We start from the raw sequence: 72089 nt of genomic DNA, 5'->3' as shown, positions 1-72089 counted from the left end.
GACTAAGGAGACCATGGATACTGAATCCCTTCTTAGACAAGTTAAAAGAAGATTATTCTTTTCTATCAGGTTTACTTAGCACTGCCGGCTACTTTGGGCAAACCCAGTGAACCAGTTTTTTGATCTCCAGGACTGATCTTCAAGCCTAGAATGCATGTGTCAGAGCCTCAGTAGGCATAAAGTGGGAGTAGCTTCACTGAAGTCAATAGAACTATGTGGACGTATACCAGCTTAGGATCTGGCCTCATTTTTATCAGAGCCCAGTTTGATCCAGAGGATGTGGCAACATGCTGTCATAGGGTGGCTGGCCCCTGTAAATAAAGTAGGTCCAGCGCCCCTGTGCCAGAGCAGGTGCTCCCATTTGGCCAATTAAGAGGGTGGGGCAGCACCTGAGGCTATAAGGGATCAGGAAGCCCTGGTGAAAGTTAATCAGAAAAAGTCAGGAAACCGAAGGAAGTCTCTGGGGAAAGCTGCAGAGAGCAGAAAGCTTGCTGTAGGTCCTCCTGGGAAATGGGGAGGAAATAGTGGAGAGACTAGCCTGATGTCCTGTAAAATCCAGAGCTAGTGCTAGGGGGCTGAACAGGACAGAGGGCTAGTAAGCCAGTGGATGGGGCTAGCTGGGGCCTACTGAGGAATGTTGAGGCTATGCTGGAGAACCAGGGTGTGGTGAGAGTTGTCGGAGCTGCATTGCCTGGGATTTGTTAGGTGCACAGGATTTTCTTCTATAATAAATTAACTCCACATGGGCTATTTGCACTAAGATAGACGGTCGGGACTGTTTCGGGGAACTTTGAAAGGAGAAACTGAGGCAAATGTGACTGTCATTCGGCAGCTTGCCTTAAGAGTGTGCTCCAGGCAGGGGCCACCCTATGAGAGTGCCATTCCTGGCTGTTAAGTGCACTGATTGGCACTCAGCTTGCTGAGGGAAAGTCTGATTGGCTCTCCGCTTGCTGATCTGAAGGCAACGTCAGAGGTCTGATTTTAAAAGCAGTTTGGAAACCGCCCTGCCTCAGGATACAAGCCAATCTCTAACTGGGGTTAGGGAGAAATGTTCTAGGGGGGAGGTCCTCCCTTAATTGCCCACTTCAGGGTTTCTTGCACCTTCCTCTGATGCAGCTTGTACTGGTCATCACTGGTGTGATCCAGTATGGCAGTGCCTAGGCTCCTTATGCCACAACCTGTCTTACCAATAGCCAAGAGGAGAGAGAAGTGAAGTAACCTCCTTCACCCAGCCGTCAAGGGGGGAAGAATTAAGTAGCCGAGTTCTGGGATTCGGAAAGAGGCTATGCCGTAACAAAAGGAATGTGGCTTTGTGGGAAGAGCCAGCAGCAGTGTTTAGTTTCCTTTTCGGCCTGCCTGAAGTTGGCAACCCTAGGAACCAATCTAAAAATGTTGCCTTCATTCATTGGGAGTTTGCCAGAATAAGGACTTCAGAATAAGGGCACTAAAGGTTCTACAGGCAGAGGGTCACCTCCAGAACACACCATGGCGTAGTGAAGTCAAAAGGTTTCCTCGGCACTTGTTTGGAACGGTCTAGTTCAGTAGTGTCTCGTGACTAGTCCCAAACTCATGGTGATAGAGGCTGGGATTTCCAAAGGAAACCTAAGGGACTTAGGCACTGGATTCCCATGAACTTTCAATGAGAATGGGATATCTAGTTCCTTTTAAAGTCTCATCCAAAACGGCTATGCCACACCACGATGTCAGGCACTGTACAGTGGGACAGGTGGTTTAAGCAGCTACACAGTATAGCCTGACCCCACTAGATTTCCACAAACCTGATTCCCTATATCTCCATCACATTCAGCAGGGAGTTGAGATGTAGCCAGAAGCCTTTCACATCGCAGTGTTTCATGTCATCTGCATCACGCTACTGACCCATTCCCAGCTGGCCAAACCGCCTGAGGCGAGGGGAGAAGAGAGAGAAAAGGAAATTGTTTCGCTGCCTGAGTGAAAAACCAACATGAGCTTTTCTTACACAAGGTATTTAAAGGCTGTAAAACAGGGCAGCATGTGTGGGGACCAAATGGACTCTGATGCGCTCCTATCAGGAAGGCATGGAGCATAGCCCATGGAAAGATTTTGCTGTTGCTTACCACAGTTGAAGATGGAGATGGTGAAGTCATGGATGATAGAACTCACCACACCGCTGGATTGTGGATGAGTGAGCCAGACCTGAGAGGGAGGTGCGTGTGAATTAGAGCCCCTGTAAGAGCCATTTATTCTTCACTCGGCTCTCTGCTCACCCACTCAAAAAAAAAAAAAAAAAAAAAAAGGAAAATACATGTCTATGTAAGATCTCTTTAAACAGCCTTGGTAATTACCTGAGTGCATGCATTACATACAGAGCTGCTCTGCCCATAGCTAAACATAATCATTGAAATATAATTAACTTTAAAAAAATGTTTAACTAATTTTAATGCAGAGACACACACCAGAAATCTCCACCGGCAATCTTTTTATTTAAATTGCGAGGTCAGAGACCAGAGGCAGAGCTTCGTCCTGAGCTTTTGAATTTCCTGGCTTTCCAGCCACCTGTGTCAAAATTTCTTGCCATTGTATTAAACTAGTCTGTTAGGGAGAACTACTAATCGTATAACAGTGCACTACCAGGAGAGTGCAGCCATCAACTAAATGGACTGAATGAGATGGTGTGAGCAGTGGGATTTTAACTGAATTGTAGTGCTCGGAAAAAGAGTCATATTAACGGCCCCAAAGACTCAAGGCCCCCGTGGATTCACCAAAGAAGGAGCTGTGCTGTGCAAGCTAGGTTGCTCTAAGCACTGGGACCAGTTTAGCACCAGGGTTGCAGGGGCTAAAATCCCCCCTTTCCTTCCTCCCACCCAAGTCTTCCTCTGAGTCCACCTGAAGTAAACCTGTGGATTTGATCCTGAACATCTCCATACCCTTTGTATGGGGTAGTGGACAGATGAAGTGGCACCAGCACATCCCCTCATTCTCCCAGAGTAAGGAACCAAAATCCTACACCATACACAAAATGAAAATACCAACAACTGGGTTAGCAGACTGCACATAACTGCCTACCCCTTTCTTCTGCCCCGGTCAGTAGGAGAGCATCAATAATGCATCCACTTCTCCTTTTATTTAATGGGGTTCCAGCCTGGCCAGGCGACAAGCATCACTACCAGGTTAGGTCCAGTGCTTCCTTTGCATATGGCCACTTCAGGATCCCAGGTTGCTACTGTGGTGGTGAGGTGGGCATGGAGCATTGGCACGCTACCTCCACTTCTTCCCAGTTATCTCATGCCCCAAATGCAGTTGCCAGCCAGGGCCAACATAGCTTTCAAGAATGCAGCTAAGTCCCAGTGGTACACATGGTATTCTTATTTGTGTTAAAGGGGTGGCCCGTCAATTTTCCCCCTTTGAAGTCTCTGCTGGGTTTGCTCTTTAACTGCTTCAGGAGGACAAACTCACATGCTTAGAGAAGGGAGCCTCATTCTGCTTCATAGTGTGGACCATATCCTGATAGGTCGATTGGCCCAAGGACCCCATCCCCTTCTTGATCACATAGATCAGCTCCCCTCCCATTTGCTACTGCTTCACGGCCTCACAGCAACAGCAGCAATTGTTTACATGGAACTGTTGTAACAGGAAAGTGTTTCAGGTATATGCTGCCAATGCCAGCATCCTGGCACCTGCCATCTCTCCACAGATCACCAGCATGTGTGGCATGGCCCACCATTTAAGAACCACAGACCTATAGAGGAAATACAGCCAGACAGAGAGAAAAGGTGTTACAGGAGTGCTGTGCAAAAAGAGATGTATGAGTTTTTATGTGTGTATGCAGATGGTTAATAGGGTACATCTACTGGTGCATAAGAACATGTAGCATTGTTCTGAAGTTAATAGGCTCTTTGCAGTTGTTGCTGTTTATGTGAATGGCTTCCTGAGTCTAGCTCTTAGAAAGGGAACAGATTCTTACAGACATCGTTCATTTGATCGGGGTCATATCCATGCGTTCACAGAGGGATGGCTGCCCTGGATTGCTCACTGATCAAAGGTGTTGGCACCATTTATACCTATTTAAAAATACACCTATATATGAAACATGTGCTCCCTATCAGGAATAGATGCTGCTAGATGGCAATCCACTTGGTGACCATTGCAGCGCTGGCTCTCCCAGTAGACAACCAAACAATAGCAGCAAAGCTAAGTGACCTAGATGTTCCTTGTTCCATAGTCCACCCCAAAAAGTTAGCTGCTCATCAGAGCCTCTGAAGACGAAATCTCACTGCTCCGGTAGGCCCAGAAACTTGAATAATTATTAGTCCTGCCAGTGTCAGGAACATTTCACAAAACTAAAGAAGACAGAAAATAAAGCATCGGTAGATCGGGGTTTGATTCTCATTGACACCAGTGTGAACCTGATGCAACCCTACTGAGTTCAGCAGGGTTACTCCTGACGTTCTCCTCTCCCACACAGACGGAGAAGTCGCATGTATATCTATTATAATCTCACAAAAGGGAATAAACGAGGCAGACAATAAAGCAGCACTTTTTTTTTCCCCAGCCAAAAAGTATTGGTGACATACATCTATAGAAGCCTCCAAGGGCCCAAATTACCTTCATGCCTTCTGTAGCTGACTTCCCCCATTGATCAAGCTTGTCTGGTTCCATTTATACTAGCTGGCCTACTTTTCAGTTCCCTTCCTAAAAGGGATACAAAATCCTTTGGAAAACCCAACCCAACCAAAGCCTAACTACACTCAGGAATGCTTTATACAGAATAAATCATTTCTGAACTCTCCGTAAATCCATTAAGGGGAAGCCCCAAGGACAGAACTGTCTCTGTTTCCCCATTGTAAAATGAGGGAATATAATACTTACCTACCTCTCAGGATGTGGGGGGAAGGAAGGGGTTCTTAGGCAAGATCAGTGATGTTTGTTGGTAAAGCCCTTTGAAATCCTTGACTGAAAGGCACTGTCAAGAGTTTTGGGAGGGATTTTCAGTGATGCTGACTTTGGTGGGAGCAGAGTTAGGCCAAGACTTGGTGCTTCTGGAAATCTCACCCTATAATGTGTATTGGAACATTTGTTCTGTGTGCACACCCAAACCCCCACGGCATGCGTGAGCATGATGGGTTAACATTTAGAGGAGGGTTGGAGGGACTACATAGAAGGGGCCTGCGATGCAGAGAGCAACATGTCCACTACCTCGTGCAAACCTCTCCTATCTAAACCCAAACTAAATTCATTCAGATCCAGATTATGCTACCCTTACTCACGTTTAGTAGTACTGTGCTCCATGAATAGACCTACTGAATTTCCTTTGTCCAAAAAATCAGCTATCTTCTCAAGGAAGGAGATCAGGTTGGACTGGCATGATTTATCTTTTGTAAAACCATATTGTATTTTATCCCAACTACCGTTTACTTCTATCTCCTTAAATACTTTCTCTTCTCTTTCAAAATGTTTACTCTTTTTTTCCTTTGAAACGTGGAGGATGTCACATACTGCATCTTAACAAAACACATCTTGATGTCCTATTTTTCTTTTTCTTTTTTAAGTAGAGCTTTAGAGTACTTTAATGTCCCCATTTACTGCACTCTTTATTGAATGCAGAAATCTATAGTATACCACTGATCAATAAAGAGTTGTTTATGGAAAGCAAAAGCTTCTCACAGGTGCTACAAAGAAAAAAATGGAAATAATTAATACATGGTGAACAATAGCCACTGGGTTGTAACTAATAAGGAGAATGTATCAGCTGCTAGAAGAAAGGTTTCATTTCACACCTGCCTTGAGGGCCTGGTGATATTTTTTCTGCCGTCGGCAAATAGTGGGCATATTTATACATTATGAAATGGCTGTTTTATCAAAGCGTGGAAACCTCCTTTGGCCTCTTTTGAAAGTGAGTTATTGCTTGCATAGTGCATCTGTGCCAGTATCACTTGAGCAACAGCATGATCTTCTTTCTGCTGCCCATAGGTTCCATGGGGTTCGGTTTTCTCACTTAAATTACCCTCCTCCCCCTATGTCTCAAATTTATTTGCATATTTTGTAACAGCTTTATGGCCACTTAGGACTCCACGGTCACCTTCTGGCCAGTCAAGACTTAGATCTTTCTGCTTTATAAAACACAGGCCTTCTCCTACTTAACTTAAAGGACAATCTTCCCAGCAGCTTCTGGCACACAGCTGAGCAGTCCTGGTTCCATCCAGTAGAGGGCAGTGGTGTACATCAGCACGGGCTGATATGTTACGGGTGGCATTTTCAAACGCTCTCAGCACTGTTCTAACTCTGCTTCCATTGGAATCAGTGGTAAAATCCCATCCTCTAATGTCCAGTTCCACTGCCATTACAGAAGTGGATGCTAAAACTGTGGAAATAAAGGGAAAGGATTTTACGCTCCGGCTCCTGCTCTCTCCTTATCTCGGCCCCACTCTCACTGACCCAGGCAATTCCAGATCACATGGAGGACGGGACCCCCCTGGCCTCCTGACTCCCTCATTAGCCTGCCTGCCCTGCCAGTCAGGCTGGCTGGAGCACTGGCCTCTCCCCGTTGTTCCTGGGACAGTCAGTCTTAGGGTCCTGATTTCCCATCGACCCTTCCCCTTTCTTTTGGTACTGGGAGCTAGCCAACCAAAAAATCCCCACCGAGTTTTAGTAAGGACCCAATAGTCTCCTTAGATAAAAGCAAAGTTCTAGATAACCCAGTGTTGGTACAAACTTGCCACGTCTCGGCATGGCTGACCAGGGCCACCCGGGGGGGGGGGCAAGTGGGGCAATTTGCCCCGGGCCCCGCAGGGGCCCCATGAGCCCTGGCCGAGAATCCCTTCCCTGGCTAGCAGCGGTCCAGGTCTTCAGTGGCACTTCGGCAGCCGGCCCTTCAGTTGCTCCAGGTCTTTGGCGGCATTTCGGTGGCAGGTCCTTCTGTGCTGCCGAAGACATGGAGCAAGTGAAGGATCCGCCGCAGACTCGGAGCAAGCGAGTGGCGCCTTTTTTTATGTCCGCTCCCCCGCTTTGCCTCAGGCCCCCTGAATCCTCTGGGTGGCCCTTTGGCTGACAAGACTGTGTGCCATGCCCGTGTTTTCCCAGCAGCGAGGCTGCAAATGAGAGTCAACGGCAAAGACAGAAGCTGCATTTTCTCTGTTGTTCTTGTCTCTCCCTTCGTGTGTGTGTGTCTCTCTCTCTTGTTTTGATCAAGGGATGTTATTAAAATAAAACCCTTATTTAATGCTTTACATTTCAAATGCTTTAATTGGTTTTCCTTCTTTTCTGTATCTTTAATAAAAGGTTAAAAGGATTTTTAATGGTGTGTTTGCAAAGGTATTAAGCAGGTTGTCTCATATACCAAACCAAACCGTGTTTAAAACGGTTTAATGGCGGATAGTGACGGGGCATGGTAACACCTTGGACTCTTTGGGTCAGTGACAGCTCACTATCTCTACCACCTTTGTCACTGAGGTTGTTGCAGCACTGGGAAGACCTCAGGCTTTATTGAAGTTAATTAAATAGCTTCTGTGGGGGATTCTGACACTGGGGTGGTAATTGCAGGGCTAATTAGACAATTGGCTCAGTAATTGGGAGGATATATTTGGCAGAAACTGAGAAGTAAGGGAGTCAAGGAGAGGAAAGAAAGCTGTGTGGAAGGTTTCACCTGTTATGCTTTGAAACTGAAGATTAAATGCACACATGGTGAAAAGGAAAGGGCCTGCGTGTGTTTGTGGCTAGGGGACCACAAGAACAGATTAGGCAGTGGTGCCCACAGGGTAGGTGAAGGACCCCTTTATTCCATCAAAATTAACACAATAAGCCCCAATCAGAGTGGGAGCTCCATTGTGCTAGGAACTGGAGAAACACGAAGTAGAAAGTTAGCATCTACCCCAAAGAGTTTACAAACTGATTTTTTAAAAATCAGATGGAGGAAAAACAAGCAAACACACAGGGACTGGAGCCCAAGACTCTGAGTTTAGAAGGCTGGCTTCAAATTCTTTGCCTTGATGATCATATTCTAAGGCTAAAGTATGAATGTGAGACTTCACTTGCTGGGAAATGTGAACCCTATGAAATTACCCCCAAAGTAACTATAATAGGCTAGTGATCATTTCAAGATTAATTATGATAGCTCCTTGGGGGAATGGTATTCAAAATGTACGCTGAACAAAATTTCAAAAGAGTAAAGGAGAAAACAAGCAACGAACAAAGCATTTTGACATAGACGGGGGTGTGGGTGTGTGCGCACACGGGTGTGATAACACCCCTCTAAAAAGGATGATCTCATCCCAGCAAAGAGAGGTGGTTGTGTTTCTAAAGCTGAGTGTGATCAGAGACGTGAGATGTCAAACTCAGCTCAATAATTAAATCTGTGGTCAGTGACATCTCTTTGGAAGGACTATGGCTCATTAGACTTTTTCAGATCACGTGTATTAAAATGACAGCATTTTAACATCAAAGTCCGAATGATTCACACACATCCTTTACTTCCCTTTGCCTTGTTAGTTTTTATTTTAACCCCAGTATTGTAGCAAGTTAGCTAGTAGCAGACAAAGGGATGTTCAATCCTCGAACCCACTCCTTAAAATTGAAGTGACATGAAGAAAGACATCAGTATGTAAACGAACTGACACTTCATCTGTGTGTGGTTTAATCTATACGTACGCTTCACTGACAGGCTTAATGAAAAATAATTCACGGCAATTTACATTTACAACTTTTTCTGAGATTTCTTTGTTTTGTAACTAATGCTCTTGGACAGCAGCATTGTTGAATTTCATAAAGCAGTGCTGGTAGATTGTCTGAGCAACTAAAGAACTGAGGGCTGCCTGCTGTGCGAAATGAGACCTGGGAGATTTTGTTAGGTGAGCAATAGACTGTGGGAATGCTGATAGCAACACTAACAACTCTAAGGGTATGTCTACACTACGGGATTAATCCGAATTTAGATAATTCGGATTTGAGAAACAGGTTGTATAAAGTCGAAATGAGTGCGGCCACACTAGCACAGTAATTCGGTGGTGTGCGTCCAAGTACCGGGGCTAGCGTCGATTTCTGCACCGTTGCACTGTGGGTAGCAATTCCATAGCTATCCCATAGTTCCCGCAGTCTCCCGCGCCCATTGGGATTGTGGGTTAAGATCCCAGTGCCTGATGGGACAAAAAACATCGTTGCAGGTGGTTCTGGGTACAGCCTCACTTCCTCCCTCCCTCCCTCCCTGCATGAAAGCAACGGACGGCAGACAACCATTTTCGCGCCTTTTTTCCTGGGTGGGTGAACACTGCAGACTCCATACCACGGCAAGCATGGAGCCCGCTGAGGTCAAGACAGCACTCATGAATATTGCAAACACCTCGCGCGTTCTCGTGGAGTTTATGCTCAGCCAGGACCAGAAAAATGAGGAGAGGAGGCAGCGGCGGCGGCAGCGCAGCGACAAGCATGATGAGGACATGGACACGGACACGGACACAGAATTCAGTGAAACCACAGGCCCCGGTGCTTTGGAGATCATGTTGTTAATGGGGCAGATTCTATCCATGGAACGCCGATTCTGGGCAAGGGAAACAAGCACAGACTGGTGGGACCGCATAGTGTTGCAGGTCTGGGACGATTCCCAGTGGCTGCGGAACTTTCGCATGCGTAAGGGCACTTTCATGGAACTTTGTGACTTGCTGTCCCCTGCCCTGAAACGCCAGAATACCAAGATGAGAGCAGCCCTCACAGTTGAGAAGCGCGTGGCGATAGCCCTGTGGAAGCTTGCAACGCCAGACAGCTACCGGTCAGTCGGGAATCAATTTGGAGTGGGCAAATCTACTGTGGGGGCTGCTGTGATGCAAGTAGCCAAAGCAATCACTCAGGTGCTGCTACGAAAGTTAGTGACTCTGGGAAATGTGCAGGCGATAGTGGATGGTTTTGCTGCAATGGGATTCCCTAACTGTGGTGGGGCAATAGACGGAACCCATATCCCTATCTTGGCACCGGAGCACCAAGCCACCGAGTACATAAACCGCAAGGGGTACTTTTCAATGGTGCTGCAAGCACTTGTGGATCACAAGGGACGTTTCACCAACATCAACGCGGGCTGGGCGGGAAGGGTTCATGACGCTCGCGTCTTCAGGAACACTACTCTGTTTAAAGGGCTGCAGCAAGGGACTTACTTTCCGGACCAGAAAATAACCGTTGGGGATGTTGAAATGCCCATAGTTATTCTTGGGGACCCAGCCTACCCCTTAATGCCATGGCTTATGAAGCCATACACAGGCAGCCTGGACAGGAGTCAGGAGCTGTTTAACTACAGGCTAAGCAAGTGCAGAATGGTGGTAGAATGTGCATTTGGCCGTTTAAAAGGTCGCTGGCGTTCATTATTGACTCGCTCTGACCTCAGCCAAAGAAATCTCCCCATTGTTATTTCTGCTTGCTGTGTGCTCCACAATCTCTGTGAAAGTAAGGGGGAGACCTTTATGGCGGGGTGGGAGGCTGAGGCAAATCGCCTGGCTGCTGATTACGCGCAGCCAGACACCAGGGCGATTAGAAGATCACACCATGAAGCGCTGTGCATCAGAGAAGCTTTGAAAACCAGTTTCATGGCTGGCCAGGCTACCGTGTGAAATATCTGTTTGTTTCTCCTTCATGAAAACCCTCCCCCTTTACTGACTGATTTTCTGTAAGGAACCCACCCTGCCCCTTCCCCCAGCTTTCTTTCAAACCAAATAAAGTCACTATCATTTAAAAATCATTTATTCTTTATTAATAGATTAGAAAAAGAGGGAGGGAACCCGGGTGGTATTTGGGAGGAGGATTGCTGGGAAGGAAAAAGCCACAAAGAAAAGGTTAAAAAAATGACAGCCTTTTGCTTGGGCTGTCTACTGGGGTGGAATGGGAAGGTGTACGGAGCCTCCCCCCCCGCGTTCTTACACGTCTGGGTGAGGAGGATACGGAACATGGGGAGGGGGGAGGGTGGAACAGGGGCTGAAGCGGCAGTCTGTTTTCCAGCAGCCGTTCCTGAACCTCCACCAGACGCCGGAGCAGCCCCAGCGTTGCATCCTTCATCCTCTGGTCTTCCTGCCGCCATCTCTCATCTCGATCGTCTCTCCTCTCCTCACGTTGGTCCCTCCTCTCCTCACGTTGGTCCCTCCTGTCCTCACGATCACTGACTTCTTTCCTATACTTTGAAACTGTTTCCTTCCACTCATTCAGATGAGCTCTGTCACTCCTGCTGGATTGCATAATTTCAGAAAACATGTCCTCCCGCGTCTTCTTCTTACGACGCCTTATCTGTGATAACCTTCGGGATGGAGGAGGGAGGCTTGAGGAATTTGCAGCTGCTGTAGGGAGGGGAAAAAAGAGAGAATTGTTTTAAAAGCTACATTTTGCAGAACAATGCTTATACTCTTTCACGGTGACCAACACTGTTCACATTACATAGCACATGTGATTTCTGTGCAAGGTCGCATTTTGCCTCTTAATGCTGAGTGCCTGTGGCTTTGCTGCTAGAGATCACAGGTCTGGGCAACAGAATTCGGCTTGCATGCGGCCATGGTAAGCCATTGTTTTACAGCTTCTGCACCCTCCTTTCCCACATACCAAGCATAGCTTGTAGAGTGCTGCAGAAGCCTGGCCAATCTCAGCCAGTTGGGGGGGGGGGCAGTGTGGTGGGGCTTGTCTGGGCCCCTTCAGGCAAGTAGAGTGCTGCGGTTTTTCTGTTAACATTCAGCAGCACCAGAAAACAAACTAACCCCCCCCCCCCTCGCCATGAATTCTCTGGGATGATCACGGTACCCCTCCCCCCACCGCGTGGCTGGTATCAGGGAAGATCCCTGCAGGCACCAAACTACCCCCCCTCCCCGCCGCCGACCCCCCCCCCCCTCGCCATGAATTCTCTGGGATGATCACGGTACCCTCCCCCCACCGCGTGGCTGGTAACAGGGAAGATCCCTGCTAGCCAAACGCGAAAAACTCAGGGCCAATTTCCCATCTGCGCTTGGCTAACTGCAGGGAAGGATTTATTTTCTGCCACAGGCAAACAGCCCAGTAGGAATGGCCACCTCTGTCCCCTTAATTAAGTTCCCGTATTTCAACCAGGTTACCAGGAGTGATATCACTCTCCTGAGGATTACACAACAAGATAAAGAACGGATGTTGCTTGAATGCCAGCAAACACCGGGACCATACGCTGCCAGGCTTTGTCAGGCAATGATACCAGATTACTTGCTGCAAGCATGGCGTGGTCAAGTGTCCTACCATGGAGGAGGGAATAAGGATGCACTGCCCAGAAACCTTCTGGCAAGGCTTTCGGAGTACCTCCAGGAGAGCTTCATGGAGATGTCCCTGGAGGATTTCCGCTCCATCCCCATACACGTTAACAGACTTTTCCAGTAGCTACAGACTTTTCCAGTAGCTGAACTGACCGCGAATGCAAAGTCAGACAAAGTAATCATTAAAAACCATTTGCTTTTAAAACAAGTTTTATATTTTAAAAGGTAAACTCACCTGAGGTCCCTTCCATGGGGTCAGAGTCTTGGGTACTGGCTTGGGAGGCTTGGGAGGGTACTTCAGTCAGGGTGATAAAAAGATCCTGGCTGTTGGGGAGAATGGAGTGCTGTGTGCTCTCTGCAAGCTCATCCTCCTCCTCCTCCTCCTCTACCCCATCGGCAGAATCCTCAGGCGTCGAGACTATCCCCGACCCAGAATCCACGAACAAAGGTGGGGTAGTGGTGGCAGCCCCCCCTAGAATTGCATGCAGCTCGGCGTAGTAGCGGCATGTCCGCGGCTCTGACCTGGAGCGACCGTTTGCCTCCTTTGTTTTTTGATAGGCTTGTCTGAGCTCCTTGACCTTCACGCGGCACTGCTCAGAGTCCCTATTGTGGCCTCTCTCCATCATGCCCTTGGAAATTTTTTCAAAAGTTTTTGCATTTCGTCTTTTAGAACGAAGTTCTGCAAGCACTGAATCCTCTCCCCATACAGCGATCAGATCCAGTACCTCCCTCACGGTCCATGCTGGTGCTCTTTTTCGATTATCAGCCTGCATGGTTACCTGTGCTGATGAGGTATCTGTGGTCACCTGTGCTCTCCACGCTGGGCAAACAGGAAATGAAGTTCAAATGTTCGCGGGGCTTTTCCTGTCTACCTGGCCAGTGCATCCGAGTTCGGATTGCTGTCCAGAGCGGTCACAATGATGCACTGTGGGATAGCTCCTGGAGGCCAATACCATCGAATTGCGGCCACACTAACCCTAATTCGAATTGCTAAAATCGATTTTGGCGCTACTCCGCTCGTTGGGGTGGAGTACAGAAATCGATTTAAAGGGCCCTTTACATCGAATTAAATGGCGTCGTTGTGTGGACGGTTACAGGGTTAATTCGAATTAAAGCTGATAAATCCGAATTAAAGTCGTAGTGTAGACCAGGCCTAAGGCTTAGTCTACACTTAAAATTTAGATAAACGTCGCTACATTGCTGAGGGGTGCGAAATAGTCACACCCCGAGCACCGAAGCTAATCTGACCTAAGGTCTGGCGTAGATGCAGATAGGTCAACAGAAGAATGCTCAAAAATAATTCCTGATGCTTCCTTTTCGGTTTGTGCATAGTTGCTTTCTGCTTCATTTGAAGCAAAGTCAATTGGCTTCTCTTCTGGACATACTGTGAGAGATAACTCATCCTACCCCAAACAGCGAGGCATCATGAAGGCAAATCAAGATCAAAATGGGTTAATGCCTCCCAGGCTACATTAACAAGTCCGTACCCTTTTGAAAAGCTTTGTCATATTGATCTGTCTAAATCCAGGTTTTTCCTTGTCCTACGTTATGAAGTAGATTCAGTCCTGTAGCCAGATGAGGAACAAAGGATTCGGAGTGGTTCTGTAATCCCAGGAAAGCATGGAACTGACTTAGGCTGGGTCTACACTAACCGCCTGAATCAGTGGGTAGAAATCAACCTCTCGGGGATTGATTTATCGCGTCCCATCGGGACGCGACAATCGATCCCCGAATCGACGCTCTTACTCCACCAGCGGAGGTGGGAGTAAGCGCCGTCGACGGGAAGCCGCAGAGGTCGATTTTGCCGCCGTCCCTACAACGGGGTAAGTCGGCTGCGATACGTCGAATTCAGCTACGCTATTCGCGTAGCTGAATTTGCGTATCTTAAATCGACCCCCCCCCCCTGTAGTGTAGATGTAGCCTTAGTTTTTCTGGGAGGCACTGGAATGTCCATTGGGCCTTGACCAGTACTGGTGTCTTGTGAAGAACTTTGGTGTTAATTACATGGTCCAGGACCCATAAGGACTACTGGGAGAGTGTGGGGAAAAGCACATCACAACAAGAAATATAGGACAGAGTGAAAGAGCATGATCCACAGAAAAGACGTGAATAAGGGACAAAAGGTGTTTTTAAGTGTCTAAAAGTGCTAGAGAGTTTGCAGCAAGAAGGACAGCAATGCATCTGAAAGTTGGGAGTGGAAATCTGTCCCAGTTCTGTGAGCCATCAAGAGCCAGGGCTGACCTTACCATGAGGCAAACTGAGGCGGCCACCTCAGGTGCCAGACTGTGGGGGTGGGTGGGTGCCACGAGGACCCAGAGTGTAGAAAATTGTGTCTGCTGCTGGTGGATATGTATTCTCTCTGCTCTAGATGCACAGAGATGTGGAGTGTTGTGCTGGAGGAAGGAGGGCACAAGAGACATAACAGGGAGGCAGGAGAAAAGGGGAGAGGGAATAACAGAAAGCAGCAGGAGCTGCAGGGAGAGAGAGGAGGAGGAGCCTCTTATGTACCTCTCTAGCACCCCCAGGAGCCTGGACTGATTCACACCAGCTTCTCAGGGAGCTTCCTGTTTCCTGCTGCTTCCCTGAACCCACTTGAGGAGAACAGGCAGTCAACTGAAATAGTAGGAGCCAGTTAGGCCCTTAAGACGCGGATATTTTCCCTTACTCAGGCCCTGCTACCAGCCTGCTTATTTGTCCCCTTCAACTGAGTGTTGAGAGCCACTATAGCTGGCACAGAACAGCAGTCATGAGCGAAAGAAGAAAACGCCGCTCTGGGGCAGCATTCAGAAAAAGAAAGAAAGCAAAGGAAGCTTTTCTATCTAAGCAGGAAGAAGCTCTGCTGAGATACATAGACACAAATGTTCACGGTGAGCCTTCCAGCCCCAGTGAGGAGATGCCTGATCTTCCAGTTAGTCAGAGTGCAGGTGACCTGGCAGCTACCACAGCATCCATATCTCCTTCTCCAATGGATGTAACCATGCACATTCCTGAAGAAAAGTGTAGATCAGAGAAGAGTTGGGTGGAGGCACAAGAAACAGCTGCTGCTGAGTTTAATTCCTTAAGTCTAGATGATCCAGGACTGTGGACCCACTTGAGCAGTAGCCTGAGGGACTTCCTTGTACTGCATGGGCCACAGTAAGTGAAGAACTTCATGTTCCCCAAAGACAATGAAAATAGAAGTTTCCATCCAACACATTACCGGTGTGAAATCCCCAATGGTGACAAAGTGGAGAGGCCGTGGCTTATGTACTCAAAAACCCAGAATGCTGCATACTTTTTTTGTTGCAAACTCTTCCAGTCTAATGTTCCAGCCACATTGGGTTCTACAGGAACAAAGGACTGAAAAAATCTGGCTAGAAATCTGGCATGAGAAGGCAACAAATCATCAGAGAGCATTCCATAGGTGGAAAGAGCTTGAGATGAGACTAAGGTTAAAGGCCACCATAGATGATCAGCATCAAGAGAAGATTGCATCAGAGTCTCTTTACTGGCAAAATGTTCTGAAAAGGCTCATTGCCATTGTGAGAATGCTTGCTACCCAAAACCTAGGACTGCGTGGCACTTCAGATCAGATGTATGTGCCAAACAATGGAAACTTCCTTAAATCTGTGGAGCTGATGGCTGAGTTTGATGCTGTACTCCAGGAGCATCTAAGAAGAGTCACCACCCAAGAAACATACACACACCAGTACCTTAGAAAAACAATTCAAAATGAGATCATACAGTTACTGGCAACAAAAGTCAAACAGAAGATTGCGGCAGATCTGAAGTCAGCAAGATATTACTCTGTTATTCTGGACTGCACACCTGACATCAGCCATACGGAACAAATTACTTTAATGGTGCGTTTTGTAACAACAACAGAACCTAGTGAAAATGTCCCTGCAATGGTGACTGTCAGAGAGCATTTTTTTAGAATTTATTGACATTGATGATACTACAGGAGCTGGTATGACAAAAGTGCTTCTTAAAAAGCTGGAAGATACGGGAATTGCGATAGCTGACATGAGAGGTCAGGGCTACGATAATAGTGCCAACATGAGAGGAAAGAACAGAGGAGTGCAGACATGGATCCGAGAGTTAAACCCTCGAGCTTTTTTTGTCCCATGTAGTTCTCATTCATTGAACTTGGTGGTCAGTAATGCAGCATCAGCTTCTAGTGAGGCTGCTGAATTTTTTAATGTCATTCAAAGCATCTATGTATTTTTCTCTGCATCAACTCATCGATGGCAAATTTTGAAGCAACATCTGGGAACATCTTCTCTGACACTGAAACCACTGAGAGCCACCAGATTGGGAAGATAGATGATGCCATAGTTGCCATTGTGGAGGATAATGCTATGACAGGAACTGTTCGTGGGAGAACAGTGGCAGAGGGAAATGGAATCACCAGAAACATACATAACTTCAAATTTCTGTGTGGCTTAGTGTTGTGGCATGACATACTGTTTGAAATAAATGTTGTAAGCAAGAGACTCCACGGTGTTGACCTTGATATATCTGGAGCAATGGAACAACTGGACAAAGCAAAGTCATACCTACAGTCTTACCGGTCAAATGAGGGGTTTCAAAACGTTCTGAAGAGTGCACAGAAGTTGGCAGAGGAACTTCACACTGAAGCTATTTTCCGACCCATTCAAGAATACAAGAGTCACCGAAGAAGAAGACATTTTGATTACGAGGCATGGGATAATCCCATAAGAGACCCCAAACAACAATTCAAAGTTGAATTCTTTAACCAGGTGCTAGATTGTGCAATACAGTCAATTGAAGAACGTTTCATGCAGCTCAAGGAACACAGCAGTATATTCGGGATGTTGTATGATATTCCAAAACTCCTCATGATACCTGAAGAAGACCTACATCAGCAATGCAGGGCACAAGAGACAGTGTTGGCACATGATGACATGCGCGATGTTGATGCGAGTGATTTAGGTGATGAACTGAAAGCCCTTCCAAGATAAATTTCAGCAGGATCAACTCCAAAGGCTGTTCTGGAATATATGTGCACAAATAAAATGACCACCCTCTTTCCAAATGCTTTTGTTGCTCTGCGCATACTTCTAACACTTCCTGTAACAATTGCCAGTGGAGAACACAGCTTCTCCAAGCTGAAGTTAATAAAAACACATCTACGCTCCACAAAGACACAACTCAATAGAGCATGAGCTGACCCAGACTGTGGTCCTTCAGGAAGCAGTTTAAATCTTTGCAACCAAGGAGGCACGGAAAGCACCACTTTGATTATTCAAACAGATAAAAATGCCAGTGTTTACTATGCAGATAAGAAAAGTTCCATTTGCTGTTCAGGCATTTGAAAGTTAAGTGTTACTTAAAATTTTTGAACAAGGCATTTTAAGTTGTTAGTTCTCCTTTATTGGGGTAGGTAGCAGAGCAGTATCATGAGAGGAGTAAAACAGGAAGAAGGCAGAACTGAGACTTTTCAACGTTTTGGCGCAAGCGAGGGGACATGGGGGCGTCATTTAAGCTCCCCGCCTCAGGTGCCAAAATGTTGTGGGCCGGCCCTGTCAAGAGCCCAGCTTACACTGGGCCCAATCCTCCAAGATGCAGAGCGTTCCTAGGGAGATGGTTAGCACCCTCAGTGGGAAGTGAGAGCTCTGAGGATCAGGCAAGACTGAGCCCACACCACAGCAATTTTCTATCACATATTCATAAAACTTTAAGGCCAGAAGGGACCATTATGATCATCTAGTCTGACCCCCTGCATAGCACAGGCCAGAGAACTTAACTTAGTGATTCCTGCCTGGGTAAACTGGGGCATACCTTTAAGAAAGGCACCCGGTCTGGATTTAAAAACTCAGCGTGATGGAGATTTATCTTGCTATTAACTTTCACAATTTCTCATTTCCATGGCAGCTAAATGTTTGTTTCTATGCAAACTGAGAAGCCAGCCTCTTGAAATGGAAAGATGCACATATATAAAAAGCATAAATCATGACAACTCATATTTAATATCCTTTTGAATCTCTTACACTAATCTAGATGGGGGTGTAACCATTTTAGATCATTATCTAGCTGTGAGATGTTCTTTTTAATCTTAACAATCATATATATGAAACTCATGAACATATAGTTGTGCATATATCTGAACCAGTCATGCTAGGTGGTCTAATGGCCATGTTTAGTATGAGACATAGTTGTCTGCTGTATCTAGGCTATAATTTCCAAACTACTATTTTATTCTGACTCTGTTTATAGGAAGGCTAAAAACAATGAACTCTAGCCCCTTTTTGATGAGCTTATCTTTAAAAAAGTAGGAATGCTTTAAATGTGCTTTTGATTCAAAAATCACTAGGAACACCTGATTGGTAATAGTCTAAATATAATTCCTAGACCAAAAATATTAAGATAAAGAGTACATATAAATAACTTCAGAGTAACGCCATTAGAAAAACAAACAATATAAATACCCATTAAAATGCAGGAAATTCAGAGTGAAAGTTAAACTTAAAAAAATCTCAAACACATGAAGGGATGACAATGTACAGTGAAGGCTTCTAAACAACCTTAATTCTGATGCCATGGCAATACTAGCTACCGATCTTTCCTTCTTTGTTCCTTTCAGCCCCACCTTGCAGATACGAGAGTACATTATTATACATAGGTTGCAGTGTTGTTCTAAATTACTGCAAGAGAAGCATTGGGGAGCCTTAATGGAAATGTATCAGGGCCTGTGTGGTAAGAGAAGATGCATCTTCCAGCCAAGAGGAATGGAAAAACATGATGGGTATGAAATGATGAGCTAGATGCATGCAGGTCAAAGTGGTGGTCTCCCACTGCTCTGCCATGGTGACAGAATAATCCATGGAAAGATGAATGCATAGCGCTGGGATTCAGGAACTCCTGAGTCCTAACCACAGCTGTGCCCTGAGTAGCTGTCTGTTAATTTTCTGCCTCAGTTTCCACATCTGTAAAATAACGATAATAATACTTCGAAGAGTTGTGGTGAGCATTATGAGTCTCCTACTCATGTCATGGAGACTTCTCCTAAAGCTCAGATGTGTTGAGCTCTGGGGGGCATCTTTTAGCAACCTTTAGCATATTACCTGGGCTTTTGCTGGCTGCCACCCACATAGAATTACTGCAAAGGGATCTCAGATTTGTTTTGTTTGAGATGAATTTGCTAAACATTTTTCTGCGCCCCTTCAAAATACATGATGAATTTGCACAGTGTGTCAAGCTGTCATGAAATGACCATTTGGAAGAAGCTGCAAATTTAAGCGGCAAATTAAAAGTTGTTGATTTCCACTGATCATTTGAGCAGGTTTGTGGAGGTTTAAAGACACATGGGGGGCTCACTGGGGGAACTCAGCACTGAGACTGAATCCCCGTCAAAGGAACAGAGTTGTTAAAAAAGTGCATTCTCCTTGCACCACACCATAAAACCCGCTAAAGGGATAGGGGAGAAGGTGTTAAGACTTCTAATGCACCAAGATAAAGTGTAAAATGCAATTGAGAATCCCATTTGGAAAAGAATAGATCTATTCAATGAAGACATTTTGTCGGCACTCTATCAAAATGCCTTTCATGAGACAGCAGGGCCCTGGGAAATGGAGACCCTTAAAAGGGATATAGACCATTTAGCAGAGTAAAATGCTGGTGTAATAGGATTATGCATTTAACAGGATTTCACTACACAGAGAAAGCAATATGCATTTACAAAACTAGAGGGTGACTAAGCAACTGATGCAAAGCCCATTGAAGTCAATGGAAAGACTCCTACTTATTTTACTGGGTTTGGGACTGGGCCCTAAGAAAGTAGTAATAATGACTGAAGCGCCATTCCATTCATAAATTATAGGGCTGATCTGGCCAGATTCTGAGCAATCTCAACTCCCATTGAATTCAGTGGGCCCCTACATACATGTTTCAAGTCACTCATCTCTGCAATGCGGCCTCCTCTGGGGTGCAAGGTAGCTTCCTTTGAACAGCATAGTTGCAGTGGTGCAAAATGCAAAACTGTTCAGGGCAGTAAGTACCATCAATCACTTGATTGCAGAGACAGAAAATCATCTTACCCAGTTGGAATCTAGGCAGGATATTTACATCCCCGGGTCTTGCAAAAAGAGACGTGGGATTTTTAATGACCCCAAGTGTTAGAACAAATGCTAATAAAAGGTGGTGTCTCCCTAGCATGTCCTACCCAGCTGGGACATTGAATACTGATTCAGAGGGAAGCATACAACTCATTCAGTCACCAGTCCCACTGCCTACAGCACCCGAGTGCTTCTTGGAAGTCTCCCAGGCTGAGAGGGTGTTTGTGAAATCTGATGCGATCACAGCCCAAGGTCTTACAGCTGCGTATAAGAAGCAAAACTTCTGAAGACATTGATCCCTGGAACAGACGGCGCCCACTATATCATGTCATTCCACAGCACTGTCTAAATAGATGACTTCAAAGGATCAATACTGGTAACAAATACAGAGCTGGGGGAAAGGGACAGTTTAGAAGCAACGAGCTTATTCTACCTCAAGGCTCTGATTTGTGCTGTTGTTGTCCTTGCTGCTTTCATTAGACATAAGTACTGCAGATATTTTACCTGAATAGGAAATTTAGGTCAACCTAAATGATATGACTAGATTTCAACAGCAATTCTAATCTCCACCTCCATTTAATTAAGCACCATCTGTCTCGGATGTGGCCCTCGGGCCAAAAAGTTTGCCCACCCCTGGTCTAACCGGTCCCGGCATCCACGGTAGTCAGTGAAACTGTAACGGCTCAGCACCTCCAGGGATCGGTCCCTTTAATCAGTATCACTTTCCCCTTTAACGTTTGAACGGAGCGGTTCCCCTGCAAGCTCTGGGATCTCTTTGTGTCCTCCCTTTCAACCGCGTTATTCAGCACATTGATACATCCTTTCTTTCAAAGACCTCTCTACCTTAGATCACATTTGCTTGCAGGCAGAGTGGACTGGGGCAGCAAAAGCTGGGATCCCTTGACAGAAAAAGGATCAAATAAGAAGTTTCTGTAGCTCACAGGCAAAGAATCATTTTCAAACACTGAGCATCAGAAAACGGGAAAAGCAAGGACTTAAATTGGGTGATCACAGCGGCTTTCTGCTGTGCTTTACCTGGGTTTTTTTTTTTCAATCCTGCTTCTCCTCCCCTCCCCGCCCCCAGTGCTTTTTGTAGTACTAAAGGGAAATAATTAGAAGAGACAGAGTCACTGGGACAGGCTAAATATGGTGAGGGGGGTCATTCAAACACCCTCTCCAGCTTTATACTACAGCAAACTCGCAAAAAGGCCAAAAGTTGGGAACTGGTTGCAAAAAGCATTAGGACCCATTAAACCCCAAATCTTGTTCCCCTTAGGAGACCCATAGTAGCTGAGTGCACACTAGAACGCTCCAGCCTGCCCCCCCCCAGCACCCCACACATGTACTTCCACAAGGGGCAATGGGTGGGGTCCACTGTAATAATAGAGGGGCCTTTAAGTGGTAGGATTGTTCTTCTTTTAATACGAGTTCCAAAGAGTCGTTTAAGAGAACATGTCTGGATGTGGCTTACGGCTGCTCTCAGGTTTTCTGGGCTGGAGCAAGCAGAACTTGCCTGCGTATGCAAGAATAAAACGACAGGTTTCTTCCTCAGCTGGCGTCAATGGCTGTAGCTCCATTGAAGTCAGTGGGGTGATGCCAGTTCGCAGCAGCACCAAGAACTACTAACTATGATCAGTTGGGTGGTTTGCATCCTTTAAAATCTTTACCAGGGCAGGTGACAATGCAACACAGGTTGCCTAATTTGGATCGCCGGTCAATCTCGAATGCAATTGTACTTAGAAGTTACTCCAAGGCTTACAAGCTGTTCACAAATTCCCAGCACCTCCCTTCGTGCTGCAAAGTTTGTGCTACCTCAGGTTGGACGGGGGTGGGTATTGTGGGCTGGCACAGGTCTTCCTACAGGGGGCACTGTGTTGAACCAACTGGCACTGACGTCCTTCACACACGCAGCCATCCTTGACGCCGCTGCCCTGGGGCGAGGATTGTGGCTTAATGTCCTTGTTTCCACTCATTCCACGCGTGAGTCATCTCGAGTTCGTCATATTCTTGTTAAGAGCAACCCTGGCGTCCTGATAAATACAGGGCACGGCAAGAGGTATAGGGCCCCCAGTGAAAAAGCCATTAGGCAGCATTCGTTTGAATAGTGCTGTAACCTGTTCAGTAAATGGAGAGAATCCTGTGCTCACAGATCAGCCTTGAGACGAGACAAACATTTAGATTATTTAGAGCTCCGATTTTTCTTTCTCCCTCCCCCCTCGGTTTCTACCTCCCCTCCATTCCTGCCTCTGCCGTGACAGCTCTACAAGGACTCACTTTGTCTTATTTCAAGTAATGTTTTCATAACTGGCATTTTCCTTGCCAATTCCAAGCAGGCACTTTCTCATGTGCACTGGTCTGTTAAAAAAAAGGCGGGGGGGGGGGGCGGGAGGGGAGTTGTTCTAAGCCTTCGTGCTACAACACCGATAAAAAATAGCACCTCCCAAGGTCTTGCTGATCAAAGTTCTTTGTCAAGAGATATCCAGCTCGGTGCCTTCTTATAAGCCCACCTTGCACCTCAGGAAGGGTGGGGTTTGGTGTAAAGTTCAGACGTGAGTGAAAGCTGTAATAATCTGTCAGAGCCATGATTTCCTCTGTGGAGTCTCCAGTTTTGCTATGCTGAAGCTCCCCACACCCAGGAAAGTAATTCCAGGCTGGTGGGGCCACCTGCTAACATCCTGGTATCAGAGCCAGGGGCTGCAAGTCTTCATTGGTAGAAGAACGGAAGAACCATCCATTCCACTGCAGGAACTGCTGGTTGAAATTCCACAGCATGTGTTCTGCAGGTTGTCAGGCTGGCTGATTATAGCGAACTCCTGCGCATCAATGAGCCGTCATCACACCCCATAATTGGGAACATCTCCTCCTCCCACTGCTCGTGTCAGGATCAGTGGGTCTCAATGCCATTCTTCCCCAATGTCAGGGCTGCAACTACATCTCAGCCCCTGTGTCAGGCTAGTGGTAGAATGGGTCTGACAGCTTCTGTCTCTGCCCACCAGGGACCTGGCATGAATATCAATGATCTGGAAGAAAATATAAAATCGTTGCTGGTAAATTTTGCAGGGGACACTAACATTGGTGGAGTCTGTCGGCAAGACCAGGACAGGCCAGTTCTATAGAGCAATCAGGATTGCATGGTAAGCGGTGTTCGAATACAGTGAAATGCAAGGTCATACATACGCTGGTCATACACTGGAGGATAGGGATAGGGTCCAGAGTGACCTAGACAAATTGGAGGATTGGGCCAAAAGAAATCTGATGAGGTTCAACAAGGACAAATGCAGAGTCCTGCACTTAGGACGGAAGAATCCCATGCACCGCTACAGGCTGGGGACCGACTGGCTAAGCACAGTTCTGCAGAAAAGGACCTGGGGATTACAGTGGATGAGAAGCTGGATATGAGTCAGTAGTGTGCCCTTGTTGCCAAGAAGGATATTGGGCTACATTAGTAGGAGCATTGCCAGCAGATTGAGGGAAGTGATTATTCCTCTCTATTCGGCACTGGTGAGGCCACATCTGGAGTATTGCATCCAGTTTTGAGGGGCCCCCCACTACAGAAAGGATGTGGACAAATTGGAGAGAGTCCAGCAGAGGGCAACAAAAATGATTAGGGGGATGGGGCACATGACTTATGGGGAGAGGCTGAGGGAACTGGGCTTGTTTAGTCTGCAGAAGAGAAGAGTGGGGGGGGGATTGGATAGCAGCCTTCAACTACCTGAAGGGGGGTTCCAAAGAGGATGGAGCTCGGCTGTTCTCAGTGGTGGCAGATGACAGAACAAGGAGAATAGTCTCAAGTTGCAGTGGGGGAGGTCTAGGTTGGATATTAGGAAACACTGTTTCACTAGGAGGGTGGTGAAGCACTGGAATGGGTTACCTAGGGAGATGGTGGAATCTCCATCCTGAGAGGTTTTTAAGGCCCAGCTTGACAAAGCCCTGGCTGGGATAATTTAGTTGGGGATTGGTCCTGCTTTGAGCAGGGGGTTGGACTAGATGACCTCCTGAGGTCTCTTCCAACCCTAATCTTCTATGATTCTATGATCTAGGACCCAAAAATGTAGGCCACACCTGCAGGATGGGGAACAGTATTTTGGAAAACCGTGACTTAGCAAGGGGCTTAGGAGTCCTGAAGAGTAATCAACTGCACATGAACTTGCGCTGTGATGCAGTGAATAAGAGAGCAAAGGTGAGCTTGTACTGTCTAGAGTCACTCAGGTGGCCTATCTGCTAGACCATGCTGCCTCTCACTAGAACTTTCCAACTGGTCAAGTTACATTTAGCTTTCTGGCCCTTTGAACGATTCCTTTAGCACTCCTTTGCACAGCACATCAGATGAGCCCCCTTGCTTTGAAGCCATGATCTGAATGAGAGAAAAAAAATCCACCCAGCAAACATCTTGCTTTTGAAAGCCAAAAGCTGTTCTGAATAAAAAATTCATTAATCAACATTCCCCTGTCACCTTATAAATCCACCACCAATTAAGCTTGTAAATTAATTTACCTTAAAGGACAGGCCAGATCAAAGATATGATGGACCCAGCCTCGGCTGTTCACCTGTGAAATATGAAATCAGCTTAACTTTTATATGGCAATAATTATGCAACTCATTTTCAGGTATAAATAATTCAACAGGGATGAGATGCAAAACACAGCAGTGCGAGCCATCCCTCGTTTTAACTAATGATAAGGTATGTTTCGACTCTTCCTTTGAAGACCAGTAGCACCCAAATTAACCTTTTAAGACAACTTTGGAAGAAGATCTCTTCACAGCAAATCCCCATTTCCAGCTGACATTTGTTTCTTTTTATCTATACATTTGTCTGATTAAGAAGATATACTGCCAGTTTAATTTTCACATAAACTCTTAACATCAATGGGGATGCATTCAGCAAACCAAACGAGGATTTATTAAGATAATAATGCAGGCACTTCATAAAAATTTAAATGCCTGCTTCAGAGCATGCCTGACATGGAACTAAGAAGCCAGGGAAATCTCGTAAGCTGGGGATAGCTGCAAGATTCTAACAACCTTTGCAAGCCCTGTGCCTGAGTGTAGGGGCAAGTGTCTATGTAAGTGCGTGTGTGTTTCCCCCACATCCGATTGTGTTCCCCATCCTGAGGCCTCAGCAGGATTCAAGAGATGTGCCGGCTTTGCACCTTTTCAAGCACCAGGATGGACTGGTTCAAATTAATTGACTCATTTACAAGGGCTTCGGCAAGGGGAAAAAGCAGATTAGATTCCCTCACTTGTGCTGCATCGCCTGTTTATAACCACATAGTTAATCAAAACAAGAGGAGCAGAAGAGCTTTTTTTGCCGGGGCGGCAGGAAAGAAAGAGATGCCTTAATTGACCCCTCGGGAGACAGAGTGAAAAGATTTCAGAAGGAGCTGAATTTTTAACATGGGAGCACATTTTTCTTTTTAAATTCCAGGTTAGAGATCAAAGGAAGCGTTCTGGTGCCTGGCTACCAGATGTCACAGGTGTTGGTATGCTGCCTCCTTTCCTGAATCATTTAAGAAGCACAATGTGGATATTAATGTGTTAGAGTAATGACTGGGAATAATCCCTTAAAGCCCCATGAGCCAAAAAAAGTTTCACTGCCAGTTAAAGATTTTGGGTCTAGGGTGTAATGTGCTAAACTGTGCATAAGATGAAAGAGAAGTCTGAGCTTCTCTACAGCTAAGCCTCATTTGGTTACAGCACCTTCAGGAAGGATGCCTGGCAGAATTCAGATATTCCCAGGTCAGCCATGATAACACTACAGCAGCTTTTGCGATCTAGTGGCTAGAACTGAGGAGTGGATTCTTATAAGGCCTTTGCGTATGAGCCTGTACAGGACTCCATGCATCTTATTCCCCTTAGGCTAGGAGACAGGTGGGTGGTTGCATTAAATAAAACACCAGATAAGTAAAATAACCTCACTACAGGAGGATGGTTAAAAATGGCTTGAGACTTTTGGACAAGGGGTAAAATGGAAAGATTGTCTATGGGTATTTGACAGCGTTGTCCCAAACACAGATTCGGGTGCCAGAGACTTGACGGGTCAATGAGCTGTGATAGGCACAGTTTGAGCTGGTCAAAATGTGACCGGATTTTCCAATCTCAATGAAATTCCAAAATGAGGAGGAAAAAAACAGGGGGGAAGTTGGAAAACAATTTACAAATATTTTGTCCATGGTTGTTGACCAACCAGGAAGCTGTTCAAAATCCTGCAAATTAAAAAAAATGGAGGGGAGGGTAGGAATGTGAAGAATTGGAAAATAATTTCACCCAAAAATGATTTTTACTTTTTATTCAGCCAGCTATAAATACAACCAGTGGGGGAGAGAATGAGAGGGTCACAGTCCCTGCAAGTTCTTGCTAGCCATTTGGTGGCCCCTGTAACAGAGTGGTCTGCCCCCTGAAGGGTATGCTGTCCTCTCAGCCCCAGCTGGGAATGGGTCAAGTGATGCCTATGAAGAGCTGAGAGAGTTCAGTTGGAGGAGAGTTGCAGGGACCAGCATGGCTGCCATGAAAGGCTGTGGAGGGATGGGAAAGGCCACAGCAAAAGCCATCCCCCCCTGTAGCCTGCTTAGGTCCAGGAAATAGCTTGGTTTTGATGTTACCTTGTAAGGGAAGGATTAGAACAGAGTCCGGGTTTGGTGTTGAATCCTTCCTGGGCTAGGGAGACAGGCCAGCAACCCGATGGCCTCCTCATGCAGGAATCATGCAGGATTCATCCATTTTTCCACTCTTGATCCACTTCCCTTTTCCAGTTTTTTAATGTATTTGCTTTGCTAACCTGCTACGCTATGGGAAATCTTCCCCATTAGGACGTAGCCCTGCAGACTTTAATAGCAAGTCGTTATACAACAGGATTTTTCAGCCAACCTATACAATTGTGTAACAGGCATATAATTCCCTGTTAAACTCTACAGTCTAGCTTAAAGGGCTGTGGAAAGGAGACGTTTCTTTCACATCCTACAGAAGGGGTTTGTTTGTTGGTTGAGTAATTCCTACAACACATTTATATTCAATATTTAATATTCAATTTAATATTCAGTTCTACAGTCCTTTTCTATAAGAGATGTTCCTGAGTTTTGATAAGTCTTCATTAAGAGCATACAAAGACCATGTTCCCTTATATGACCACAATTTCTCATAAAAGTTGGAAGACATAGTACTGCACATTACTTTTTTGGTAGAAATCGCAGAATGAGCCCTTTAAAGTTAGGGTTTTTTTTTTTTAAATCAGAACCTCATTAGAAGTTCCAATAGAGAACTGCTGAATCGATCCTGCTATCTATTAGATTCAATAGTCTTTTATCTGACAGACAGTTCTAGTTATCTCTAACAAACCACATTTCCCCCCCTATTTATCTGAGCCTGCATGTCGCTGCCTTCAATCAGCAAAAGGCTGTAACGAAGCTATTAGAAATCAGCTCTAAACGGTGCTACCACTGCAGCCGCAGTTACGGGAGATGAAGGAGGAACAAATGCCAACGGTTGACGGCTGTAGGTTTGCTCAGATGTAATAATCATAAGCATTTGAGAGACATCAAAAGGAAAGCAAGCCCGAGACTAACCGATGCTGCATAGCTGGACCCAGAATGGTGACAGGTCCGTTGACATTTGATGCCTGCTACTGATCAGCATGAAATGTGGTCTCAGCTGACAGAGGGGCCTGCATCAGTGGAAACTTCCGAGAGGGAGCATTTGTGTTGAAATGTATTTCGCTGGCAATGGTAGGAGATGTTGTCTTAACGGCCCTGGAGATTGAAGTCCTCTGTTTATGCACAGGACAGTCCCAGCAGAGGTTGGAAAAAGGGAAGCTACCCATAAACTCACCCCGCATCCTGAGGACCTGATCGGGAGGAAGAGTGCAATGAAGGTGGCTCAGCTTGAAGCTGGAGGTTGGTGGCATCCAAAGCGAGGTAAGCAGGACTGATACGTCAGAGGTAGTTGACAGCAGCAAGAGAAGAAGACCACTGTGTCTGACTCACTACAAATTAGCACTAAGCAATGACTGCCCTGAGTAACCTGCACTGTTCACCCCTGCCTTTATATTAAGAGGCAGCATGTTCTAGTGATTAGGGTGAGGACTGGGAGTCAGGAGACCTGGACCCTAGCCCCAGCTGTGCTTGTGACCTTGAGCAAGTCACCTCACCTCTCTCTGCCTCTTTCCGTTTGTCTGTCTTGCCTGTTTGGACTGGAAGTTCTTCAGGGCAGTAGCTGTCTATTACTATGTGACTATGACCTCTGTTCCCATACTACATTGACACAGCGCCTAGTCCAGTGGTGTCCTGACCTAGGAGGCTAACAGCTGGAAGTTGAAGCTAGACAAATTCAGGCTGGAAATAAGATGTAAAATGTTAACAGTCAGGGTAATTAACCATTGGAACTACTTCCCAAGGGTCGTGGTGGATTCTCCATCTCATCATCATCATCATCATGTTCCTATTACGCCTCTGGGCATTTAGGGCAGTGACGAAGCTCCTCCACCCCTGTCTGTTTCTGACAAGTCTTTCAATGGTTCCCCAGCTGTGCCCCAGGTTTTTCAGCTCGGCTTCAACAGCTCTTCGCCAGGTTCTTTTCGGGCGGCCTCGTTTTCGCTTGCCTTCAGGTGTCCCTCTTGTTGCTACTCTGGTGATGGAATCAGTTTCCATCTGACTGATCCATCTCCAACGCCTCCTGGCAATGACTGTGCTCAGATCCTCTTGGCTGCACTGTGTCCATAGATCTTGGTTTGAGATCGTTCTGGGCCAAAAGATACAGAGGATTTTTCTGAGGCGGGTTGTATGAAATGAAGACAGCTTGGACACATCATACTTTCTCATTCCCCAGCATTCTGCACTATAAAGTTGGGTTGAAAATATGCAGCTCTGAGAAATCTTGATAAATCTCCATCTCAGGCCATTTTTAAATCAAGACTGGATGTATTTTCTAAAAGATCTGCTCTAATTCAAACAGGAATTATTTCGGGGAAGTTCTATGGCCAGTGACATACAGGAGGTCAGACTAGATGAGCACAGTGGTCCCTTCTGCCCTTAGACTCTATTAATCTAGCACTATAATAAAGATAATAATCGTTCTGTAGGAAAAGAAGAAGAAACTGCAATGGTAGTTGTAACAGAGGCAAGGAGGCAGACACTAAAGCAAACCCTAAAGTTCCCTCTTCTCCTTAAAATACATGCATACCAATATAAAACCCCATTACGATGCATGCATAGCTGTCTAAGTCAGGGTTCTCAACTTTTTTTTGCTGGGCCCGACCTTTGAAAATATTTCAGGCTGTGACGATCCTCCTAAAAAAATAGCAACTATTGTACGTACTCATGGGAGCACTGAAGGAAGCATGTAATCATTATCCCTGCAGTCAAAGGCGCTGAAGCCTTTCCAAAAGTGTAAAGCAACAGTTTCCAGGAATAAATATGTGGACATTTAAGACACATGTTTTCTGAAGAAAAAAAATAGATAAAAGGATACAGTTTGGGGAGCTGGAAGCCTTTTCCAGTGATTGAGGCAATGCTCATAACATTGTCCAATTTGTGGTAATAATCATAGCATTGTCCAAGGATTGTGGCTTTATACACGACTATGTACAAACAAATATCTGGACACTTACAGCAAGGGGTGCTGCTGTTCTGAGACACACCATTTTTTCAATCGCAGCACCAGGGAACTGAGGCAGACCCTTAAACCATCCTCCACATTCCCTCTCCAGCTGCCCAGCTCTGCAGACAGCGCCTCCACCACCAGCAGCAGCACAGAAGTAAGGGTGGCAATACCATACCATGCCACCCTTACTTCTGCACTGCTGCTGACGGTGGCACTGCTGTCAGACCTGAGCGCCCGGCCAGCAGCCACACCTCTCGCAACCCCTGCTACAATAGCCTTTTGATCCCCTTTTGGGGGAGGGACCCCCGGTTTGAGAAACTCTGAAGTAACCACATGACGTGTTAATTCCTTTCCTCCCTTCCTTCACCTACAACCTTTTATTATTTGTATTTGCTTGCTGCACCATGTCTCCATTTAGATTGCATCCTCTTTGGGGCAGGGAGTATCTTCTATACAGCTTAACACATGTAATCATGTCCCCTTCTAATAGCTGGCCCCAGGGAGGATGTGCCTTTTGCTTGCTAATGGCTAGCTGAGTTGCTTCTTTAGTGAAGTAATAGGGCTTCTGCTTGTGATCCTGAAGGTCTCAAGTTTTATTCCTGTTGATGACCAAGGTGTGTGGAAGTATGTGGCTGTGGTTAGTTCAACCAACGCTAACACAGTTTGGACATTATAAATAACTAACGCTAAAACCTACTCGTCCTCTGTAAATCAGACCCCCTATCTGCTACTGCACTAGTGTCTTCCATCTCTTTCTTTAAAAGGGAGAACAAAGAGGACCTGGGGAATTAGAGAATAGTAAAGATACTGGAACAAATGATTAAACAATCTGTTTGTAAACCCTTAGAGGATAATAGGGTTATAAGGAATAACCAGCATGGATTTGTCAAGAACAAATCATGCCAAAGCAACCTAATTGCCTTCTGTGACAGGGTTACTGACTGGTATAGTGGATGGGGGGAAGCAGTGGACATGCTATATCTTGATTTTTAGAAAGCATTTTGATACAGTCCCATGTGGCATTCTCATATGCAAACTAAGGAAATGTGGTCTAGATGAAACTACTAGAAGGGAGGGGGGGTGCATAAGTTGAAAGGCTATTCTAAGAGTAGTTATCAATGAGTCACAGTCCAACTGAGAGGATGTATTTAGTGGAGTCCCACAGGGGTCAGTCCTGGATCTGGTACTATTCGATACTTTTATTAATGAGTTGGGTAATGGAGAAGAGAGAATGCTTCTAAAATTTGCAGGTGACACCATGCTGGGAGGGGTTGCTAGCACTTTGAAAGACAGGATTAGAATTCAAAACAACCTTGACAAATTAGAGAATTGGTCTGTAATCTATGAGATGAAATTCAATAAAGAGTAGTACAAAGTACTACACTTAGTAAGGAAAAAACAAATGCAAAACTACAAAATGGGGAAGAACTAACTAAGGTGGTAGAGCTGCTGAAAAGGATTTGGTGGTTATAGCGGATCACAAACTGAATGTGAATCAACCGTGTGATGCAATCGCAACAAAAGCTAACCTTCTGGGGTGCCTTAAAAGAAGTGTTGTATGTAAGACATGGGAGATGATTGTCTTGCTCTACATGGTACTGGGGAGGCCTCAGCTGGAGGACTGTGTCCAGTTCTGGGTGCCGCACCTTAGGAAAGATGTGGATAAATTGGAGTCCAGAGGAGACAAACAAATATGGCAAAAGGTTTAGAAAACCTGGCCTATGAGGAAAGGTTAAAAAAACTGGCCATGTTTAGTCCTGAGAAAAAAAAGACAGAGGGGACCTGATAATAGTCTTCAAATGTGTTAAGAGCTGTTTTAAAGAGGATGATATCCCATCTCCTAGAACTGGAAGGGACCTTGAAAGGTCATTGAGTCCAGCCCCCTACCTTCACTAGCAGGACCAAGTACTGATTTTGCCCCAGATCCCTAAGTGGCCTTCTCAAGGATTGAACTCACAACCCTGGGTTTAGTAGGCCTATGCTCAAACCACTGAGCTATCCCTCTTCCCCTCAAATGTAGGCTGTAGTGTAGACATAGCCTTAGTTTGCAGCAATTGTCCACATAGAGCCTGTGGCCGCGCACTAAAAGTTCACTAGTGTGCTTAAAGTAGATAAGAAGTAGTAGGATTCATCAGCAGCTAGAAAGATTTAGGTTAGATATTAGGAAAAACTTTCTAACTATAAGGATTATGTTCTGGAATAAGCTCCCAAGGGAGGTTGTGGAATCCGCATCACTGGAAGTTTTTAAGAAAAGGTTGGACATACTCTTGTCAGGGATGGTCTAAGTCTACTTGGTCCTGCCTCAGCGCAGGGAACTGGACTTCATAATCTCTCGAGGTCCCGAGACCTGTGTGACCGAAGCTGTGTCAACCCTGTGCACTGACTCATGTTGCTAGCAGGTAATATAGTTCAAGTGCAAAAGCCAAAACTAGGTAGCAACAGCTGTGGAAAGTAATTGAGTCGTGTAATGTCAATGACCCCATTGAGGTAGTTTTTAAACAGAAGACACTGCAAAATGAAGTCTTAGCACCTATGACCATACAGGGAGCATCATGGAAAAAAACATAACCCGGTGCTGTTCTTTTGGGTATTGTATTTTAAGTTACTACTAAACTAGTGTAAGAGAAGTGACGTGACAATGACTTGAATGTGCTGGGTGTACAATAGGGTTTGGGGTTTATCCTTCTTTCCTTGCATCAGGTACTGATCCTTCCCAGGCAGACAGCATGCCAGACTAGATGAGCTGATGGTTCAAATCAGGATGCAAAGTCAACATTAAGTACCGTAATTAAATTTGTAGCTATTATATGTGAGTTTCTATGGCAACAAACCTATAGGGCCTAAGTCCCTTTTCCACCACTCTGGCAATGGGAAAGAGATTTAAAGCAGGCCACACAAGGCCCTTTTGCATTGGCAGAGCCATGTAAATGGGGGGGTGGATCAATGCGAATCCAAGCCAGGAATCTGTAGGATATAAGTGAGTTCCTTACAATTTCTAAAAGAAACACCTGCCTTCCTTGATCCCCCTAAATGCATCCAACCATGCAGGTGAAAAGCAGCTGCCTGGCTCGTTGCGCTGAGTACATCACCCGTCCTGTAGCTCTCCATTCCCCACTGCACCAAGCACATATGACGCCTCTTCCCTTCCAAGGCAGAGAAGGGCTTGGATTCTCATGGACACTCCCCCGGCCCCCCTTTTACAGCGCTGTGCCAATGTAAAGGGGCCTTCAAGTGGGGGTGACTTGAGTGACCCACTTTAAACCTCCTTAGCATGACCAGAGTGGTACAGAGCTGACAGTGCCCACCTCCATTCCAGCAGCAACGCCCGCCTTTATTGGGCGCTAGTCACATTTTCCAACCATCACCTCCCTGTTTTCTCCCAAGACCCTCCCCTCCCTCGTATGCACCGAAGCCAGACCCAGTTCAAAATCCACAAAACTATTCCTTAGAGCTCGCTTCTGCCGACGCCTACGAAACCCGGGACAATGGCCAAGCAGCTGGTACAAACTCTGTTTCTTGCACTGATCATAAACACCTCCTCTCAGACTCCCCATCTGTTTGTACTATCCACATTTTTGGCTCTCCCCCTGTTCCTGGACCGTAAGCTCTTTGGAGCAAGGGCCATTGTCTCTGGGGCGGCTGCCTCCTGAGCACCCCCTCGGGGCTAGAGGTCATTCTGCAGTGCCTTACCAATAACTTCTCCCTCAGAGGGCTCCGTACACAAACTCATCGGCTTTTCTGATCCATTCGCCATCCCTTCTCAGGGGTCCAAGTTCAGTCACAGAAATAAAACTCCAAAACAAAATGCAGAGCCTCAAACCACAGACCATCAGTTTTATCTTCGTGTCAGGTCACTCACAGACTTTTCCTCCTTGGGCTGTCGGTAGGGAAATCCCTCCTCCCAGGTTTTTCTGTTGGAGCCTGCTGGAATTCACCCTACTCCCAGGCCTTCTTGCCTGAGAGTTTTCCTGCTTTGGGAGGCGACTCCCAGGCCCTGCTTGGCTGGACTCTCAGGTTTCTGGCTCTGGCCCCCAAAGTACCCTCTGGTATCAAGCTCTTCCTTGTAGGAGCCTTTCTTATTACCTGAAGTTTCATCCATCTGTCTGTCAGTCCAGTCCCCCCCTCACTGCAACCACCTGCTGCCCTTCAGAAGGAATTTTCCTGACTCAGGTGGGACTTATCCTGTAATCAGGGTTGGCTTAGCCCAAGGCTCCACATCCCAAGGGCAAGCCAACCTGCTAGAGCCATCTTTTCACTACATGTGTTTACAGTGCCTAGCACAATAGGGTTGTGACCATGACTGGGGTTTCTAGCCATTACTGCAATGCAAATCATGATAATGAACATCCCTGGGTACACCCGCAGCTGGAGGGACAAGATATGACAATTCACCCCAGTTGAGGATCTGTCCTCCAGCTTCCCGGTCTGCCGCTCACATCCTACAATGTGGAGAGGTGGCATGCAGGTATGGTATCTGGCTAGCAGTGGCCAGGCAGGGGGCAACAGAACGCCTCCAGGAGTGCTTGAAGGGCCCTAATGGAGAGCACTGAATAGTGCATAGGTGCCTACTCTGTGGGTGCTCTGGGGCTGGAGCACCCACAGGGAAAAAATGGTGGGTGCTGAGCACCCACCGGCAGCCCCCCATCAGCCACTCCTCCCTCCCCCAGCGCCTCCTGTCCACCAGCGACCCCACTGATCAGCACCTCTCCCTCCCTCCCCGTGCCTCCCGCCACGATCAGCTGTTTCGCGGTGTGCAAAGGAGGTTCTGGAGAGGAGGAGCGAGGACGCGGCACGCTTAGGGGAGGAGGTGGAATGGAGCAGGAAGAGGTAGGGTGGGGGCGGGAAGAAGCGGGGTGGAGGTGGGGCCTTGGGGGAAGGGATGGAGTGGGGGCGGGGTCTGGGGCAGAGCCTGGGGCACATTGGAAAGTGGGCGTCTGTGTAAGTACCAACTTTCCTTCCACCCCCCCAACCAACCTTTCCATGCCAATAAGAGGGATATTACCATGCCCTCAACCTGTCTGATTTTGCCCAGCTTGACTTCTTTACATGGGAAGGAAAACTAACGCAGCCTTCCTTTAGTCTTGGAGAAATCATTCGGCTCCTAGTAGAAGGATTTCCTCCCAACCTGACTGCTTCAATTTGTCATCCCAGCTATTTCACATCTCTAAGCTTAAATGCAAATGCAAGGTATTATCATTGCTATAGGTAGCATGTGCACAGCGGGCTACCAAATAGCTTTTATATTTTTAACCTATTGCTTTAAAGGATGCAATGACCTCAGGGTCGTCCCAAAGGAGCCATCTTAGCCTCCATTGCCATTGGATGAACAGAGCGTCTAGCTGGTGATCAGCATACATATTCATGGCCAACATGAAGCATTCTCGTGATGAAGCTTGAACTTGTCACAAGGCAAAATTTAGGTTATTCTTGCATCAATTGCGCCTCTTAAGCAGATCCACAAAGTGTCATAGCAACCGGTTCTGTGACAGGCGGAATTGTCACTGAGGTACAATTCTGATGGAAGGTTCAAGTTGTGCTGATGAATCAAACTTTACCTTGTTATGTAGCCCAGGCAGACAGCCCGGAGTGTGGTCTAGAATACATCTTGTGGGCAGCCGCCGCTTCAATCTAGCAGAGAGTTTCTGGAGCAAAGGCGTCAAAATCAGTGTGAAACCAGAGTGAGATCAAAATGGGGGGTAGGGGGGTGGAGTGAACCAGATGGGATGAAATGACAGATACATTTGAGTTGCAATGTTTGGTTCTAGATCCCGATCCAAACATAAACCACGCCAAAGTTCAGGGCTGGTTAGAGCTGAGGTTGTGTTTGGCTTGAGCCCTGAGTTGGGATGTTTGGGTTGGATCTGGACCAGGATCTGAACCTCCCCAAATTGCCCTTCTCCGTAGTACCCGGCACGCACTGGGAGTATCTGAGGAGGAGCAGTTTGCAGCTGTGAGCCTGGCATCGTTTCAGCCCCCAGTGTACTATAGCCCAATCTCAGGGCTGCTCTAAACAACTCCAGGCTGGGTATGGCTCCTAAGGAGCCGGTGCACCTACTGCAGATTGCCAAAGTGCAGTTGGCTCTGGAAGCAACCTTCCCACCCATGCCTTGCCCCCTGCCCAGGGGCCACAAGGGGGCAGGTAGAAGCTGGCTATGTCGACTCCGTGCCCCTGTAACGGGGTCTCACCATGCCCCGCTGGCTTCAGCCTCCTGGCCCCACTCCCCAAAGAGTCAGGACCACTTCAAGCTGGTGCAACACCCGTACTCTTTATTCCGGTGTCCGGTCCCCATCACCAAGCTCCAACTATTTTCAGATTATTTACAGGTTTGGCCTAGTACAGGCCTCAGTGGCAACAGGATAGTAGGCTCCTGACCAGCCTACTCTTCCCCCCCCGGTCTCGTCTCCACCCCACCCCCTCTCTGGACTCACTTCCTCCCAAGCTTTTAGCCCCTGTTAACAAGGCTGGCAGGTGTCGCCAGTTTCTAGGCCCATCCTAGCTAGTGGTCCAGCCCCCACCCATTTCCCCTGGTTGGGGCTGGAATGGCAGGAGCTGATTAGGGCCCTACCACAGCCCTCCAGGGATTTGCTTACACCAGGGAGAACACCACCTGGGGAGATCTACCAACTTTCTGACCCAGTTGTCCTAGCAGAGTGGTGCAAAGGGCTTGGAGAGGGAACTGAGCCCTCAATGTTTGGCTCCATTGTTCCAGTTTGGGCCCATTTGTAGAAAAAATTGTTTGAAGGCAGCAGAACCTTGGCCCCAGACTCAAACTGAGTCAAGGATCGAACGCTTGCTGAGATTCAGAACACGTGGGTCTCATCCGTCACCTCTCCTATGGCTCTGCACGTTTGGGTCCCAGCCAGCATCGTAAGCAAAAGGATTTCCCGCCTGATTGGAAGCAGCAAGTGCAGGAAACTCATCAGAAGGCTTACCATGTAATGCCTGTCTCAGGGGTCTCGCCACATCATGGCATGATCTAAGTGAAAGGGCATCCTTCGAAAAATTAACCTGATAGAATAGAGGCCACGAGCTGGTGGGCATCTGGAAGGCTTTGAAGGGTATGCAGGAGTCCTGACGTGTCCCACCAAATTCTCCACTGATTTGTGGCTTCTGTTCCAGCCGGTTTTTTGGGTGCCCATGCACAATAGCCAGAACATTCCAGTATAAACTTCGTACTTCCTCACGTTCATTTCTATTGTGTATCAGCAGAACCTCTTAAAGTGGAAAATAATAAACATGGATGTGTCCAGCCCAGGGTAACCTTTCCACCCCTCTGAACAATAAGGGAAGAGTTATCCTCAGGTTAGACTCTTGCATTATCCTTCTTTCAAAAACTGTGTTTGATTATTTTTTTGTCACGTCTATGCCGGAGTAGGCCACGGGTCAGTGGGGGAAACTGAGGCAGAGTTGCTGCATCATTACATCTGGCCCACTAGAGCAGAACAGAAACAGGCTCTGCTAACTGAGAGCAGAAGTCCGGTCAAACACTATTTCAAGAAGGGAAGTGTAAACTTTCCAACAGCAAAAGGGCAATGGAGGGATAGAGCTAGCAACCCAGTGGCTGAGTTCAGATCTCTCACTGCCTAGCTGAGCAGTTTATTTAGAGGACTGGTGACAGCTCGGGGCCTCCTGAGGGGATCTTGGTCTATTGTTGGAGTTGGGAGTCCCAGTTTATGGTGTCAAGTATCAGAGGGGTAGCCGTGTTAGTCTGGATCTGTAAAAAGCAACAGAGAGTCCTGTGGCACCTTTAAGACTAACATATGTATTGGAACATAAGCTTTCGTGGGTGAATGCCCACTTCGTCGGATGCAGTTTATGGTGGTTGTTATAATCACTTCAAAAGTTTTTACAAACACAGCTTTTAAAATTTGCTTGTTGAACGTTAGGCTCCTAAATCCATAGTTAGGCACCTAATGAAGTGATCTAATTTTTAGAACTGCTGACACCCTAAACGCTAGTTGAAATCAAGGAGGCACTTCAGGTCCTTCACAGGTTCTCCACAGCCCTGGAGATCAGGCCACTTACTTAAGTCTTTTAAATAGCAATTTAAGGCCAAGGTCAAGGGATCTGATTTTCAGAGAGCAGAAAACAGGCCCCTTTCAGGGATCGCAATGTAAGTGCCCAAAAATTTGAGGCATCAAATCACTGGTCACTTCTGAGAATCTTGGCTGTTAGGAGCTTTCAGGTCCCGGGTTTGGAACTGTTGCCCTTTAGCACTGAGGCAGCATTGTGTATATTTAGAAGCACAGGTTCCCCCAAGAACAGGGACCAAACTTCCCTGCCCCTCCCCATTTCAGTTTTACAGTCACTTGCATTTGAGAGCTTAAATCAAGCCCCAAATTCAGTGTGTGGCTTCAGCAGGTCGCTCCACCCCTCGGGGCCTTTGTGCGAGCTGAGTAAATGAATACCGAGCTAGCACCCAAAGAGACTGGGAGGCGGAATGAATTCATGTTTGTAGGACTCCTTGGGACGGCTGGATGGAAGGGGTTACTGCAATGTCACCTAGGGTTTGCTTTTCCTGCCTTTGTGACTTCAAATACCAGCCAGCAACACACAGGGTCAAGCGAACCACAGGCGTCCAGAACTACATGATTATTCCTTCCCCGCCCTTCAGCACTGGGGCTTGTTCAGGCTAGCCGGGCAGAGAGACAGTGGGTGAGTAAAAGCAGGTCACAGTGACGCTCTCGGGCTATTTGGGCGGTGTGTAGAGTACCGACACTGCACCTCCAGCTAGCACGGCCATAAATAGCAGCGCTTAGGTAAATAGAGTACCTTATGCGAGGTCTCTCCATGCCCAAACAGTGCCACCCCATCTACATGCTATTTTTAGCAGTGTCGTGTCCGGCTGCCTCCCCGCTGTGCAGCCTTTCATCGTGCCGGTAGCTGCACACCGCAGTGACAAATGTGGCGGCCTTTCACTGCGCCGTGTAGCGACACGTGCAGCGTCTGTACCCTGCACGCCGCCATACGTGTCGACGCAGCCGTGGGCACAATGCACCTCTGAATAATCAGAAGCAAATTTTAGTCACGGCCACTCATCCGCTTCGGATCCAGCGACCGGAGAAGGAAGCAGCCACGCTGCTCTATTGACATCTTCCTGCCCGGTCGGGATCTTCCGTCTGCTCACGTGTTGCTGTTCTTATTCTTTTTCAACCCAAGGTGGGATTTTCCAAGGAGCTTAACAAAGGATTTGCACTCGGATTCGTAAAGACCCCTCAGTCTTAACCACATCCCCTGTATAATCACAAGTACAGTGCATGTGTTACCATTGCAGGGCTGCAGGTGGAATGTTGATGTGAAGGAAGGAGCAGATGGCTGATGTACGGAGGTCCCCTTGTGGTCATAAGTAAAATACATAAATCCGAGAAATGCTAGAAAGTGTTTGCGGTGTCTCTCCTTGCAGCAGGAGAAAACTCAACTCCTCGCAATATATACGGTGGAGTCTAGAGAGGCTTCCCACCCTGCTATTAACTGTTTGAGTACTGCCCATGTGGCCCAGATACAGTCAAGGTTTGCTCACTTTGCCACTGAGCACATCAAAGTGATGGCTTCTAGCAGAGGTGAAAAATACATTGCACCACTCAGTGACGAAGGTCTGGAGCATGGCCGGTGTCATTCCCGAGGAGGAAGAGATTCTTCAAGTTACAGCAGCTGTAGCAGCTTAAGGAGCGGAACAGAATCTGATATGGACAATATAACCTTTCATTTTGTCTTGGACACTTAGATTCACTGCTGTGGGGATGGACATATAAGAAACTGATTGATTTGATTAGATGGGTAGAAACCAAATCATCAGCTCTGGGAAGCCCTGAGCTGGATTCACATCCAGCCTTTGCAATTCCCAATACTTCTGCCCTTGAAACATCTGCATGGATTTAGCATGGCAGGGTCACACTGTCATACACCAAGAAAATAGGGGGGCTAATTCCTGAGCCCTGGCTCTAGGGCAGCCAGAGAGCTACCACAAACGGGCAACTGAGGATCCCCCCTATTGCCGAGAATCCTGAGGTGGCACATAGGCGGCTATGGGCCTCCAAAGGCTGGGATGTGTGGGTGTGCGAACGTGTGATACTCTAGGGCAGGGGTGGGCAAACTACGGCCCGCTGGCCAGATCCGGCCCGCAAGCCGTTTGAAGCCGGCCCGCGAGCTCCAGCCGGAGTGCCGGGTTGGAGGTTGCACCATGTGGCTCCCGGAAGCCGCAGCATGGCCCCACTCCGCAGGTTGGGTGCCGCTCCACGCCTAGGAGCCGGAGAAGGGACATGCCACTGCTTCCGAGAGCTGCTTGAGGTGAGCGCCGCTCTGAGCCTGCACCCCTGAGCCTCTCCCCACGCCCCAGCCCTGATCCCCTTACCACTCTCCAAACCCCTTGATCCCAGCCCAGAGCACCCTCCTGCACCCCAAACCTCTCAGCCCCACCCCAGAGCCTGCACCCCCAGCCAGAACCTGCACCCCTTCAAGCACCTCTGCCCCAGCCCTGATCCCCCCCAAACCCCTCGGTCCCAGCCCAGAGCACCCCCCTACACCCCAAACTCTTCATCCCCAGCCCCACCCCAGAGCCCGCATCCCCAACCAGAGTCCTCACCCCTTCCCACACCCCAACCCCAATTTCGTGAGCATTCATGGCCCGCCATACAATTTCTATTCCCCGATGTGGCCCTCAGGCCAAAATGTTTGCCCACCCCTGCTCTAGGGTGAGGTTCATATAGGTAGTGGCAACGTAGGATTCCATACGTGCTGACTGTCAGCCCATGTGTACATCCAATACCCTAGCTCCAGTAGGGCAAGTCTCTGATCCTTGACCGGGAGAGGGGAAAGAAGCGAACAAAAATAATGTGGCTTCTTAGTTTTACTGTGTTGGAAAGAGAGAGAAAGCAAAATTATTTCCCAGCCACAGCAGGCCATCACACTTAATGCCTACACATGAGGTTAAAGCCTCCTGAGTGCACCATCCTAGCTGGCTTAACGACACGTATTAGAAAATATACTTCATCACCCCTTTGAAAATAAAATCCAGCCGCAGGATTGGCTTCCATCATCACCAGAATGTTAGCTAGAGATTATGTTTGTTTCACTTCATGTAACAAACTGTCCTACAGTACGGTGTGGATGGAGCTGGCCAGGTCTGGCTTCTTCCTTGAGATCATGCCTTTCTACAGCCCCCACCTGGCAGAAGTAGCACACAGCAACTCAACCGCATGAGACAAAAATGCAATGCAACCAAAATTGGGCCTGATTCTCCACTCCCACTGATGTAAATCAGCAGTGATTCCATTGAGCCCAGCGGCACTATATGTGGTACAGTTCATGTAACTTAGAAGGTGGCCTAGACTGTTTTTCTTTCTAAAAATGAGCTGAGGAGACTGAAAGAGATGTGCCATGACGAGCCAGGAAAATGATCTTTGCTTGCATGTGAGGGCAAGACTGCATTTGTCAAGGCTGGAGAGGAGGCGGCTGCAGGAGTCAAAATGGGAGATGATGAGGGCCTGGATGAACGATTTGGTTGAGGGGATGGCGAGGAAAGGTCAAATCTTAGAGATGACTCGCAGGAAGAAGAGGAGGATTGAGACGCAGCCTGGACATGAGGACCCAGGAAGAGAGCGGAGTCCAAAATGATGTCCAGATTACAGGCCTGAGTGACAGGCAGGATGGTGGTAGTATCACTGAGGGTGGACGACTCATGTGGTGAGGTGCGGGAGATTCAGAACTGTGTTTTGGTCATGTTGAGTTTAAACTGATGGCTGGACATCCAGAAGGAGATGTCAGAGAAACTGGCTGAGATTCTAGTCTGAACAGAAGGAGACAAGTCTGGAGTAGCGAGGTAGAACCGGGCATCTTCGGCGAAGAGATGATAGCTGAACTCGTATTTGCAAGTGAGATCAGCCAACAGCAAGGTTTTAAAGGGAGTCCATGTCTGCAGGCCCTCAGGCAACAAACATTTCAGACACATTAAAATCTCACATATGCTTTCTAGTCTGTCTATTCTTGTTGCTGCTGTTTGGGGGCATGGTGCTGGCAATCTGTGTTAGTCACCGTCAAAACAACATCTTTACCCCAGAAGCAGATGGGCTTTTTGTCTCCAGTGCTCCATGCACATAGAGAAAACCTGTATTCCAAGTCAGCCCAAATGAAACTTCCCCCCACTCTGTGTGTCTGTTCTCTGTTTGGCTGCACGCCCTGTAGGAAAGGGACCTTGGCGTCACTCATTTGAAAAGTGCCTTGTGCGCTCTGTGTACAAATGACACATTAATAATAATAAATCACAGGATCCACTCTGAAACCTATTTTTCTCTCTATTATTTATTGTAAAAGGGGGTCGCTCGTGGTTACATAAACAGAAAGATGGTTGAGATGGTGAACTGGGCACGTGCTCATTTCTGCCCCACTCTCTCTCTCTCTCTCTCTCGCTCTCAGGCTGAAAAAAGAAACATTAAAAAGCAACTAGGCTGCAATTTGTTCCCATTTCCCTTTACTTCTTTTCCATTAAGGTATTCGCCTTCTGCTGTCCGGCAAGTTCGACACCATTAGAGTTCCACTTCCCAACTTGATTATTGCCAAGTAATAACCAGGCTTTGACCATGCACAGTTCCCTGGTCCCAAGGCCTGGTGCTTCCTACACAAATCTAAACCCCATAGATGTCAAGGGAAAGACTTCATTAGTGCAGACGCAGTCCCTACTGAGAACAGATCCGGTCTCTGTGATCCTAGTTCGTGGGCCCAAGGAACGTAAAGGAGAAGCTTCCATTAAAAACCCAAACAAGCATCAAGTCCTTTTCCTTGCAAGGATCCTTGAAGATGTAACCAGTGCAAACCTAGCACTAGGGCCAGTCACTGATATTTTTTTTTTTCTTAGCGATCCCAGGTTCTTCACAGTCCCTTCACAGCCCAGCTGGGCCATACGGAACCAGAACTGCTAGGCTGTGAGTCATAGGCCCTATACTGTCAATGCTCAAGTGGCAGGGACCTGTGTTTTTGGAGCAGGAGGATCTGAGCTGGATCCCTGCTACCAGCTGTCACGGAGTCCCCGGGCGATGCTTTGGAACTGCTCCCCACAAAGCCAGTCAGGACTTTGGGGAGCCTTCTCTCCCTTAGAGCAGACCGTCTTCAGGGCAAGAAGCTCACATGGCTTCACCTTCCTGGGTCTCTCCTTGGAGCATTCAGCATATGCCCCTCCGTGCGCTTCCCACAGCGAGTCCACCCAGGCGGGGTCCTGGGGAAGCCAGAGGGTCCTGCACACACCCCCACTTCGCTTTGCAGTCCAATGTGACTCTTAGCCAGCCAGTAAAACAGAGGTTTATTAGATGACAGGAACATGGTCTAAAACAGAGCTTGTAGGTACAGAGAACCGGACCCTCAGCCGGGTCCATTCTGGGGCCCAGCAAGGCAGACAACCCCGTCTGCCCTCACTTCCCGTCCCCAGCCAGCTCCAAACTGAAACCCCCTCCAGCCCCTCCTTTCTGGCCTTTGTCTCTTTCCCTGGCCAGGAGGTCACCTGATCTCTTTGTTCACCTTTAGCTATTCCCATGCACAGGGGAAAGGCCCCAGCCATTTGTTGCCAGGATACAAAGTGTCGGCCATTTATGCACCCTGGAGACTTAAGAAATGCATAGGGGAAACTGAGGCACTCACACAGTATTCAGAGGAAACATTAAGAATAGTCCCACTTCGTCACACCCGTATGAAACCCCGAGTGGTCGTGGCATGCAGAGACCCTTTACATTCCTGATTTGGACCCTGGCTCGGGAAAGTATCCCCACTCAGCACTTAAGTCAAGAGGTAGTGGGACTTTAGCCCTGGACTTTGGAACAACCAACATATAGAATCTGATCCAAAACTCATTGAAGACCATGGAAATGCTCCCATTCACTTGGAATAAGCCTATAACCCAGGGGTAGGCAACCTACGGCACGGGTGCCGAAGGCGGCACGTGAGCTGATTTTCAATGGCACTCACACTGCCCGGGTCCTGGCCACCGGTCCGGGGGGCTTTACATTTTAATTTAATTTTAAATGAAGCTTCTTAAACATTTTAGAAACCTTATTTACTTTACATACAATAGTTTAGTTCTATATTATAGACTTATAGAAAGAGACCTTCTAAAAACTTTAAAATGTATGACTGGCATGCGAAACCTTAAATTAGAGTGAATAAATGAAGACTCGGCACACCACTTCTGAAAGGTTGCCAACCCCTGCTATAACCACTCCCCACAACATCCATTCCAGGTTTCCTACAAGACACCCCACATAAGGGGATGGGATATTTGTTCCTAGTCTGAAGAAGTTGCAGAGATGAGAAATGTTGCAGATATGTAAGCCGAGAATAGACGCTTGATGAGACAAACAACACCGACGAGCCCTTGAGGAACAATGCAATGTCCCCTGAACGGCTCGCAAATCGAAGAGGGCGTTAAAACTGGAAATGTGTGTCCAGACCAAACTACAGTACATGAAAAAAGCTCCATCTCCATCCTTCAGGGGCTAATGGAGCTTTTATTGCAGGCAACGCTGAACACAAAGGAAATGTGATACTCAAAAAGCCTTCCTGTCAATTGTTATTTCGCCAATTACTTCTGAATACAATCATAACCACTCTGCTGTAACACGGCTGCCAGGCTGCATGAAATACTCATTCATGTCAACAGGAGAGAGGCACTTAAAAGCAAGAATCAGAGATGCCAATTCTTCCTCCCCTCAACTGAAGGAGCAATTCAATAAGGCTTGTCAGGAAGGAACGTCCTCCCACAATGCGACAGAGGAGGCCTCACCGCCTGGTCAGAGATGTACTAGGGTTTCTGTTGGTGCAAAGTGGGTAAGGGAGGAAACGGAAGATTAAAAGTCATGATTTCTTGGGTGAGCAGGAAGGTTTCTGAGGCATGGGAAGGGAGCCATGCAGCTCCGCTGTTAACTCTTTCATGTCAGTGAACATGGAAGTTAGTTGTCTCTCAGGGCAAGATAATGAGCAATTTGGGGCAAGGACCATTTCTGCTTTATATGTGTGTACAGCACCTCACACAATGGGGCCCAGACCCCTATCTATGGCCTCTAGTCTTTACTGTGATACAAATAATATAATCTTTCTCTTAATGTACGCACAACGTGCCTCAGGTTCACAGGACCGGGATTCATCACTGAATTTGGTCCGCTGGTCGGATCATTAGCGTCCCTGGCTCGGGCTGGGTACTGATGGGGAGCGCAATATGAACACTGATCCATGCCCCCCAGTAATATAATAATAATAAATAATGATTAGTCAGGGATGTGGCCTTCTTAAAGGGTAGATCTAGATGGCACTCGATCTGCAAGGAGGCCATGTCCTTTTGTGATTTCCCATCATGATGATAAGGGGTCTGTTAGAATACACACCACTGAGAGTTATAAATGCCTTGAATGGTTAGTTGAATGGCTGGATGGCTCCATTACAATCCCCAGATTGGCATGCGTCCTTTCCCTTGTAGGGCCAAATTTTCAAACGAGCAAAGCTCCCATTGAGACACCCAGGTGAGGGCCAGATACTCAAATGTGGAGACACTGATGACCAGATTTTCGAAGAAGCTCCGCACCCAAATTATGACCTAAATCAATGATGTGCAATGCTGAAGGCTGATCCCCAAATCTCCCCGCACCTCAGGAGACCAGCAGGTTCCCCACAGAGACCCCATTCCATATTGTGCCTGCAACATCTTTGATGCCACACTCCAGAGTCAGGGTCGGTGCTGCTAAGTGCCAAATTTGACCTGGAGATTCTCAACAGTAAAATAATAATCATTCCAAACACAACAAATACGCTAAGGGCACATCGAGACTGCACGGTTTAAATGCGACAAAATCAGGGTTGGAAGCGCAACCTTAACTATGCCCCCTTGTGCATGTGTCCCTTGATGCAATCTTTAACTAAATTAGCAAACTATTTCTCAAATAATGTAATTTAATATGGGGGCATCAACAACTTTAGATAAACCTGGGTAGCGTCTTGTAGTATTTTTTTCTTTCCTTTATACTCCCACAGTTTTCATTGTCTTAATGGGCTAGTTTATCTTTATCAGATGGGAGCTTTTATATAATAAGTTATCTTCTCTCTACTTTAAAAAGTTTCCCTGCAGCTATGCACTGGGGACCTAAACTACCTTTGCATTGCCCATATTCTATGGCTGTGCAGAGCCCCCAGTATGTGGTAGAGCAGTCTTGGGGCTGCTCTCACTTATGCTCTGCTTCTCATAGTCCCCTATGAGCCCGGGGAAGCAGAGAATACTGTAGTGCAATGCACTCCAGCCATGTCCTTGACATGCCCCTGATTCTCCCTGCTCCCCCGGGGGTACTGTGTAGAGTTGACGTAGAGCCCTTATTCTAGTCCTGCCCCAGATAGGGAGGCCTATAAGCACTGGCTATTCTCAGATGGCTGTTTTCTCCCATTTATGGCACTTATACACTGCCAGAATGGGGAAAAGGGGCCCTTGTGTAGCTGAGAATCAAACCCAATGTGTAGTCCACATTGCAAGCACATTTTATCCTGCATTGTTCATGTAAAAGATTTTCATGGATTCTGCTTAGATGTCCATCATAAAGCCATGCTAGAAGATACTGTGTATGTGTATCTAAGGTTGTAGGGGAAATGTATGATACTATAATGGATTATTTGAGAAATAGTAAGTGATCATGTAGTTAAAGACTGCTTGTGCAAGCTTAGCTCAATTATTTCCTGATTTTTAGACCAGGCAACTTCAGTGTTAGAATCATAGACTCATAGAAGATTACGGTTGGAAGAGACCTCAGGAAGTCATCTAGTCCAACCCCCGGCTCAAAGCAGGACCAACACCAACGAAATCTCTTAACATGCCTTTGTACGGAATTTCCTAGGTTTTATTAGCAAAGAAAGCAAGAAAACAAGCTTCACTCTGCTCTGCTGCCTGGCAAAAAAACTGGCATTAATGTCTGTTAATTCCACAATCTGGTGCTAGACCCACCGCTCCAGGCACTTTAACAAGCCTTCAGGATGGAGGCCCTCTCCTGCCCAGTAGTTGGTTCTCCAGACACCTGCTCTCCTGCAAACTGTAAGAGCTACACCCGAGGAAGATGCTTCAGTTGACTTCATTGGAGTTAGTCTCAGGCCCCTTGTGCATGAAACCCAAAATTGCATTGGCCTTTGTTCCAGCCACCTCATGTCTAACTTGCTGTCAGCCTTAGGTCTCTTTACTGCTCTCTTTTCTCCCTTCGGATGGTTGGGCCCTTGACCAAACCAACTCTACCTGTCAAGGTTCGCGCCTCCATTCTTGGGTGTCAATGTAACCTAATGAGTATGGCATTAGCCTGGAACTCAAGAGACCTGGATTCTATTTGTGGCTCTGCTGCTGGGTGACTCTGAGCATGTTTCACCTCCCCGTGCCTCAGTTTCCCCCTCTCTAAAATAGTGCTAATGATAGTGGCCTCTTTTGTAAAGTGCTTTGAGGCCTGCTGATGAAAAGCCCCATATAAGAGCTTGGGATTATTACTAGCACCTTGCTCTCTTGCACCTGATCTTCAGGACCCTTGGTGGCATTTTAGTCCCCATCGTTCTGCGAGCTCGCTTGTGGCTGTGGGCTGAGGAGCGCTGGGCCCTGCGGTCCTTTTTGTTAGAACAGTGCACCTGTTTATTGCAGCACCATGGAGGCTGGCCATCTACTTGCAACGCATCATTTTTGTGCTTTCACCCAGCCTCTGCATTTGAATACTCCTGCTTGAATTAATCATTGTACATCAGTTTGGGTTGATTTTTCAGATCAGCACATGTAGCAATAAAAAATGAATGTAAAGTGACTATTTCCAGTCAGCCAGTTTATTAAAGCTGCACTCACTGACATTTCAAAATGGGTACGCTGTGCACCTGCAGTACCATTTTTTTAAAGCCAGACAGATTACTATTAACATCGGGGCTCATGCTACAAACGATATGATTATGAAATACAGTGTCACATGACAGCCCTTAAAAACACAGAGGTCAATAGCCTTGTCTCCTTAATTTTAAAAAGTATTAAGCCTGAGCTAGGGTTGTGTTACTGTCTCTCTCAGCTTCTCCTCCACTGGAGCTTGGCCTCTTGCACTTACCTGTCTCCGTGAAATCTCACAATTCTCCCTCCCTCACTCTTAGCGACATGACCAACCGCTTATCACCCTGCAGTTTCTCACTGGGTTTTAGGCATTTCTTCCATTTAGGACCCTGTGACCTAGTGACCAACAGCCTCCTTAAAATAGTGTGACCAGATGTCCCGTTTTTATAGGGACAGTCCCGTTTGGGGGGACTTTTTCTTATATAGGTGGCTATTACCCCCCATCCCCTGTCCTGTTTTTTCACAGTTGCTATCTAGTCACCCTACCTTAAAACAGATGAAACAAAGCATGAGAGAAACAGGGATTTTAAAACAACTGCCCACATATTTAGCCTCATCTAATCTTACACTTCACTACAAGCTAAGTTAGCCAAGCTTTCCTCTTCCCTTACAGGAATGCAACAGACCCAAGTTGCATTCTCCAAGCCAGCCAAGACCCTCCTGGGATTTTTTTTTTACTTTACTGACACATTTTTACTTTATTGAAACCTTTCAACATTACCCAGACACAACGAGCGAGTCAGAAAGATTCCTTTTCACTTTTTCCAACTGAAACTGTCGACAAACATTTCTGTTTCTATGAAACTGCATTTTTCAATGGAGATCTGTTTTCATGGACTGCCACTGAGCGCACTTGTAATACGACTAATAATAACAATACTGTATCGGGAACCTCTCTGTTGAGTAAGGATGGTCTTGAGAGCGAAGGCACAGACCTGGCTACCTGGGTTCTGGTCTGTTGCTCCAACTCTGTTCAAGCGCTCCATGACTCAGTTTCCCTATCTGTAGCATACATCTCCTGTGCAACCAGGCCTAAAAATTGCATTCAATTCTAGCCACTAGAGCTGGCCGAATAAATGTTGTTTTTGGTGGGGAAAAATTCAGTTCAGGTCAAACCAAGCCTGAAATTGTTCAGCATTTTTGGAGATGCAAAATAGTCTATTTTGGGTCCATTCTAGAGCAGGGATGGGTCTCCCACATCCCAGGAGGGTGCCATAACTCGAGAGCTAAAGGTTAAGGGATGGGGGAAAGATGTAGTAGCACCTCCCTCACCATCACTTCCTCCTCTGGTAATTTTATGAATGGCCGAAATTATACATGTCAAATTCACATCTACCAAAACTGCAATTTTTGCCAAACACACTATTGCTCCCAAAAATGTCACCCAGCTCTACTAACTACCTGGTTACCAGAAAGATATTCAGAAGTCGAACAAAGTCCAGTAAAGGGGCAACAGAAAGGATCAGGAAGTTACAAGGGAGTTAAGCACATGTCGCTTGGCCACATGACAGCAAGGCAGGGGGCCAGGGCAATGAAAATGACCTGCTAGTATTTGTAGCAGAGTGCTGTGTGCCCCCAGGATGGAGCAGTGCTGTGCACAAGAACCACAGTTGTGCTTGGCCACTGTCTCCACGGCTACACGATGATAAAAAAAAACCCACGGCACCAAGTTTCAGAACCCAGGTCAGCTGATGCAGGCTCACAGGACTCGGGGCTGCAGGTCTAGAATTTGCAATGTAGACATTTGGGCTGAAGCCCAGGATCTGAGACCCTTCCACCTTGCAGGGTCTTGGCTCTTGGGCCCAAGCCCAACGGTCTATACCACTCAGCCTGAGCCCCATTGGCCTGCGTCAGCTGACCCGGGTCAGCCATGGGCCTTTTATTGCAGTGTAGGCGTACCGTAGGTGGCCAGTGGAAGGTTGTTCGTGGCCTCATGCACTGTAGCAAGAGCTAAATACAATCTGTCCGTACTGGGGAAGCTGTAGCCAAGTGCCTGATCTGCATGATGAAGATCCTGCTTATGCCCATGAGACACACCCATGCTTTGCCCCTATATTGTCCTGTCCTCTTACAGTTAAAGGAAGGGGTCATCAAGCACTTGAGACGTACTTTCACTCGTTGCTGAGAAATAGGCCATGTACGTAACCTTCCTGTCCCTCACACTGGGGCACGGCAGCCATGACCTCCCTGCCATGGACAACACGAGGTCTCCTAAGAGGACAGGCCTCAGGCATCGTAAAATAAAGAACTCGAGGTGTGTGAAACCTGGCCACTAAGCCAGGCTCGGCAGGTTCTCTGTTGATAAGAATTTCAATGCACCTGTCCATCTTCGCAGCATGACAGGCCTGACGCTAGCCTGAACACAGAGCTGCATAATCTGCTTCATGATACATCCACAGGAAAATAAAATCCTTCCCTGGCCGTTCCCGCCCCTGTGTCAGTAATAAAGCCCATTCTCACAAGTGCCTGGCGGTCCTTTACCTGTGATGGTTCCGGGGAAGAGAGATTTGCAAATGACTGGAGTTTCAGGTTAGCTCTCAGCCAAGGACAGTCTGGAGTTACTGAGTCAGACTTCCCGCCCCCCAGCCCACAGCCATTAGTGTGCATCGTATGGCGTTTGTCCATGGGGGGTTCATAATGGCTTGCAATGCCCTGAAAATGCAGGGTGTGTTCCCCTGTATGTGTATATATGTCATTTCTGTTGTGTAGCGATGGTTCTCCCAGCAGTACGTTCCAAGCTAACCATGCACTTCCCCAGTGGTTAATGTCAGAAGTCTTTGGCCCTTGTGTCCTAGACCCAGGCTTAGTGCCGGAGACATCAGGGTTAGCTCTTCCCAATGCTCCTCTTGCACCTGTGTGACTCCACGGGCTTTGATGACGATCAGAGGCAGGCCCCAGCAGGACTTTGGCTTCATCCGCTTCACGGTAAAAAACGCAGGGAACAGGTTGGCACAATTGGCAGATCCTCACTGAGAGGAGCTGGGACGGGGGTGGGGGTGGGCGTGAGATGCCAGGGTCGAGCTGTGTGGGGCACCTGGAATAACAGAGAGCCTGTCATGTCCCAAATGCACTGGGCAAGATGGACGGCATGAGTGTTTTAGCAGGGGTTGTGCCATCAGAATTAAGGCCGAATGGCAGCATTGGGGGTGGCCCAAGGGCTGGAGCAGCAGGAGGTGCTGGAGATCAGGACTGAGTGGAACAAAGGGTGATGGAAGAGTATGGGTGCTGGGCAAGGGAGCTTACGTGGTACCAGCCAGCACTAAGCCTGGCTCAGACCAGTGCTAGACCTTCTTACTTGGGTGCTAAATTCACTCAAACAACAGCACGAAACCCTCAGTCCACAATGTCCCAAATGAACTGAATGGAAATCCAGATCTCTCTGACCTCTAGCTACAGAGGAGGAGGAACTCTTACATAGTGGTTAGAGCCCAGGATGGGAAGTAAGGCAGTTGGGGGGAGGGGGTTACTCCCAGCTCTGCCACTGACTCACCGTGCGACCTTGGGCAAGTTATTTCATGTCTTTGTGCCTCCGTTTCCCCATCTGCAAAAGGGGGCTTGTAACAGGGTGGCTTTCTCTGGGGCTGGACAGCCTGGCATTAAGCCAGCCCTGATTACAGGCCTAGCCCCACCTGAGAAAGTAAATTCCCTATAAAGGGCAGCAGGTAGCTGGCTGAGGAGGGATCTGAGACGGCCAGAGGCAGGAAGCCTGACAATAAGCAAGAGAAAGCTCTCCAGGGAGGGCGGCCTGGCGGAGACCCTGCCCCAAGAAGGAGGGGAAAGTGTGACAGACGGACCCTCAGGAGGAGAGGTCTGTGCCTGACTGAAACTGGGATAAAGACCGTCTGAGATGGATTCTCTCTTCTAAGATCTAGTGTTATGTTGGACCATTGGCTGAGAGACAGAACAGGGGTTGGGACCTGGAGGGCCAGTGTATACCCAGAAGGCTAAAGAAAGGGGATCCTTTGTGGGGATTGTTTTGAACTTCTTTTCAATTGGGTGGGTTTCTAAAGGGCTCCAAAGAGGGGGAAACAGAGGCTTGGTGATGCAGCATGACCTCTATCCACAAGGGGGTCTCAGGAGGCAGCTCCCCCTATGACAGGGCTGTTAATACATCCCTCCCACAGTGCTGTTGACTGTCTGGTTTGGTTTATGCTGTGGAGCAGAAGTGCTAAGCAGGATTCTAAGAGCAGTTATTTTTGTGCTTGGGGAATAAACAATAACCTCACCTTAAGCAGACACTAAGTTGGAGCGGAGCTGTGTTTTCAGCAACGGCTCTGCTACCAATACCTGTCAGTTCAGCTCTGTAACAGAACAGGGGGTAATTCAGTTCAGCTAACCAGCAAGAGCGCACACCTAACCTGGAAAAACACCTCTATCACATCACGTGGACTGTAAGGCAGTCAGGTGCAATTATCCGTGGCCTTAAAATAAAGGGGATGTAAAGCTTCAAAGCCAGGGGTTTATTTGTATTATCAAGCGGAAAGTTGCTCTCCTTACCTCTCAAGATCAACCGAAGATGGTAACATCCCCAGACATTTCCAACCCAGGTGGCAAACCCCATGGCACTGCATTGCCATAATCCCAATGAGAGGTAATAATATATGGAGATATACCTATCTCATAGAACTGGAAGGGACCCTGAAAGGTCATTGAGTCCAGCCCCCTGCCTTCACTAGCAGGACCAAGTACTGATTTTTGCCCCAGATCCCTAAGTGGCCCCCCTCAAAAATTGAACTCTCAACCCAGGGTTTAGCAGGCCAATGCTCAAACCACTGAGCTATCCCGCAAGGTGAGAAAAGCACACCTTATCAGAGCTAGGTCAGCATTATCAAGGATGGGATGCAGCCTCCCAGCCAATCAGAGATGCTGGCTGGTGGTTCTCATGGATGCCGTTGTGGATCTGAGCATTGGCAAGGAGTCCTAAATGGCAGACTGTGGTCATGTGTCTTTGTCCAAGAATTGCTCCACTGGATTAGACCATTGGCACACCTAGACTGTATCCTCTCTCCAGAAATATCCAACGCCTACTTATCCAGGGGGAAATGGAGCCAAGTGTTTCAACTGGTGACTGGATACCTGAGTACTGTGTGTAGTTAGACTCAGGGAGTCTGGACACAAGGGAACATTGGCTAAAGCTAACTCGGGATTTATCTGTCACTACCATGTGGTTGCAACACTGGCCTGGGATGTAGAAGAGCTGGGTTCAATTCCCTGCTCTGTGCTAGACTTTCCTGTGCGACCTTGGGCAAGTCTACACTAAAAAATTAAGTCAACCTAACTTACGTCAGCATACAGCTACCGCAGTAATTACAATTGCTTGTGCGTGTCTACACTATGCTCCATTCATCAGCCATGTGCATCCTCCCCAGGAGTGCTTGCACCAATTGAACTGTCATTGTGGGGCGGCTTCTGAAAGCCAGCAACAGTCCATGTAAGCAACACGGTGTCTACACTGAGACTGCAGCAACCTCACTACATTAACATATACTCTATGCCTCTCATGGAGGTGGAGTTATTAAATCGGTGTAGCAGGCGAGTTACATCAGCAGGAGCGAAATGTTAGGGTACGTCTTCACTACCCGCCAGATCGGCGGGTAGTAATCGATCTATCGGGGATCGATTTATTGTGTCTCAGCTAGATGCGATAAATCAATCCCCGAACGCACTCCCCGTCGACTCCGGAACGCCACCAGAGCGAGAGGTGGAAGCGGAGTTGACGGAGGAGCCACGGCCGTCGATCCCGCACCATGAGGACCCGAGGTAAATCGATCTAAGATACGTCGACTTCAGCTACATTATTCTCATAGCTGAAGTTGCGTATCTTAGATCGATTCCTTCCTCCCCCCTCCCCCGCCCCAGTGTAGACCAGCCCTTAGTGTAGAAACTTACAGTTAGGTAGACATAAGCTGCCTTGCATCAACCTAACTCTGTAGCATAGACCAGGGCTTAATCTCTCCCTGTGCCTCAATTCCTACCCATTTAATGGAGATAATAATACTTCCCAATCTCACGGAGTGTTAGGAGCTAGTCAGTGATGGATACTGCATAGATTCCGAGATAGATATTTTGCTCTATACACATGAGGTCAAGCCTCATTGCTAGTGAAGACACCATTTACTGCTAGACATAGATAGAAAGATAAATAAAGGTGACAACCCCTAATGGCTCATCTAGCTAACTAGAAAATATTGAGGCACAGAGGAAAGGATCCCTTCCTGACCCTGCATGATCAGTGTATGCCCTGAAGCATGACATTGGAACATCCTTATTTTAGCAAAACTCCTGTACAAATGTCAAAGAATACAAGCTTCCCAGAAGATCTTGATCGGCTCCTATTTTGATTGGCCTAAAATCAAGGCATGTGCCAGAGCCTCAGCGGGGATGAAGGAGTGAAGTCAATGGAGCTGGTCCAGTGCTTTTGCTAAGATGATGCCCTTTGGCCTGCAAACCTGGAGCACAGCAGAGCAGGACGAGTAAGCCCACCAGGCAATTTGCTAAGCAATAAATAAATGCCAAATTAAAAATCCTAGCTGTGTGTCCCAGCCTGCAGGCCATCTGATTAACGTCCACCCTGCCCCCTATTTGCATAGGAATGGATATGGAATACAAAACAGGGATGCTGCGGACTGGAGCATGGGGCCTGTGGAGCGAGTGAAGCCTGCAGAGTCCTGCTGCACTGATCTCTTGCTTTCTGAAGGCTAAAAGAAAAGGAATAATGCATATTCTGCATGCCCCCACCCCAAAAAACCCCCTCTCATGTTTTCAATTTGCATAATATCAACAAAAGCAACAGTGTTCTCTCTTCCCAGGGGGGCTTTCGCGAAGCCACAGTCGCGGAATCGTTACCATGCAGCCGTTCCTCCGTGGGAGCCCATCAGCAGAAAGGATGGCTCCTTGGGATGCACACATCAAAGACACCATGCAGCGCTATTAGCCGACGCGAGAAAAGAGAAAAAAAGCCAAGCCCGTGTTCTTCAAAAAACAGCTCTTTTGTTCCTCGTGATCTGTTTGCTCAGCCTTCTGTGAGCTGGACCACCTGGAGCAGGGATTTCATTCGAGTGGCGTCAGCTAAGCAGAGCTCCCCTGGGCACTGTAACAGGATGGAAGACCTCCAGCGAGCAGCAAGTGGTGGAGTTAAAGCAGTCGGTGATGCTCTTCCCCCTGAGCCAGGATCCAGACAGTGTTGTGCTAGGGGGCGCTGTGCAGCTGTGGGTTCATCCAAAGTACCCTCCCCTTGGGGGCACAGAACAACCCATCTTGGGCCAACGGTGGGATTCGAACCTGGCCCTTCAGCGCTAAAAGCACAAGCCTGTATCTAGGGTTACCATACGTCCGGATTTTCCCGGACATGTCCGGCTTTTGGGGGCTCAAATCCCCGTCCGGGGGGAAATCCCCAAAAGCCGGGCATGTCCGGGAAAATCGGGAGGGAGGGAGGGCTCGGTGGTGCTCGGCCGGGGCCTCTTTGGCTGGGGTCGGCGGTGCGGGGCCGGGGCCGGTGCGGTGCCGGGCCGGGGTCGCGGGGCCGGGGGCATGGTGCCGGGCCGGGAGCCGGGCCGGGGTCCAGGAGCCGGGCGCGCGGTGCCGGGCTGGGAACCAGGGGCGCGGTGCCGGGCCGGGGGCCAGGCCGGGCCAGGGGCCAGGCCGGGCCGGGCCGGGCCAGGCCAGGAGCCAGGGGCGCGGTGCCGGGCCGGGGTCCGGGCCGGGAGCTGGGGTCGCGGGGTCGGGGCCGGGAGCCGGTGCGGGGCCGGGAGCCGGGGGGCCGGTCCGGGGTCGCCGGGAGCTGGGGTCGCCGGGCGGGGAGCCGGTGGCGCGGTGCCGGGGGCCGGGAGCCGGGGGCGCGGGACCGGGCCGGGCCGCCGGGGGGTGCGCCAGCAGTGCTGGGCGGGCCGGGGACCGGCGGTGCTGGGCGGGCTGGGGGTGCTCGGCCGGGGGCCCGGGGTGCTCGGCCGGGGGCCGGGGACCGGCAGTGCTGGGCGGGGCGGGGGTGGTCGGCCGGGGGCCCGGGGGCCGGGCCAGGGGTGCTCGGCCGGGGGCCAGCAGTGCTGGGCGTGCCGGGGGTGGTCGGCCGGGGGCCCGGGGGCCGGCAGTGCTGGGCGGGCCGGGGCCGGCACCCCAGGGCCCGAGCCGACCCAGGCTGGAGCCGCCGGGGGGACCAGCCTGGGCCGCGCCTCCTCCCCCCACACCCCTCCTTACCTGCTTCAGGCTTCCCGCAAATCAAATGTTCGCGGGAAGCAGGGGAGGGGGCGGAGACTTTGGGGAAGGGGCGGAGTTGGGACGGGGGGCGTGGGCGGGGCTGGGGGCGGGGCCAGGGCCCCGTGGAGTGTCCTCCATTTGGAGGCACAAAATATGGTAACCCTACCTGTATCACTCAAGCTAACAGACAAAATCTCCTGGGGCTGGCTGAAGTATGCTTACCAACCTCCCCCTGGCCCAGCCGCTCGAGGGAAACAAAGGCCTGCACTTTCCTAGAAGTGGGTCGGAGGGTGTGGCCCTCTGTTAATTAATGAGGGAGAAGGACTAATGCATCTCTAGCGGCTGAGGGTCTGTAGTGCTGGCACCCAGGAGCACAGAGTTCAGTCAGTTTATTCCCTGCTTCCAGGAGAATTCTCCTGGTCATGTACCTGGCATAACAGGAGCAATCGGAAGGGAAACAACAGATAGAGCCAAACCAGAAAGCAGCACATCCTGTTCCCATTTCAAACCGGATTGTTTTCAAATTTATCTCCTGGCTTCTGCAAGGGAAAAACTGGGCCGTCAGAGAGCGTGGAACCAGGCAACTCCAGTCCCCCTCAGGCAATCAGTTAGGTCATGAGCAAAGGAAACGGGATGAGGTTACACTCTGAACTGCCTTCTGCTTTTAATGGTTATGTGGGGTTGGTATTGAGGGCTGGCCAGCAAAGTGTGGCAGGGAATCCACCTTCCTAGCTGGGATATCTCACCAGAGCCAGATGTGGCTTTAGGAGAGAGCTAAGTTCTCTTCCTGGCTCTGATATGCTGGGTGACCTTTTACAAGCCAATTTGCCTCTGTTTCCCTTCCTATATCTCATCCATTCAAGGGCCTAGGCGGTTTCTCACTATGGCTCTGTACAGTGCCTAGTGCGATAGGACCTTGGTCTCGGTTGGGGCGGCTGTAATAGAAAAACTAATAATAATACTTGATCAAAGGTGTCCAGTTTTCCTTTTAGAAAATCTATTTTGTATATTTGCGAATGAACATTAATATTTTCCATGCTGACCACCCGATACTTAGAGCGACCTAAGGCTGATCTTCAGAAGAAGAAGTGTGCATCTGATCAGAGTGCAAAATTACCCCAATTGTGTGGTTGCCACCTCAGGAGTTGTGCATGCACACAACTAATTTGTTGCACAGCTGGTCTTTTGCATGTGTGGTTGTTCTGATGGCCTGAGTAATTATAATGGACACGTATTTGTGCACTTAACCTTCTAAAAATCAGCCCCTCTGTGCCCCTCGTACAGAACGGGTTACAGCAGTGACACAAGAGAAATGGAAGGAGTCTAAATTCTCTTTTCATCTCGCTCAGCAAGGCTGTCTTTTATTCCTGCGCCTTTCAAGGTGATGGAGGGTCACTGGGTTTTGTTAGCATGGAAACGTATGCACCTTCCAGTGCGTAAACAGCACACTCCACCTCCCACCAGACATCTTGGAATAACTGTTTTCTGAAGTGATCTCTGAAGAACATGTACTTGGATTGCAAGTGTCCTCTGACTGGCCAGTTCTTCCTTTGTTGGAAAGGCTGTATTATCCTCGCTTCCAGCCAAAACAAACTCAAGTTTATTTTTCTGTCGCTGGGGATTTAGTTACAGTCTTTTGGAAGAATAAACTAAAAAGGGGCTGGGGAGGAGATCTGTTAGTCTTGGAAACTCTCACTAGCTGCGTGAGAGGGGAAGTCCTGCCTGCCTGTTACCACGACAATGAGGAGTGTGTCAGGGTTTCCAGTATAAACATCGTTTTCCCAGGATTGTAACACTGACTGCTGACCCCCAAAGGGTCAAGGTTCAGTGTGAACAAGTCCCAGTATGTTCGGAGAGCTCCCAAGCATCCATCCTCCCTCCAGCTTCTCTGCCTCCTTTCCTCTTCCCAAACCAACTTCATCTTTCTTCATTACTGATTACCCTAGACCTCAGTTTCATCTGTTCCTCTCTAGCCCTCAGCCCCTACTCTACAACCAGCCCCACTGTTGCCAGCACAGAGTGCCCGAGGCAAAGCAACAGCGGGTCCGTTGCCCGGTGTGCTTCGCGTCAATAAACACACCAGGTGGAGAAGCAAACAAAATTTATTTGGGATCCCAAAGCGGTGCAAGGAGACAGGCACGTCTCAGATCAAGCACATTAACAGGAACAGTTTTTCTTCTTTTATACATTTTGCAGTTAAGCCTCACCCCCCTTTTCCTTTCCCCTCTAGCCCTCCCTTTCTCCCCCCCATTCCTCCCTCTACCCCTACCGTCCCTGGTAATAGTTAAGTCACTCTTGGCAGCTATAAGCCTAGCTTGTTAGTAACTTCTTTAAACCGTTATCTTGTCCTTTTTTCCCTTCAGCCAGAAACATGCAGGCCTCATTATTACCGCTTGAGCAGGGGGTTGCACACAGATAACTGGTTGCTTACATATTCCAATTGCACCTGGCTTTTGAGGTTGATTAGAGTTTAAATATGGAAGGACAGAGTTTGGTTCACTTAGGCCTAGTGCAGGAAGGCTTCATTGACACTTAGTGGCCTTCCACCCTCCCGAGTTACCTAGGGTGATGCCTAGTGACGTCAACAACTCCCTCCTTTGAGAATACTCAACAAACTTTTGGCTGAGTTTTCTCATATTCTGTGGACAAGATATGATTAAGTGCTATGAAGCTGGGGTTTTCAATGAGAGGGTATGCCGGGATTTTTGAGGAACGGGGGGCACAAAGCTTACGGAGGAGCATTTTAAAACAAGCAATTAGGAGGAGGGTGACCAGGCACAATACCACACCAGTGAGGAGGAGACGCACAAGGCCACCCCCCAGTCCTCCTAGGTTGGGCAACCAACTTCAAAGGGAATTGAAAACTGTGGGTTTCCTTTCCTGGGCCTTCCACTGCTTGAAAGCCTGTTCGGCCGACAGGACGTGCTTGTTAATGTCCTGTGAGTTTTCTGGGACATAAGTACAACATTCATTCCCAATAAGGGCACACACCCCGCCCTGGAGGCTAAAACATAATCTAAGGCCTGTCTGTTTTGCAGGGACAGCAACCGGAGCTGGTATAGCTCTGAGTTAAGGCTCTTCTCTATGGCCAAGGTTTCATTGGCGAATGTGGTGAGAAACACAGAGAGCCTATGATAAAATTGGGTTAGCCGTTCCACCCCATAGGATGGGAGGAGGATCATACCCAACCTGTCTCCTTCCTTAATGGGCTCTGAGGTGGCATACAAAGATTTACGCTGCCTGGGGCGGCCAGGGGTTGTCCCTTAATGCATACTGGGATTCAATGGTACAGTTTTGTGACAAGGGGGTACCCAAGGTATTTCTTCCCCTACTGAACCATCCCCAACAGATATTTGACCAATTTTGGGGGACCATCCTCCAGGGTAACCCTGCTGCGTGGTGCAGGATTTGGGAGCATACTTAGCAGTTAGAGAGGTTAAACTCTTGGGCAAAGCAAACCTTCAAGGACTCATATGTGTTTGTTTCTAAGTTAGTAGGGATCCCTTTCCATCCCACATGTGCCTGGGGGAAACGGGAGGTAACGAAAGGAGTGTCCCTATGGCAAAGAGTACCACTGTGGCAGACCCTGGACCTGAACTCATGCTGGGCAGGTGACCCTAGGGCCTAACAATTACAATTCCCCAAATACCCACAAAATATCAATTACCAATAGTAGGCAGATTAAAAACAAAAGGACCAGGCCACCAGGTTAGGCCGGCCCTGTGAGAGTAAACACAACCAACGCTTAGAGTTTTTACGGGGAGTGCGCTGCGACTGTTCAAAGAGACCACAGGGCATTTCCAGCAGGCCTTATTGTCTTTTGAATAACAGTTTAAGTCTCAGGTTGTCGCTGGTAGTCTTTTTTCGTAGGCTGGACGGTCCACCGTTCAGGAACGGGCACTGCCTTCAGACAGGAGTGATGAATCCAGTTCTTGTGTCCCTTGACCTTTGCTGCTGTGTGGGAGACCAGCAGGACGGTGTGGGGTCCCTTCCACTTCTCTTAGAGAGGCTTGTCCTTCCAGGTCTGAACGAGAACGGAATCGCCTGGCTGCAAGGAGTGGACAGGGGCATCCAGCAGGAGAGGCTGCAAATCTCTGGTATACCTGTGGAGAGAACAGAAAACAGCAGACAGAGAGCACATATACTGAGATAAAAAGCCACACCCCATTTCCCACTTCCCTGCCAGAACCGGTGTACCGTTCATAGGCCATGCCCTTCCAAACATAATCTCGAAGGGACTGAGCCCTAACCTGCCCTTTGGGAGAGTGCGCATGTGGAGCAAAACAAGGGGTAAGGCATCAGGCCACTTAAGGGAAGCCTCTTGTCACACCTTTGAGAGGTGCCGCTTAAGTGTTTGATTTGTGCGTTCCACTACTCCACTGGCCTGCAGTCGCCATGGAGTGTGGAGCTTCCAGGGGATTTGCAGGGCATTTGATATCTTTTGAACAACTTGGGATGTGAAGTGTGTTCCGTTGTCAGATTCCATCCACTGGGGGAGTCCGAAGTGGGGAATGATCTCCTTGACAAATTTCAGAGCCACCGTCTTGGCAGTGTTATGGCGTGGGAAGGCTTCAGGCCATCCGCTGAATCGATCCACCAAGACGAAAAGGTATTTGAATCCTTGGGTCCGGGGGAACTCAGTAAAGTCTATTTGCCAAACCAGCCCCGGACCTGGGGTAGGTTCCAGAGTGGCTGATGGCACTGACACTCCAGCTCGAGGGTTGTTCTTTTGGCAGACTAGACATTCAGCCTGTACCTGGGAGGCCAGGGGTCTAAGAGCCTCCCTGCCAGCGTATAATTCTTTGTTTCTTCACCAGGGTCAGTTCTTAATGTCTTTTGTAGTCAGGAATTCCTGGACTTTGTGGTTTCAATGAAGCAAGCGTTCCTTCTTCTCTTTTCCTGTTCAGCATCATACAGGGGAGAGGTTACTAGCACATCACCCTGTCTTTAAATAGGCTTATCATCAGTCGGAGAGTCCTCCCGAAGTGGAGGGGTCTTTTTACAGTGAGAAGCCTGGGTCCAGATGGGCAGTCCTTGGTACTTCACAGTGGTGTTGGTGGTGAACAGGACTTGGAAAGGGCCTTTCCAGTGTCGAGCCAAAGCAGTTTTTCGTTGATGGACTTTACGTAGACTCAGTCTCCTTGTTTCAATGAGTGGCAGGGCTGCTAGGGTCTTTGGTTAGCACGTCTTTTTTCTGTGAGAAAAGAAACCTAACACATTTCATTAATGCCTGACAGTGTTTTGCAGATCTTATAGTTGCTTGGGCACATTTAGGCCCCCCTTTTCTTGGTTGTTAGCCAAGTCTTAGCTCTGGGCAGTGTCCTTGGATGGTGCCAGCATCTTATCTTTGGACTGAGCTTGCTAGCTGTATTTTTTTCCCTCAGTTAACTCGTTCTGTTCTTTTTCCTTCTCTCCTTGGCTTCTTTTAACTTACAAAGGAAACTTCCACTCTTCACTCATACACCTTTTCCCAACAATGAACACATACACATTGCCATTATCCAGCAAAATAACTTCTATACAGAGCTTTGGAGCAACAAACCAGGACGAGCACACCCACTTTTGAGGAGTCCAACAAAGTTCAGGAGGCTCACAGTGGCTTTAAGGCAAGGGGTGAGACCCACAGCAGCAATCAACAAGTCATCCACATATTGCAGGAGGAGGACCCTGTCCTCATTGTCCCACTCCTCCAAGTCTCTGGCCAGGGCCTGGCCGAAAAGGGTGGGGGAATTTTTAAATCCCTGGGCCAACACTGTCCAGCAAAGCTGCTTTTTAACCCTCCTTTTGTCTTCCCACTTGCTCCACTCTGGGGCTTGCATGTCTGAGGGCTCAATTGCAAGGGTCATTATCCAGGTATTCTCTGGGGATAAGGTGAGGGTTATTTCATCTTGGGTGAAATGCAGGGTGGCTCCTAAGCAACAAAGCAGGTCCCGTCCCAGTAGAGGTGTTGGACAATCAGGGAGGTAAACCAGTTTGTGAGATAGAGTTCTGTTTCCCAAAGCACATTCCGCTGGGGCATATACTGGGCACTTGGTTCCTTTCCCTGTGGCACCCACCACAGTGAGGGACTCTGACACAGGCAGCTGCAGGGGTTGGTTTACGGCGGTTCGTGCAGCTCCAGAGTCTATTAAAAAGTTGATGTCCAAGTCTCCCACCCTCATGTTTACTCGGGATTTTGGGGGCAGGATAGTCCGTCTCCCCTGACACTCCTATTCTTGATCCTCCGCTGCCATCATAGGGGTACCTTCTCTTTCGGGGCACTCATTTTTCCAATGTCCCTCCTTTCAGCATCTGGCACACTGGTTGCAACCCAGACGCCTTTCCTGTGAGCCAGGGCACCCACGCCCATGTCCTCTCATTCCCCGGCCCCTTCCACCTTCCTGGAATTTTCCCCTGCCACCGGCCTGTACTGCTGCGACCATCCTTTTCGCTTGCCTCTTTTCCTTTTCTTTAGACACAACCTGATTACGCTCCACCTCAGACAGCAGGGTCCGCATAAGGACATGACAATCATCACAGTTAGGCTTACAGCTAGCCAGGCACCCTTCAAAGACCGAGATAAACTTGCTTGGGTTCGTAGAGAATTCCCCTGCCTGTGCCTTAAAGGCTGCTAGGTCCACCGGGTTAAAAGGCACATGGGTGTAAACCTGCATAGTAGTGGCCTGATTCCTATCTGAGCCATGTCTGGACACCACGGTCTCAGTGATCAACGGATAAAATTCCACCGAGGGGGCAATCTCTGGGACCTGAGACACCTTGTCTTTATATGGTGGGGGTGTGATAGCCGAAGGGGACACCGGACCTGCCATTACAGCTGTGGGGGGGTTCTGGGGACTAACAGTAGCTACTACCGAACCTGTCGGAGTCAAATTACACTTTTGCAAAATATCTAACCTATCTCTTAGCAACATAAACAACTGTACATACATATGTTCATTCCATTTACCCGTTTGCTGACAAAACAGAAGTAATTGAAGGATCGTGTTATAATTAAGTGATCCTTTCGGTGGCCACCTTTCCTGGTCCTCTAGCTGATATTGAGGCCAGTCTACTGTACAGAACCTTTTCAGTTTACCTTTAACCAACGGATCCGATCCAAACACTTTCCAGTTTACCAGAATGCATTCCAAGGGTGTACACCTTACCCTGCCTGCCATACTATGTCCCTGCCCCATAGGGAGACACTGGGCGTCCCCAGGTCATAACAGGTAGACACTGGGCGTCCCCAGGTCAAGACAGATAAAGTCCCCACTGGACTGTTCCTACCTTATCCAAGGGTCCGGTTCTGCACCGTCGCCCTATCCACGGGACCGGTTCCCCACCGTCGCCCGCAGCTGCTTCTCCACTACTCGAGCGCGTTGCACCGTTGTGCCCTCTGGGGTCGACCAAACCACGTCTTCGCCGAGGCCCCCGGTAAAGTCACCGGTGCGCGCTGGGCGTCGGTCGTCGCCGCAATCTGTCAACCTCCGAGAGGGGTCCGGGCAAGGCTAAATTTCAGCCTCGAGCCCCACGTTGGGCGCCAAAACTGTTGCCAGCACAGAGTGCCCGAGGCAAAGCAACAGCGGGTCCGTTGCCCGGTGTGCTTCGCGTCAATAAACACACCAGGTGGAGAAGCAAACAAAATTTATTTGGGATCCCAAAGCGGTGCAAGGAGACAGGCACGTCTCAGATCAAGCACATTAACAGGAACAGTTTTTCTTCTTTTATACATTTTGCAGTTAAGCCTCACCCCCCTTTTCCTTTCCCCTCTAGCCCTCCCTTTCTCCCCCCCATTCCTCCCTCTACCCCTACCGTCCCTGGTAATAGTTAAGTCACTCTTGGCAGCTATAAGCCTAGCTTGTTAGTAACTTCTTTAAACCGTTATCTTGTCCTTTTTTCCCTTCAGCCAGAAACATGCAGGCCTCATTATTACCGCTTGAGCAGGGGGTTGCACACAGATAACTGGTTGCTTACATATTCCAATTGCACCTGGCTTTTGAGGTTGATTAGAGTTTAAATATGGAAGGACAGAGTTTGGTTCACTTAGGCCTAGTGCAGGAAGGCTTCATTGACACTTAGTGGCCTTCCACCCTCCCGAGTTACCTAGGGTGATGCCTAGTGACGTCAACACCACCCACTCCTTAGGGATGTTTCCCCAGGAAACTTCCGACGTCAGACACTCTCTTCTCCATTTGTCCCATATCTTCTACGGATAATCCTCTCAGAATACATAGGCCTTGGAACTTGGCAGAGATGAAAAGAGCAGGGAGCTCCCATAGAGATGGCCAGAACAGCTGATATGGATTTACAGACAGAGCAGATGACGGGGAAAGGGCTAGACTGAGGATTAGGAAAAGTGGGGATATTTTATTGTTTTAATTATCTTGGGGATTTGTATTACGCTAACACTGAGATCAGGATCCCATTGTGCTAGACAATGTGTAGCTCATGAGGGTCACTCCCTGCCCTGAAAGTTCTCAATCTAAGACAGGGCGATTTCTATTTCTATTTCTATTTCGGCTCTTATACCATGTTCAGTCATCAGCGTAGTACTGAGCACCTTCTATTGGTGCATCGACATTGTGATTAAGTAACTCGCTTAAGAGAGTTGGTGGAGGAGCCCACAGAACCCAGGTCTCCTGTGGCCTCATCCGGTGCTTTAACCACAAGATCCCCATCCTGCCTCCCAAATCTTAAAAAGAGGTTCAAGATTTGGACTTGTGCCTTTATTTCATACAATAAAGATCTAATAAATGAGCCACTTCAGGGTTCCCAAACATGAGTGTGATGTTCCATCCGTTCATTTCCCAACTATTTTTTTAAGAGAGTGGTACAAGAACCAATGACATTTGGAAGCCACTAATCTAGCCTATCTCCCCCAACCAGGATAGGATCATTCCCTAGTGTATGTTTACTAGTGTTTTATCCAGACCAAGTTTAAATGAGCTAAGCAGTGGGGCTGCCACTACTTTCCTATCCCGATCCCCAGCTCCCTAGTTTATAGCTTGCCTGTAAAAGTGCACTCGGAGCTGAAACTTGGCAGATGCAGGGGAAAGTTCTTATCTCAATGCCTGGGGAAGTTACACAAGTCAATCCTGTGGCACTCGGATGAGAAAAGCACCCCCTAGAGAAATGAATAATTGAAGGCAGACCCTAAATATTAATAAGATACAAGAAGAAGTGGAGACTTTCTTTAGCTCTGCACTTAACCGAGCCGACTGCCTGGATTGTGAGGGAGACACTCACACCCACTAGATGAGCTCTTTAAACCTGTCCTGAAAAATGTGTACGCTCTCAACAAACACTGCTTCACTAATTTTCTAGTCAAACCCCAACAGCAACGCTGACGCTTGACAGTGAGGCATGATCCCAATCCCAATGGCAGCTCGGGATGCTCTCTGCGTCCCCTGCTGCATACAAAACACAGGCCAATCAGTGTTGGTGAAAGAAAACCAGAAACTTTAGCAGAGAGTCTGGGACGTGGCAGCCACAGTGCGAGACGCAGCGAAATTCAGCCACTTGGCATCTGCAGCAAAGTTGTTTATCGTGGCGTCCTTATGAAAAACCCCTGAGTTAATTTGAATAACCAAATTGATGTGGGCTGCACAGATACTGCTGCTGGGGGTAATTAAGAGGGAGCTGAGGGAATGCTGTGATTTATTAATAAGTGCCCACAATTTAACTCCTCCAGTCTCCATCTCTAGAGAGTGTGAAGACAAAATGAATCCAACGGGCCATCTCACGGCATCAGTTTTTAAGCAGGCTTCCCTTTGCAATGGATTGCATGATAGGGCCCAAAGTGTGTGTGTAACCCAGAACTGGGAGAATGCAGGTCTTTCCCCCCCCCAAGTGGCTGGTCCACCTAAGTGGTCTAGGTCTCTGCTCCAGGTTCTAGTTTAGGGCACTTATTGTTTTAGCTCAAAGAGGAGCAGTATGTGCTCTTGGTTCTGAAAGCGCAGGGTTCAGATGCCACTGTCAGCCAAATCTAGGTTGGTTACATTTACAATGAGCCTGCTGATTGTTAAAACAGTATTTCAAGCTCCCTGCAAAGTAAACCAGCCTGAGCCCACTCAAGCTAGTCTGCACAGTAAAAGGGGACACTGTCAAAAGAAAAATCACATGTTGAAACAAACAATTCCTCCTCTGCATTTTAACGGCACTTTAGACCATTAACATGAAAGAAATCATTTTATAAAAGCTAATTTTCTATATAATCCCTTTCTTCATTTGTTTACTATTTGCATTTCACTCTTTTGGTACCACAACACCAGAAGAGTCAATGTCATCTCTCTCTACATTCAGGCTGACTTCCTATTTAACATCTATTAGCATCTAACATCTATTAGGTCCAACAGACAGAGCACCGAGCTAGGAGTTAGGACATCTGAGGTCTAATCTTGACGCCGCTACTAACCTGCTGTGTGACCCTGTGTAAGTCACTTCACTTCTCTTTGCCTCTGTTTCCTCTTCCACCATGTCTCTGCCTTTAGATTGTCAGATCTTCAGGACAGGGACTGTCTCTTACTGTGTGCTTATACGGCACTTGTAAGACAGCGCTGATCTCAGCTGAAGTTTCTATGTATGTTTATAATGCTAATAAGAATTGGAATATAGTGTTCTTGGGGTGGGGTTCCCAGCTTTAGATGGGAATCTTTACTCCGTTAATATGAGAAAGTTTGCCACTGTTATTTTTATTAATATATCTTGTAGTGGACCCTCGCTCTCCCGCTCGGAGGGAGGCCACTCGGCCTCACTACACACCTCTATTCACATCTGCATAAGGAGCTTCCATGAATGGGGGTTATACCTGGAATCTCCAGCTCCAAACCACAAACTTTCACCATTTGAACCAAGGGAGTAATTCTATTAGCTGGTAGCAGTAGTAGTTTCTTATCATCTAGAGTGACCGAGAATTAGCTGGGGCTTCAACACACTTGGCCAGCATGTTACATTTATTTTTGTACCATCCTGATTCGGGAAGAACAGAAAAACGATGTTTGTGGCCTAAACAATGTTGAGTATCACTTTAATAAGTGATCACTAAATTTGTTAGTCTCTAAGGTGCCACAAGTCCTCCTGTTCTTCTTTTTGCGGATACAGACTAACACGGCTGCTACTCTGAAACTTTAATAAGTAACTCCCTTCAAATTCTCAGCAATGGCCGACAACCTGTAGAGCAGAAAATGTTAAGCCAAGCTGAACCGGGCAGATTCTGCCTTGCAGAGCCTGACATTTCTGTACACTGATGTGGGCTATAGCTCAGTGAACTAAAACTGGATGTGACCCGCAGCCTAATGTTTTGCAGAAGGTCGAGCTTTTTCTTATTGAATTCATACGTTGGGTGTGGAGAGATCAGCACGTTTTGCACTGGCCGCCGCCTCGCAACGTGATTAATTGGAAAGGCCTCGCTCCAGGGGGATCGGTGCAGCAGGATTCCAGCTGGAAGAACTGCTGGCAGTTTGCGCAAATCACACTAAACCGAGATCCATCTGCTTAGAGCTTCTCCCTCTGTCATTCAGAGCGGTCAGTGCTACGGGGCTCCTATAACGACAGTGTAGGAGGGATGGTTGTTAGAGAGGGAACAGGCCATGAAGGGCCTGTCCATTACCTAACCCCCTTACTAGGATCTGCCCATCTCCCTACTCACTCACCCCCATTTCCCATAATCCCACAGTCAATCCCCAATCCCACAAGACCTCTGTCAGAGTCCGAAACGACTGACAACATCACTGCTTCTGAGGCAGTCAGCATACTGCCCTTGGTGCTGGTGAGAAGGGAGGGAGTCTACTGGGGCTATGTGATCTCCAAGTCCTTGTTTGTTGAACAGCAGGACTGGGGAGAAACTGGTTACTGTCCTGCCCCCCATGCTCCTGGCAGTGGCTCCAACTGTGGATGCTGAGTCTCTTCAGCATGCTGGGAACATCCCTCCTGGGAGAATTCCAGAGAGAGATTCCGACCAGATAGTGCTCCTGGGAAGGGAATAGCTATTGGTGCATGTGCCCTCAAAGTCCTAGTTCCATAGGTTGATGCAGCTCAGTTAACTCACCACCACCACTCCTCCTAGCAGCTACTACTGCTGAGCCTTGCCTTCCTGGAGGACACCGGGTTGTAACTGATTAGCTAGGTTCATCCAAATAAAACACACAACACCCACCTGTTCAATAACAGGTGAACATACCTATAGACCTGTGTTACATTTCTTCTACCAAGAAGCTAATTCAAATGCTCAAAGCTGCATCTGATCTGTAATTACAACTTGGTTAGTGAACCACATATTCATAAGCAGTACTGCCAACACTCAAAAATCACAAATCAGGCCCCCAGCAATCATGAGATTGCTTTAACAATCATGAGATTATTTTTAAAATAATAATGATTGGACTCTTTTTCTTTGCCTTCCAGTTTCTGAGCCTTTAGGATGCACTTGCTTCAAGTTTTCAAGCTTTTCTCTGCAACTAGGGTTAGAAACTCAGTTTCTCTGTTTGTTTGATAAAAGCTGAGATTATTTTCACACAAGGTCTTGATTTCTGCACCCGCAACTTTAAGGAAAACTAAATATCACAAGTCCTGTGATAAAATCAGGAGAGCTGGCAACCTCAGAAGGCAAGAAGTTGGTAGGAGCTCACATTTGTTTTCCAACAGACACCCCAGTTACATTTCACATGTACAGTTAGGTTACAGACTTGTAGACATGTAGCTCATTAGTTTTATAGCCATGTGCTATACATTTTCTATAAGGCTTTCATTCAGCTAACCTCTTCTGCTCCGTAGAGAGGAACAATGGCAGATCTTAGACACTTGGATGGATAGATAGCTATGTACAGGTTTCACTTCATTCAGCATTGAAAAGCAGCCATCTATGTGGTGGAACATGACAGCTATTCATTGGTAGCAGCACAACAATACACAGTGACCACAAGGGAGCACTTTTATTAGGCAACATACTGTCTTGAGACCACCTTAAAATATCCCCACCCATACTCTGTTCTGATCTGCTCCCTTGCTATTAAAAGACCATTCCTATTGAGCTATCAATTTTGCTGGGCCCTTGCCTGGTTAGTTAAGACAGTTTATGTGTTATGTACACAAACACACACACAAACACACACACACAGTCTTCCTCCGTGTGTGCTGATTGTTTCCACATATATAGAGAGGCCTCCTCTGCTGGACCATGATCTTTTTACCAGGGCTAGGATCACCTTCTACCTTGTATCTTGTCCAAGCTTGGATGAGCCATTTCCAGTATCCTGCAGAGAACACTTGTGAACCATTAAAGTATCCCACAATTAACATCAGCACTGGTGCAATGTCATTGTGTTAGGCCTTTTGTATCCTGACTGTCAGAGGGTGGACTGGTCAGTTCCCTTTAAGAGGGAATGGTCCAGCCCACCTGTGCCTCATTAATTGCTTTGTGATGGGGCCTGATAGAGGCCAGATGATCTTTATAAAGAGTCAGAGGGGAAGCTGTGCTGCAGGAGAGGTTGAGGCTTCATGAACCAAAAGACTCCAGCCAGGGAGGGCAGGGAGTGGCTGGCTGGCCGGCCAAAAGCAGGGAGGAATCCCTCGGGCAGCTTTTGGTTTGAAGTCTATAAATACATTTAACACAGAAGGGAAATGTTTTAAGGGCTCTGGACTGATGGAATTTATTGAACGAATCCTGAATAGGGACAACTGAGGCAGGGACCCCCCCAGCCCCTGTTACAACAATGGTCCAAGGCCCTGGAGTGAAACCGCCTTGTAGTGTGAGAGTAGGTTAGGACATCATGGTCCAGATAGACGATGTGGGGCCCAGTCCCACAAACACCCCACTACCCTGCACAACGCTCGCTCTCATGAGACCTCAGTGGTATGGTGAAAAGCAGAACATGTCTGTAGGACTGGGCAGCTGGGCCCAGGAGCGCCGCCAGCTTTTCCGCTGCCTAGACAGCGGAAGGTCCCGCCCTGAAATGCCGCCCCCCGACAGAGGCGGCGGAAGGTTCCACCGCCGAAATACCGCCGCGGTCACCGCCCCCCAAATCGCGGTCGCCTAATGGGTTGCGCCGGCCCTGGCTGGGCCCATTAAGAGGCAGCACGCCTAAAAGTTCACTTGGTACTAATGACTGCCAGCAAATCCCCTGAAAGCCGTGTGATCCGTGCACTAGGATTTAAGGTAGGAAAGCACATTTCAACAGCTGACCCACTTTCTTATCAAAGCCCATCTGCGGTTAACATTGAAACAAAGAGTGCCATCTGCTGACTAAATTACTTCATTATCTAGTGCAGACCTTGGCGAGAGTTCTGGCTATTTATAAAGGGGGATTCAGAAATCATCGTGCTCTAATGTCACATTTTTTTAAAAAAATTCCATTTCTGGAGTAAATCAAACATCAGAAGGATCTTTGTCTATAGAATATTTAGGGAGTTATAGTGGTAGATGCTTTGCCTTTTTAAGCAAATAAGGAAGGCATGGCTCACAGATGAGTGAGTTGAGACTGCAGATATTTCTCTCTCCTTGGGTTGAGGATGATTATATGGCTTCATTTTAAACACCTAACGGAAATTCCTGTTATTTAATGGAGTAAGATTGCAAAGACCAACGCTAACTCAGAAAATCAAATCAGTGCATAGGTGCTTCCAAAAACAAATAGTTGTTTATTTTTGTTCTTCTTCTGTAACATGAGTGAGGTGAGTGTTGTCATAAAGTTACAGGTCCTTATATTCTGGGGGTTTTTTTGCATATACGTGGTTGTAAGTAACACTAGAAAATGGTTTACAAACTCAAACCTTGTCTATACTGGGGTTTAGTCCTGATTTCAGCCATCGGTGATCAGCTACTTGCGTAACTACTTCAGTTCAGACCCCTAATGTAAGGATAAGACTTCTCTGCCAGAGCCCAGGGGAAGCTGCACCACTGCACATCACAGCGTTCCTTGTCTACACTTGGGTTGTGCCCCAGCTGCCGAAATCTGAGCTAAGCTACACCACAGACAAGGCCTAAAGCCACACTTCTGATTCCGTCAGGTGGGTGAGGAAGCCTGGGACCGTCTTTCGAAAGTAATTCTATCAGCACCTTGCCACCACAGTCCCTGGCTAGACACAGACTGTGTCCCCACAGACATTACTGATGTCTCAATGCAGTCACACAGTATGTCTTTACTGATCCATAGCCTTGTACGTAAGCTCGTTGGTGAACTGCATACACGTAACATAACACTTAGATAGTAAGCCCCTTGTGTTTGTACAGCACCTAGCACCATGGGGTCCTGGTCCATGATAAATAAAAATAATAAGGATCAAAATTGACCTTTGGCTCCAAAAAAAAAACCATAGTCCTTTAACTGAGATAAGGTTGCAGCTCTACTCCACTTTTAATGGGGACGCTGACAGCCTGAAGACGAGCTCTGTGTAAGTTTGAAAGCTTGTCTCGCTCACCAACAGAAGTTGGCCCACAAATATATATTACCTCCCCCCCAATGTGTCTCTCTAATCTCCTGGGACAGACACAGCTACAACTACCCTGCATGGCTTTTGACATTCCATTCAACAGAGGGGAATGGTGCACATGACCACACACACACACACACACACACCCCAGTTCATTGCAATGTCCTAGATATCACCAAAACCCAACAGTCAATGAAAGTCTTAATTCTTCATTAACATGCACATGACGTGACCTTGATTTTTCCCATCTACAATGTTTTGGGGTTTTTTTTCAAAATCCTTAACCATTTTCCCTACAGTTCTTCACTATGCATCTTACAGTCCTGGCCCTTTAAAATTCCTTCCATCTTGCAGGGAGAATTCCACTGAATAACACTGAGTTCCTGTAAAAACAGGAGGCATTTTAAAGAGCCAGGACTGTATTAAACTCTTGCCTCCTGGACTACTATAAAATGAGTCCTTGTTTTTTATGCCAAAATTTGCAAGAGAGAAATGTCTTGGCTGTTTTTTAGTCTGTGTGCGTCTGCTGCATGCCAAATTTAGAACAATTTTAACAAGCTGGCTAGAAGAAAACAAATGGCTCTTGATCTGAGCGGCCTGCTGTTCTTGCGGGCATCCCCAGAGAAGACGGAAAGCTGAGAAGATAGCTCCTTATTTTAATTGTTGCATTAAAATCCTTCCAGGCCAGTACACAACTGTTAATAGGCAACTTAATTAAACATCAACCCAGTTCATTTGTATGCTCTCTAGAGGCTCTTGTTTCATTTTTC

General features: G+C 47.8%; 1 long non-coding RNA gene across 1 annotated transcript; it reads right to left on the bottom strand.

The window, feature by feature from the left end:
* Positions 1-58000: 58000 nt before the first annotated feature.
* LOC135972809 (uncharacterized) lies at positions 58001-64019 on the bottom strand. Its single transcript, XR_010589336.1, has 2 exons — positions 63181-64019; positions 58001-61108 (listed from the first exon to the last, which is right to left on the bottom strand). It is a non-coding gene; the product is annotated as an uncharacterized LOC135972809 (long non-coding RNA).
* Positions 64020-72089: the final 8070 nt, after the last annotated feature.

The sequence above is a fragment of the Chrysemys picta genome, chromosome 7 (assembly GCF_011386835.1).
Source record: "Chrysemys picta bellii isolate R12L10 chromosome 7, ASM1138683v2, whole genome shotgun sequence".
Classification (NCBI taxonomy): Eukaryota; Metazoa; Chordata; order Testudines; family Emydidae; genus Chrysemys; species Chrysemys picta.
The sequence above is the reverse complement of the archived record's forward strand: the minus strand, read 5'-3'. Positions and strand labels throughout refer to the sequence as shown.